This window comes from Capricornis sumatraensis, chromosome 4 (assembly GCF_032405125.1).
Source record: "Capricornis sumatraensis isolate serow.1 chromosome 4, serow.2, whole genome shotgun sequence".
Taxonomy (NCBI): Eukaryota; Metazoa; Chordata; class Mammalia; order Artiodactyla; family Bovidae; genus Capricornis; species Capricornis sumatraensis.
In genome coordinates, this window is record NC_091072.1 from 144,262,732 (window position 1) to 144,334,820 (window position 72,089).

The 72,089-nt window shown below is 39.1% G+C and overlaps 2 protein-coding genes across 2 annotated transcripts; one reads left to right on the plus strand and one right to left on the minus strand.

Annotated features, from left to right (window-relative positions):
• Nucleotides 1-1,280: 1,280 nt before the first annotated feature.
• Nucleotides 1,281-16,186, minus strand: LOC138079221 (C-type lectin domain family 2 member E-like). The gene is made up of 6 exons (XM_068972079.1): nucleotides 16,080-16,186; nucleotides 8,908-9,036; nucleotides 7,459-7,634; nucleotides 6,782-6,888; nucleotides 4,681-4,787; nucleotides 1,281-1,401 (listed from the first exon to the last, which is right to left on the minus strand). The coding sequence occupies exons 1-6, from the start codon at nucleotides 16,156-16,158 to the stop codon at nucleotides 1,391-1,393; spliced, it is 609 nt and encodes a 202-aa protein (XP_068828180.1). The 5' UTR covers nucleotides 16,159-16,186; the 3' UTR covers nucleotides 1,281-1,390.
• A 10,921-nt stretch (nucleotides 16,187-27,107) lies between these two features.
• LOC138079086 (killer cell lectin-like receptor subfamily B member 1) lies at nucleotides 27,108-39,883 on the plus strand. The gene is given in 6 exon segments (XM_068971904.1): nucleotides 27,108-27,192; nucleotides 34,030-34,104; nucleotides 35,530-35,684; nucleotides 36,075-36,190; nucleotides 39,734-39,840; nucleotides 39,843-39,883. Coding segments are annotated over 6 exon segments (579 nt in total).
• Nucleotides 39,884-72,089: the final 32,206 nt, after the last annotated feature.

A 72,089-nucleotide genomic window follows, 5' to 3' on the forward strand; every position in this document is an offset into this window, starting at 1 on the left:
TTACTATTAGGAGTTTGCGTAGTATAGTGAGAGTAAGGAGAAGTCAGTAAAATATTTTATTCAAAGGAGTGACCAGATCACACTTTGCATTGGAACAATCCTTCTGGTTATAAGATAAAGAATGAATCAAAATAAATTTAAAGAGGAAGAATGGGTAAGTCTCAAATCATATAGATGTGTTTCTGTGGAATTTTACAAGCTTGTTCCTACATGACATTTGAATGACTAATTCAATCAGTAGTGATTTCCACTGATGTGTTAGAAACTGATTCATTCTCTTCCTTGACTTTCTGCTAGTGCCAATAGGAAAGTGACAGTAGACTTGTCATCTCTTAGATGTTCCAGAATAATTGCTGTTCTTTTCAATTTTATTTCCATAGAGCAGTGATAGAAGAAAACTATTTATTGGACTTCCCTTGTGGCCCAGTGGTTAAGAATCTGCCTGCCAAGACAGGGGACACAGGTTTGATCCCTGGTCTGAGAGGATTCCATGTGCCTTGGGGCAACAAAGCCTGTGCACCAAAATTCTTGAGCCCTGGTGCCCTAGAGCCCACTTTCTGCAACAAGAGAAGCCACTGCAATGAGAAGCCCACACACCACAACTAGAGAGTAGCCCCCATACTGCAACTAGAGAGGAGCCTATCCTGTGAAACTAGTAATTGTATTTATTTTTCATGTGAAGAAACTCTGCTTTGAGTGGCTATATAATTTATACAGTTCATAGCTAAAAAATGGAATGCACGCTTTAGATACATGGTTTGAAAACTAGTTTGTAAAAGAATACTAAGTCATTTAGGGTCACAATTTGACTGAAATATCATTTATAAGCTAATCACATCAAGTTTATCAATACAAAATCTATTCATTGATTTATTTTATCTTCCAGATTTCTGTGGAAATTTAGCTTTCTTTATTAAAAAATAAAAGTAGCAGAAACCAAGAAAATAGGGCAGAATCTCATAGAGTAGAAGGCATTATACATTCACAGGTATGTTTAGACAATATTCAGTATTTGAGGCATTGTACTAGTCTCTGAGAATATAGAACTGAGCTAGATATAGTCTAGGCATCTAAGAAAACCTAAGGCAAAATGATTGTAAGACAAGAAAAAAATAAAACAAAGACATAATCTCAAGTATGTATAAAAAATATAAGTATACAATATATAAAAATAGATACAAAACTAAATATTGTCAAAAACTGCATAGAATTACAAAGCCTCGTGTTCTGCAGTCCCTGCCACACAAAACCAAGTCATTACAGTCGTGCCTGATTCTTTGCGACCCCATCAGGCTCCTCTGTCCATGGGATTCTCCAGGCAAGAATAATGTAGTGTGTTACCATTTTCTTCTCCAGTTCTGCAGTCCATGGGGTCACAAAAAGTCGGACATCACTGGGTGACTGCACAACAAGAAGAAACTGATAAGACAAACATCACATGATATTGCCTATATATGGTATCTAAAAAACGGCGCAAATGAACTGATCTACAAAACAGAAATAGAGCCACAAGTGTAGAAATCAAACTTATGGTTACCTGGTGGTAAAGGAGTGGAAAGGGATAAATTGGGAGATTGAGACTGACGTATACACACAACTCTCTACAAAAGAGATGATTGGTAAGGATGTACTATATTGCACAGGGAACATTACCCTATACTGTGTGAATTCCTATAGGGGAAATAGTCTATAAAAGAGTGCACATGTATACATGCATAGCTAATTCACTCTGCTGTATACCTGAAATTAACAATTTTTATTAGAGTATAGTTGTAAATCAAAAATTTTACAAAAGAATAAACTGAGAAATATACAAGTGAGATGGGAGAAATGGAAGTATTGGATTGGCCAAAAAGTTCATTCTGGTTTTTCCATTCCATAAAATCTTATGGAAAAACTGGAACAAACTTTTTGGCCAACCTAATAACACAGAAAGAGAGAATGCATTATAAATTGCTATTTCATCCTTTTTGGGACTCATCAGTACAGTGTAGCTAATGCTGTAAAATTTAAAACATTTTGTTTCTTAAAACTCAATAATATGTAACAGTTCTGAGATTTGGGTATCACAGCCTTCATTAGTAGAAGTATTTAACTATTCTTGATTTAAGTGGGATAAAAGCAGGATGTTTTAAATCTAGTAAAAAATAAAAAATTGATATTTATATACATTTATTTAGCACACTGTAAAACATGTAAAAACATGAACACTGAGAATAAGTGTAAAAAGCTTTTTTTTTCAGTGTTTCTAATACTACTGTTTTAAAATACAAAATATAAAAGAAATGTTAGTCTTGGCAATTTTTTAATATAAATTTATTTATTTTAATTGGAGGTTAATTACTTTACAATATTGTATTGGTTTTACCATACATCAACATGAATCTGCCACAGGTATACATGTGTTCCAGTCTTGGTAATTTTTAAAAAATTTATTTGGCTGCATCACATGTTAGTCATGGCATGTGGGATCTTCAATTTTCCTTGTAACATGTGGAATCTTTTTTTTTTTTTTGCCAATTTCTGTGATTTTTTTTTAATTTTTTTTTGCTTTTTGTGGTAAAGTCCCCCCACCCCCCCACCACCATTGGAGTATAATCCCACGTGCCGCAACTAAAGATTCCATTTGCTGTACAGCTAATTCACTTTGTTGTACAGTATGTGGGAATCTTTAGTTGCAGCACATGGGATCTTCTAGTTGTGGCATGTGGGAGCTAGTTCCTTGACCAGGGGTCAAACCCAGACCCCTTGAATTGGGAACATGGAGTCTTAGCCACTGGACCACGAGGGAGTCCTTAGTCTCAGTGCTTTTGAAAATTTCCCTATATATTTGTAACTGATAGTAAGAGAATTTTGAATGAAATGGCAACCCACTCCAGTATTCTTGCCTGGAGAATCCCAGGGACAGAGGAGCCTAGTGGGCTGCTGTCTATGGGGTCCCACAGAGTCAGACACGACTGAAGCAACTTAGCAGCAGCAGCAGCTCATTTCAGTCGCTCAGTCGTGTCTGACTCTTTGCGACACCATGAATCGCAGCACGCCAGGCCTCCCTGTCCATCACCAACTTCCAGAGTTCACTCAGACTCACGTCAGTGATGCCACCCAGCCATCTCATCCTGTCGTCCCCTTCTCCTCCTGGCCCCAATCCCTCCCAGCATCAGAGCCATTTCCAATGAGTCAACTCTTCACATGAGGTGGCCAAAGTACTGGAGTTTCAGCTTTAGCATCATTCCTTCCAAAGAAATCCCAGGGCTGATCTCCTTCAGAATGGACTGGTTGGATCTCCCTGCAGTCCAAGGGACTCTCAATAGTCTTCTCCAACCCCACAGTTCAAAAGTATTAATTCTTCAGTGCTCAGCTTTCTTCACAGTCCAACTCTCACATCCATACATGACCACAGGAAAAACCATAGCCTTGACTAGACGGACCTTAGTTAGCAAAGTAATGTCTCTGCTTTTGAACATGGTCAGTTATAAATTTCTCATTATCATTTTGCATGGCTTCAGCTATCATAGTCATTTTTATGGTCCCATTTGTGCAAAGAAAAGTGCTGTCTGTCTAACAAAAGAGGAATTCATTCATATTTTGTTGTTCAGTCACTAAGTCATGTCCAAATTTTTGTGACCCCATGGACAGCACCATATCAGGCTTCTCTATCCATTCACAGTTATGAGGTTCAAATATTTGTATCAACTCATATTATTCAACCCCTGGAGGAGGACATGGAAACCTACTCTAGAGTTCTTGCCTGGAGAATCCCATGGACAGAAGAGCCTGATGGGCTACTGCCCATAGGATCACAAAGAGTCAGACACAACTGAAGGAACTTAGCATATACAATATTTAACACTTAGAATTCAGTTCAGTTCAGGTCACTTCAGTTGCTCTGTTGTGTCCAACTCTTTGCGACCCCATGAATCACAGTATGCTAGATCTCGCTGTCCATCACCAACTCCCAGAGTTCACTCAGACTCATGTCCATAGAGTCGGTGATGCCATCCAGCCATCTCATCCTCTGTCGTCCCCTTCTCTTCCTGTCCCCAGTTCCTCACAGCACCAGAGGCTTTTCCAATGAGTCAACTCTTCGCATGAGGTGGCCAAAGTATTGGAGTTTCAGCTTTAGTATCAGTCCTTCCAATGAACACCAGGACTGATCTCCTTTAGAATGGATTGGTTGGATCTCCTTGCAGTCCAAGGGACTCTCAGGAGTCTTCCCCAACACCATAGTTCAAAAGCATCAATTCTTTGGCATTCAGCTTTCTTCACAGTCCAACTCTCACATCTATACATGACCACTGGAAAAACCGTAGCCTTAACTAGTCGGACCTTTGTTGGCAAACTCTGCTTTTTAACATGCTATCTAGGTTGGACATAACTTTCTTTCCAAGGAGTAAGCGTCTTTTAATTTCATGGCTGCAATCACCATCTGCAGTGATTTTGGATCCCCCCAAAATAAAGTCTGACACTTAGAATTATGCTCTTCCAAATCCCTATATCATTCAAGAATAGCTTACTTCTTAACTGTTAGCAAATATTATAAATGAATTTTGATGATAAATTTTTGGCAGATGAGGCAATACAGTGGCAACTGTATATAGCAATCTATAATGCATCTCTTGGAAATGGTGTGTGAAATTCCCTAAAAAGGCCTTGGAGTATGTAAGGGTATGGAGACATTACTGTTTGTCTTGCTGCAAATCCATCTTCTCTCTATAGCTCCGTTGATACTAGCAGTAATTCCAAAGTTATTCAGGAAGGCATATTCCCCAGTTCCTCTGATGACAAACCTAAAACCAAACACAAAAATATTAAAAAGCATAGGTTGGACATCTGCATTCTTTCTTCCTCATATTCTTCCACACCCCCACTCCAGGTATTTTTAATGTGAACCAGAGAAATGTGAAAATCTGTCTTCATATGGCTTCTTAGTACATATACATCATTTCTATACTTAATTCCTTTTATATTCTCAAACTCCCTACTTGAATATCAGAAGAAATTAAAGGACGCTTACTCCTTGGAAGAAAAGTTATGACCAACCTAGGCAGTATATTCAAGAGCAGAGACATTACTTTGCCCACTAAGGTCCGTCTAGTCAAGGCTATGGTTTTTCCTGTGGTCATGTATGGATGTGAGAGTTGGACTGTGAAGAAGGTTGAGCACCGAAGAATTGATGCTTTTGAACTGTGTTATTGGAGAGGACTCTTGAGAGTCCCTTGGACTGCAGGGAGATCCAACCAGTCCATTCTGAAGGAGATCAACCCTGGGATTTCTTTGGAAGGAATGATGCTAAAGCTGAAACTCCAGTACTTTGGCCAACTCACACGAAGAGTTGACTCATTGGAAAAAACTCTGGTGCTGGGAGGGATTGGGGCCAGGAGGAGAAGGGGACGACCCAGGATGAGATGGCTGGATGACATCACGGACTCGATGGACGTGAGTCTGAGTGAACTCCAGGAGTTGGTGATGGACAGGGAGGCCTGATGTGCTGCGATTCATGGGGTCACAAAGAGTCGGACACGACTGAGTGACTGAACTGAACTGATCATCGCCCATCCCAAATCCAGTTATGCTGTTGACTAGTAATCTAGCGCTCGCTGTTGTGGCCAAGTGAACTGCTGCCATGGTGGAGATTAAAAAAAAATTTCATATGTTGAAATATAGGGAAGTCATTCTGGCTTATACATGAGTTAACTTGAATTTTAGGCCATCTATAATACCCTGTTTGTGGCCTAGCAAACATATATTGTAGTTTTGTTTTAACGACTAAAGAAAAGTGCACATTGACCAGAAGTAAAAAAATGTCCAGTTAAAAATAAAGATTAAATGTCTCTCTTCTGGGGACACTAGTGCTGGTCCTCCTTCAGTGATAAGACTCCCTTCCCAGGTGCCAAGGCCATACTGACCCGCTTGTATATGCTGGTCAATTTTTTTCATTTGAAATCTTGAAGGAATGTGATCCTGACTTGTTTAATGTTCTCTCTTCTGATAAAATATAAAACTGGGCTAGAAACCCTGTTTCTCTGAAGCAGTTTCTCAGAGTGATCTGGGAGGTGGCCTTCCAGCCTAGTCCTCAGCTTGGCTCAAATAAAACTCTTCTCTATTATTTTATTTTTGATCATTATTGATTATTTTCATTGGCCTTCAATGAAGATGATTTTCATTGTTCTTCTGACCTGTTCTATACCTGTGTGAAAATAAAATTATGTACTTACTAGTAAATTCTTAAACAGGCTTGGCTTTGAATGAGGGAAGCGATTGCCCTTTTTCATTCTGTCTGTTCCAGTGTAATGGTTACAGTGAAGATCTCTTCACTGAAGTGTTCAGAACCAAAGGTGTGTTACTAAGTTTCTTCCAGGGATAAATTATCACAGGAGGGATTCCCTCTGGGTCCCTGACAACCTTCCTTTTAGTAATAAACATAGCACCTGGCAGAGTGGACTGAGGGTCTGCAGATACCAATTCTTCCCTGGCTTTCCAAGACTATAGGACCCTGGAGTACCTCAGCTGTTCTCTCTACATTCTAAATATGGATTTCAGCATAGCTTAAGTCAGTGAGTGAATGCAGAACTATGTCTAATGTCATCCTCATGCTAAAGATTTCAATTGAAAATGATATGTAAACTTTTCCCAAAGGCACTGCTAATAAACAGAAGAGCATACAAAGGATTTCTATTTCTTATCCCTGAAACCTTCCATGATATTAAATTTACATTTCCATAAGTACAACTCACACCCATAACTACATATTCCTACAATAGAAGGCAGCCTAAAAACTTACGAGGCATCAAGTTTAGAGTTGTCTGTCCACTTCCAAGCATGATGTGATGGTTCTCTGCTAAGGCCAATCCAATGGTCAAAAGGGCCTTTGTATCTTTGCAGGAAGTTCTATTATAAAACACAGAAAGCAAAAACACATGTCTCCTTCATTTTACCCTTGAGTCCTCTTCCCCCCAGCCTTCTCTCTTTGGATGACAGCCTGGTAAGATTGAGAAGCTTAGACATTGAAGGGAGAAGACTAGTCCGCAGTTCTCAGCTTAAGTCACTCAAATGTCTCTGACCCTAAATTACATTAAAGTGATCACACATCTCAATTTGACTGGTAAAGTCCCAGGTTATGCCTGTGGTTCCAACATAATATTGTCACTTTCACTCCCCAAAATGTCCCAACTTGGATGATAAATTACATGATCACCATACTTCTTTTTCACAATGGTAAGAATATATCTAATTTGAAGGTTAACTATGAGGATTACATGAGAGAGTGTGTCCAAATTGACTCACAGAGTTCCAGGCAGATAACATACCCAAGAAATGCCAGGGACTAATATGCACTCCAAGCCTGCAAGTCTGCTTGGAGTGGGAGCCTTCCTCTTCTTTCAGCTGTCACCCTGTGCAGCCTATCCTTCTCAGGGGCTAAGTATTTAACAAAGAACATGATCCAAAAATATTCCTTACCAACTCCTCCTCCATTTCAAACTGAGCAAGAACAGCTCCCAGTGAAGTACAGGATGTCTGACTGAATGTCCAATTTTTTGAATCTTCAGAAAAATAAAAACACTTACTCCCAAATCCAATCCACCCTTCTGGGCAGGTGGCAAGCAGAACTTGTAAGTCTGTCGCTCTGCTTCTCACTAAAAGTTGGACAGACACAGTGAAGCATAACGAATAAATTTTCCCATCCATTTTATCTATTTTTCCACTTACCATCCTGAGGTCAGTCTTTTTTTCCATATGTATGTATTAATATATACATATATACATGTGTGTACATGTATATGTAGGTACAGTATAACTGAATTCCAAAATGAGGGGTTTGAAGAAGAGCATGCCAAAGAACAGCTAGACTTGTACTTTTATGGCCTTGGCTAATAATCTTTTGCTCTTCTCAAAATCTGAACAGGGCCTATTTTCTATAGGTAGACAGACTCTTAGAAATGTTTTCCAAGCCCAAATTTGTCTGTTTTTCCAAATGAACAGTTTTCCTTTTTATGTATTTTGGCACCATCAATTGCATAATTTTCTCTCATTTTACTTCCAGGAACATATTCTCAAGTGCATTTCTAATGCCTCTTAGAATGTTATCAGCCTTAGTCATTTATAAAACACCAACTGTTAAACTCAATACTTGGAAATGTGTTTGCACTTCACTTCACTGCTTGCCAAAACAACAACTCTTTTGAGGTCGTTTTTTTCTTTTTGGTTTCTGGGAAAATGGAATATTGAGATCTGTGATCACTTGCTGAGTACAAACTAGCAGCAGTTGCTTTTCCCAAGTGACTTTATTATATTGAGGATTTGCCTTAGAATAGAATGTTCTATGAAAACTATTATGTTAATAAATATACACAGTGCATGATTCTCAACATAGCAGTCAAAATATTATTCTACAATGGAATTCAGATCATGGCATTTCTCTCCTACAATTTCCCTCTTCCTGATATCCCCTACTGCACTCAGATTAAAAGCCACAGTTTTTACCTGACTCATTAGGCTGTGAGCTCCCTGACCCCCAGCCCATTACTCTTCCTCATTTTCACCTTGCTTCAGCTGTAGAAGCCTCCATGCTGTTCCTCAAACCTACCAGGAGATTCCTCCTTTCATTCTACTTGTTCCTGCCATCTGGAATGCTTTCCCCACAAACCCAATGGCTTCTTCATCTCCTTCAAGTTTGCTGAAAAGTCGTTTTCTCAAGGAGGCTTGCCCTAGACACTTACATTCAACTCAATATGTTACCCTATATTATAACATCTGCATCTTCCTGCTATTAATAGAATAGGAGTGTTTTGTTCGCTGATACACCTAAAGCATTTCACACACCCTGGCACATAGTGGAGCTCAATAAATATTTATTGACAATGTGAATGTGCAAAGAACATGGTACGGTTTGGAGAACAGGTAACTCACCTGCCACAAGAGTGGAAAGTGTCACCACATTTAGAGCTACAAGTATAAAGATAATCAAGATGCAGCAGCAAAGCTTGGCAGGTGTAACAGGAGAGGCAATTGCTGGGCATTTCTTTTGGAGATCTTTTCCTGTAAATACAAATGTCATAATCTCAATCTCATGGAGGTATTAGAAAGAAAAACTTAAATTTATCACAGAATCAACATGTAAAGTCTGCTGTACCTCACCTCCCCTATTGCCAAACTCTCTCACAAAAGGTCCATGTCCAGGAGAGATGAGCACAGCCCAAAAGCGACTAGAGAGAAGAGAAACTGAAGCTTTTTCCCCTGGAGAGTCTTCCAGTTATTGGAAGAAGAGCTAATAAGAGAGTAAGAAATGAAAAGAGTAGAAATCAGAATGAAAACGAAACATATAAACAATCCAGATTTACCTCCTTAAATAACAAATAGAAGTTCTGAGAAAAGCATTAGAAAATTAATCACTATGATTCATCATATTAACAGAATAAGAGAAGAGAAATGGATATGACCATGTCGGTAAGTATGACATAAAATATAGAAAAATGTAACAGTCATCCAAAATAACAAAGCCCAACAAATTATGAACTGAACTTTCACTTTCATAGAAATAGTGTAGCTAACATGATACTTAATGGTGAAAAAGTGAAGGCCTTCCTCCAAAGGTCAGGAACAAGGCAAGGATGCCTGTTCTCACCAATCCAATTTAACATTTTACTAGGGTTTCTATGAGTGCCAATAAGGCAAGAAAAGTAAATAAGGCAAAAGTTAAAAAGGCAAAGAGATTAGAAAGAAGTGAAAATGTTTCAAGAAGTCACATCCACTCTCCTCCCAGTAGAAATATTAATTTGAAAATTATCTGCACATTAAAATACCTTCCCCAGAGCCAGGTACACCCACCCCCTGCCTCATCCCAGCTCCTGTGTACTCTAGCAATTCCAGGCAGATAATGCAGCCTTCGACAGCTTCCACCCAGGGCTTCCTGTGAGCTCCTAGGAGCCCAGGCTCCTGTCTTCCCCCTGCACCTGCCAACTCCAGCAGCTCCAGGTGGGGCTCCTGTGACACTTGGCTCCTAGTGAACTCCTGGGGACCAAGCCCCCAAAACCCTTCCCTCAGGACTGGGCAGTCCAGCACAGAGAGAGACCCATTCCCCGTGGGAAAAGGGGAGGAAGACAGCACCTGCCTTCACTACACATCCCAGATCTACCTTTCCCAGCCATCTGACTCCTGCAGCCCTGTGTGACTCCCTGCAGACTCACCAACCAAGGCCCCCCTCTCCCAGGTGCCTGCCAGCTCCAGTGACCCAAGTGAGTCCTGTGACACCAGGTTCCCAGCATGCTTCTGGGAGCTAAGGCCTCCTTTCACCCCAGTGACTGCTGACTCTAGCAGCCCTAGGCAGCTCCTGTGACTTCCCTGCTGGCTGCCACCAATCAAGAAACCAATATAACTAGTCATTAGGGAAACAGAAAATACAGTGAGCTGCCACAATATGTGCATCAAAGTGGCAAGTTAAACAAAATAACAAAACTAAGTGACAGGGAAGAAAAGATACAAATGGAATTCTCATGAACTGTTGGAAATATTACTGTATAACCACTTTGGAAAACAGCTTGGCAGTTAGGTGTGGTGAACATATCCTTACCATATGCCCTAGCAATGTAAGAATCCCTTGGTATCTATGCAAGAGGAATGAAAACTTCCATTTACACAAAAACCTAGACTTGAATATTTATATTAACTTTATTCATTATCAGGCTTCCCTCGTGGTTCAGCTGGTAAAGAATCCACCTGTAAATGTGGGAGACCTGGATTCGATCCCTGGCTTGGAAAGATCCCCTGGAGAAGGGAAAGGCTACCCACTCCAGTATTCTGGCCTGCAGAATTCAATGTACTATATAGCCCATGGGGTCACAAAGAGTCAGACACAACTGAGTGGCTTTCGCTTTACCTTTTTATTCATCATCACCAAAACTGGCAACAATTCAAATATCCTTCAGCTGATAGAAAGATAAATAAATACCACTTGATACTAGGAGAAAATAAAAACTTGACTTTATATTCACAATTGCTCATTTCTTGTTTTTCTTTGGCTTGCTAAATTTTAGTGTGGCTCAGTCTCCCCTCAAAATTCCCAAACTCTGGCTTGCCTGAAAATGTAAACCAGCTCTAAAAAGAGAAGTGAGATGCATCATAGCTCATGTGTGACCATGAGTTCGTGTCCCCGGCACAAAGTGGGAAGTGCTAACTTCAGGATATCATCTACTCTTTACACTTCATGCTCTCTTCCCCCACAAGTGTCCAACCCACTTCTTGACCTATTTATAAAATAAGAACCTTTTTTAGAGCATTCTTCCTATTGCAGGAGTCCTTGTAAATAATCTCTCTCCTTCTTAACACTACGCTATTGATAACACAGTATAATATGGATGCATTTCAAATGCACGATGCTTAGTGAAAAAAGTCAGACCCCCTCGACATTCTTCTAAAGCAAGAGTATAAGAAAAGATCAGTTTTTATTAAAGGGTGGACAGAGAGGAAAGCAATGTTTACAAAGGTGTGGGTGCGGGTGGAACTGTTCTTTATAATGATTGTGATGTGGCTACACAACTATACATATTTGTCAGAACTAGAAGTGTATACCAAAAGAATGACTTTTTTAAAAAATTTATTTCTAATTGAAGGATAGTTGTTTTACAATGTTGTGCTGGTTTCTGCTATACAACAGCATGAATCAGCTATAATATACATATATCCCCTCCCTCTTGAGCCTCCTCCCACCCTCCCATCCCACCGCTCTAGATCATCACAGAGCCCTGACCAAAGTAAGACCCTGATGCTGGGAAAGACTGAAGGCAGGAGGAGAAGGGGATGACAGAGGTTGAGATGGTTGGATGGCATCACCGACTTGATGGACATGAGTTTGAACTAGCTCTGGGAGTTGGTGATGGACAAGGAACCCCCATGCTGCAATCCAAGGGTTCACAGAGTCAGACAAGACTGAGTAACTGAGTTGAACTGAATATTCAAATATATAATTTAGCATCAGAAATTTTTTATAATTTTTCTCCATGGTATTTGCCATAAACTTATGAATTATTATTTGCTTTTGAGTTATATTGTTTCAAGTGTATTTTTTAGATGATTTTGATATTGTTGTCCATGGAGTAGAAAGAGCACAGGTGAGGAATTTAAGGAATCCTAGAAAGAGTTTTGTCTCTTATCACCAACTGCTTGTGTGGACTTGAACACTTGAACAAGTTATTCTGTCTGTTAGTGTTTTAACTGGTCACTATTTTTCAAATGTTAGTAGCAGAATGAACAATGGTCTCAAAAGCTTCACAGTTATATTAAATTCTAAATACATAATTGTCCTCACAGCGATGAGCAAAGTCTTTCCTGAATTTATGATGACTAATGCATGCGTTAGTGTTAGTGGGGTGGGGACAGGTTAGAAACATAATATTTATTTCTTCTTCCTTTCTTACTTTATTATTCCCCTTCTTTCTTACTTTAGAGAGATCAGTTCCGTTAATGTGCTCAATGCCTTGGCAACAAATCCGAGATAAATGCTTGTATTTTCATGAAACTTCCAAACCTTGGAATGACAGTCTAGCTGACTGTTCCACAAGAGAATCCAGTCTGCTGCTTATTCAAGATAAGGAAGAACTGGTAAATAATTAACTAAAATACTTTAATACAACTTAGCACTGACTTCTAGCCATGTCAAGATCTTTGTGCTTTAGCCTTAAGGGTTCTATGCAGATGAAAATATCAACCCTGACTTCAAGAAGTTCACAATCTGAGAGACTAAATAGACATGAAAACAAAATAAATATAATGTAATGAATATAACAATATAAACATAAACATTTGTAAATATTAATATATAAATGAACAAATAGAAATATCACAAATAAGGATTAATTAACTCCAACAGGGAGTCAGGAAAGGCCTCATAGAAGAGGTGATAGTTTCAGAGGATGAGCATAAGAATGCAAACCAGGAACAGATAAACAAATTCAATATTCAGTCATTTCTTGTGTTTCATTTACAGAGACTCATACAAAATCTGATAAACGAAGAAATTCTGTTTTGGATTGGATTAAATTTTACATTATCAGAGAAGAACTGGAAGTGGATAAATGGATCCTTTTTAAACTCTAATATGTGAGTATTACATAAGCTAATTTGAATATTCAATTTGCTTCCCACTAGCTATCCATTTTGCAGATGGTAGCGTATATATGTCCATGCTACTCTCTCAGTTTGTCCTATTAGCCTTCCCCTGGGTCTCCATTCCTGCTCTGTAAATGCATTCATCAGTACCATTTTTCTAGATTCCATATATATGCATTAATATATGAGATCCAACGAGTCCATCCTAAAGGAGACCACTCCTGGGTGTTCATTGGAAGGACTGATTCTGAGGCTGAAACTCCAATACATTGGCCACCTCATACAAAGAGTTGACTCATTGGAAAAGACCCTGATGCTGGGAGGGATTGGGGGCAGGAGGAGAAGGGGACGACAGACGATGAGATGGCTGGATGCCATCACTGACTCGATACACATGAGTTTGGGTGAACTCCAGGAGTTGGGGATGGACAAGGAGGCCTGACGTGCTGCGATTCATGGGGTAGCAAAGAGTCGGACATGGCTGAGTGACTGAACTGAACTGAATGATGCTTGCTTTTTAAATTTATTTATTTATATTAATTGGAGCATAATTACTGATCTACTGGTTTTAATTTTTAGTTTCATGTCCTAGAAAACTTATTTAACTTACAGGGACAGTTTAAATTTAAAAGAAAATAGATTTCACCTTTGCGCTGCTCAGGTAGTTTCACCTAAGTGGCTTAGCTAGTAAAACATCAACATTTGGCAAGAACTTTTGCTTTCACTAAACATTAAGCATGAGCCCTGTGTTTCAGGAACTACAATATCCTATTGTCCCAAATAAAAAGTTAAGTTCAGAGAGAGGGGAGAATGGAAGAAGAAAGAAGGAAATGCAAATTTTGAGCAGAAAATAGAAGTTCAGTAAAAGCTATAAAAAGTATTCTTTCTACTGGACTGAAGAACAAACATGCATAAGCTATATTCTTTCTCTTCATCATCAAATTTAATATAAACTAAAAATGCTAAAGAATTTGCTGGTGGATAGATTTAGGTTCAATTCCTACTTTCAAACTCTACATCTGCTTTTAAATTACCAAAGATTAAAATTTTAAAAAATAGAAATTAAATTACAAAGGATCTATACACCAATAGTCTCAGTTTTTGCAGGTAACTTTTAAAAGTCAATAATTGTTCATGATTTTATCAAACAAAGTCTCTTTAGAGAACAATAAGAAATTAATTCTCTGCTCCCAAGTTGCAGTAGTAGTAAAGAACCCACCTGCCAATGCAGGAGACATTAGAGACCCGGGTTTGATTGCTGGGCCCAGAAGATCCCCTGGAGGAGGACATGGCAACCCACTCCAGGATTCTTGCCTTTAGACTCCCAGAAACAGCAGAGACTGGTGTCCTCTTCCAGGGGATTTTCCAGGCAAGAATACTGGAGTGGGTTGCCATTTCCTTCTCCAGGGAATCTTCCTGACCCAGGGATCAAACTTAGGTTTCCCACATGCAGGCAGACTCTATACTATCTGAGCCGCCAGGAAATCTCTTAATTTAACTAAAATGGTTATGTTTAAAAGATGCTCATTTCATTTTTATGATCACTTCTAAAAATTTCTGGTAAGACACATTATATAAACTACTTTGGTAATGTATTCTAAATAGGATGATATAAAGCTTAGCTGAAGATGTGCTATAATCAAAAGTCCAGAGAATGAAAAACAAGAGAGAGAACACAGAAGTACATCAGAGCCCATGAAACAGAGAGAGACATAAAGCAAGAGAGAGACAGTGCATGCATGCTCAGTCACTTCAGTCATGTCTGACTCTTTGTGACCGCATGGTCTATAGATCGCCAGGCTCCACTGTCCATGCGATTCTCCAGGCAAGAATACTGGGGTGGGTTGCCATGCCCTACTCCAGAGGATCTTCCCCACCCAGTTATCAAACCTGCATCTCCTGAATTGTAGGAAGATTCTTTACCCACTGAACCACTTGGGAAAGCTGGAGAAAGCCAGAGGGAGAGACAAAGGGAAAGTCATTTGAACACATAAATGAGCCTCAATAGATTTCATCTGAAACACTTAATGATATCACTGAAAATCACATTTACCCTTAATTCCAAAAGAAAATTTTTCAGGACAGTTTTGTGCCCAAGGGTAAGAAAATATATAATTGTTTAGTGTTTTTTTTTTTTAACAAAAAATTGTGACTTTTACTCATATTTCTTCCAGAAAATGTGACGACTCATTCAAAGCCCAGATCAAAAGTCACTTCACAAGTAAAGCCATCACCAATTCCCTAGGTTTTATTAAATACCTTGTAGTACAAATCACATCAAATTGTAGTAACTCATTTTTCTGTCCCTGAGGTGATGAAGCCCTGCAGGCAGAGTTTAAATACAATTTGTCTTTGTAGCTCTGTGTCTAACAAATAACAGATTCCAAATATATTATTATTAGTTTCAAACAGACTACAGCATAGGTGTCATGGTTAATTTGTTTTTTAACATATACATGTGTTTATTCTTTTTCAAATTCTTTTCCCACTTAGGTTGTCACATAATATTGGGCAGAGTTCCCTGTGCTATATAGGAGGTATGGGTAACTTTTATTAGTTTATGCATTACAAAATTGTTGGTGTCTGTTTGCCATCACTCTGGGATATAATCATCTGTTATTTAACATCATAATGTGAGTTGCCAGAATGCAAGTAGCCAGCAACCTGGAGAAAATACGAAGACTAATTGAAAACAAAACCCACAGACCATTTTTCTCTTAACCTCCTATAACATAATTCACTGTGCAGTAATATTTAAGTAACATATCCAGTACCAGAATAACTAACGTAACAATTACACACCTGCCCTCTCACCCACCTCTAGTCCCTCAAAACATCTCTTCTGCTATGGAGGTTAACTGTGAAGTACTGATACCTCTGAAGCACAATTTCTACTATGCTGTCAGTGATCAGTAGTATAAGAACTCCCCTCCCCAACTCCTGTTTTGTTTTGTCAAAGTTTATCAATTTTACCTTACCAGATCTCCACTCCTCCATGTTCGCTCTATAGGTAGGGTCTGTCTCTAAGATTTTTAAAGACACCTCTGTCGTTGTCATGTTTCTGTTTGAAAAAAGGGATTTGGTGGTATCTTTTCTCAGTAGTTGCAAAGCAGGAAATGTGAATTGAAAGGAACTTCTGTTAACATTTGGCTGAAAAGGAAACTAGCAACCTCTCAGTTTAGACTCCACCTCTCATTGCAAAAGAGCCTCTTGATGAAAGTGAGTGAAAAAGCTGGCTTAAAATTCAACACTCAAAAATCTAAGATTATGGCATCCAGTCCCATTATTTCATGGCAAATAGATGGGGAAACAATGGAATCAGTGACAGTCTTTATTTTCTTGGCCTCCAAAATCATTGCAGATGGTGACTGCAGCCATGAAATTCAAAGATGCTTCCTCCTTGGAAGAAAAGCTATGACCAACCTAGACAGCATATTAAAAAGCAGAGACACTACTTTGCCAACAAAGGTCCATCTAGTCAAAGCTATATTTCTTCCAGTAGTCATGTATGGATGTGAGAGTTGGACTATAAAGAAAGCTGAGCGCCAAAGAACTGATGCATTTGAACTGTGGTGTTGGATAAGACTCTTGAGAGTCCCTTGGACGGCAAGATCAAACCAGTCAATCCTAAAGGAAATCAGCCTGAACATTCATTGGAAGGACTGTTGCTGAAGATGCAAAACTGTGACCACCTGATGTGAAGAACTTACTCATTGGAAAAGACCCTGATGATGGGTCTTTTCAGAAGGCAAAAGGGGAAAGGGGTGCCAGAGGATTAGATGGTCAGATAGTATCACTGACTCAATGAACACGAATCTGAGCAAACTCTGGAGGATAATGGAGGACCGAGGAGCCTGGTGTGCTACAGTCCTCGAGGTTACAAAGAATTGGACGTGACTTAGCAACTGAACAGCATCTAGTCACTATGTCACTGGGTGCAGACCTTTCAAAAATGTACATGTTTTTGTTGTTCAGTCACTCAGTCATGTCCAACTCTTTGTGACCCCATGGACTGCAACACGCCAGGTTTCCCTGTCCTTCACCATCTCCTGGAGTTTGCTCAAACTCATGTCTGTTGAATCAGTGATGTCATCCAACCATCTCATCCTGTCATCCCCTTCTCCTCCTGCCTTCAATCTTTCCCAGAATCAGGGTCTTTTCCAATGACTCGACTCTTCACGTCAGGTGGCCATATTCAGAGTCGTCTCTTGTGCTGTTGTAAATGTGCATGAGGCAGGAGCTAAATGGACCCGGGGCTGTACAGCTGGACTTTGTCCCCTGTGGATAGACACCCCAAGATAAAGAGGAGGAGGAGCTGAGCCCTGCCCAGATATGAGATAGCACTTTTCTCATTCTCAAGGTTCAGAGGACCTTTCCAAGAATACACCTGCAGCAAGGCTCTTTGTAGATCAAAAAGGGAGTAATATCAACCTGTCCACAGGCCTCTTCACTAGAATCCATCTTGGCTAAGAAATGTAGGTACACACATGGAAGGACACTGATATATACCAAATATGGACTCAGAATCAGCCAAAGCAAGATGTTAGGCCAAAGGAAACCCAGAAGAAAATCTCATAAAAGTGATTCGAACTACAAGGACCTGACGCTCTGGGCTTGCCAGTGTGTGCCTATGCACGTGTACTCTTTTCCCTCCTAATAAATGTTTCACTTGTTTCACTAGTTTTTGTTTCTCTGCGGAAATTCATTTTCTGGAAATGAATCCTAATGGCCAGGATTCAGCACTTGGCCAGACTTCAATCTCTGGCCAGAAACCAAAGTCCTATTTCAAGTCCCTGCAGGTTGAAGTCACCCAAGCTCAGATGTGTCTTCACAAAAACCTTTGTCTTTCTCTGTTTGTGAAAAAACAACAACAACAACAAGGAGACCTTAGAGGTTGCACAGCCTCAAGATAAAAGAAACTTATGTCCCTGAATTTCCATGTGGAAGAAAGCTGCGTTCTAACTAGAAACACCTGTATTTCACAGCTACATGAGTGTTAAGTAAATATACACTGGGCTATCAACAAAATTTAGGTTATCTATTGTAGCAGCTGTGTAATGTATCTAGTCAGAGTGGCAGCCTCATTTTTTCCATAGTTTTTTGCATTACTAATCACGTCTTATCCAGTCACCACATATCTGCAGATTGTTTACTATTATGGTAGGTGCTGAGAAACAAAAGCTCTGCAAATTCTGACGAAGAGGATGAAGCAGGCACCTGGGTCTTGTGTGGGAGAGGTCTGGATGGATTTTCCAGAATGGCTGAGGCAAGGTTAGTATCTTCTCTGGTGTCTAGTGAAGACAGGAACATTTTAAAAGATCACGGTGTATAGTACCACCGAAAACCTGACAGAGTTAAGAGCAATGACAAATTGAAATTATAATAGTGATCATTATAATTATAATGAAGTGGTCAGCATACAAAAATGGAGTTGGAAGGCATGGGTCCAATTTCAGAATTCAAGAACTAGAACTTCTTTGTATCTTTGTATTGTGCCACAAAAAGGACAGAGCAACACCTGCCGATTTCTGTGGCCTCATGGTACCCCAAGAAATCTTGTTGTCTCCCTAAAGATCTCCCTCCCTCCCTTTCCTGTGTTCATGGAACAAGTCCTTGCTTAACACACTTCACTTCTCATCAACTGAAGTTTTAATGCTTGAGAAACAAGTTCTGTAATGAACCCATGGCTTCTCTCATTTAGAAAAATAAATAAACTTCCTCCTTTGTTTTAAGTGTGTCAGTCACAACTCAGAGCTTCCTGCATCTGTGTCTCCAAGCTGGGGCTCTAACAATCCAGCCAAAAAATGCCTCTTCTTCTCAATCAGGTCTTTGTTTCTGAAATTTCAGTTACTAAAAGCAATGCATTATGAAAATGGCGACATACTTAACCTGTATGACACCAGGAAGGGAACTTTTTTTTTTTTTTAACACACCCTTATTCTGCCCCTTGGGAGCTTAAAAGCTTTCTGCTTTTCAGTCAAAGCAGAAAGACAAGTCTCCCCAAGCACACTGGGACCTTCGTGTTTCTGGAAATGAACATAATTCAGGCCAGTTCCAAAGGGATCTTAACTTTTCAATTAAGATACAATCCTGGGAGCTAGGCAGATTGAAACATAAAAAGGGGAAAGAGTGAACCAGGTCCCTAAGAACACCTGCTGCCCCCTCTCAGCCTTTCAAAGCCCTTAATCCCTAGACCACAGACCTTACCCTAAGGAATCTCCCAGTCACCCACTAAAGTTGTGCAAACTCCTATGAAGAGGGAAGCTTAGGTGCACAGCCATCTGGGGAGAAATCAAGTCAAATATTTTCCAAATCATGCAACCAGGCCAGATGTTCACCCCGTATTGGGACAGCCCTGGAGAGTTTGCAACCTACTTGAGACCAAGAAGGCAGTTTCTTCTTTCTCTTCTCCTCTCGGTAGCAGTTTCTTTTTCACTATGGCTTTGCTCTGGACCAGAGGTGGCCAAACAGGGGGATGCGGCATCTCAGGGCTGTGACCGCCACCCTCTCCCAGCACCTCTAGCTTCCCTGTGGGGTGACCACATCCCTCTCCATCCGCGGCTGTCTCCCACATTCGGGTCACAACCGTCTGCCAAGGTCTAAGAGAGACACCGGATGCAGGGCGTGGGAAATTACGCCCATAGAGCGGATGGTACCCCAGATGGTACTAGATAATGCTCCCTCCCCACCACCCTCCACCTTCCGTGCTCCACCCTAGATGTTAGGCCCCACTTCCTGTGTTTCATTTCTCAGGATGTTGAGGCAGAAAAGAAAGTCAGAACACTTGTAAACAGTATACCTGCCGTTGAAGGGTCTTTGGCTCCTTTCCAACCTGCCAAATGCCTGATGGGGACCTGGTGGACTAACGGTGGATCTAAAAGGACAGCCCTCTGCTCAGGCTGTCTGCCAGGCTGGGTCCCTTCCTAGCAGGAGAAAGTCTGCATGAATCTCCACAGCCTGCGAGTCTCCCTGGCCTAGCAGAGATGGGGACAAGGCTCTGTCTGTGTCTCTGAGGTTCAACCTGTGGTAACCAAGACCCCTGAGAACAGAAACCCTGTTGTATGTAGCCACCCACACACAAACCTCCTCTAAAAGGTGTTGATTTGTGGCTTGTTAGCACCACTGTTCTCAGGGGATCATACACAGATCAAAACCCCAGGCTAATATGTTCTGAGGCTACAAAATGAGGAAAGGTTATAAAGGCCAAAAACTACAAGGTCATATAAATTGTCAGGAACTAGGACTAGAGTTGGGAAGAAATAGGAATGCTTGTTTAAACAGGAGTTGTTTGGGGTTCAAAATGGTTACACATTTTCAGGTGTAGGAGGGAGGAACTTTGAAACAATGTTTGCACCTGGCACTGCCTGCAGATACTATTTTGAAAATGTCTGGTGATGGTCTTGAGTTTTATATAATTCAGAAAGTTTAAGTTCTCAGTGATGCATCTGCAAGTTCTCAGATGCAAGACTGCATCTGAAACTACCTCCACCTAAGGCCATCTGGCTCTATTTTGTATGTGTGAACTATAGTTACTCCATTTTTATTTTTGAAAGATCTTAAATACATAATCAGGCTTCCCTGGTGGCTCTGTGATGAAGAACCTGCCTGACAATGCAGGAGAAGCAGGTTCAATCCTCAGTCCAGGAAGATCCTTTGGTGAAGAAAATGGCAATCCAGTCCAATATTCTTGCTGGGGAAATCCCATGGACAGAGGAGCCTGGTGGGCTAAAGTCCATGGGGTCGCAAAAGAATTGGACAGAACTTAGCGACTAAACAACTCCAGTACTTTGGCCACCTTATGCGAAGAGTTGACATGAGTCTGAGTGAACTCAGGGAGATGGTGATGGACAGGGAGGCCTGGCATGCTGCGATTCATGGGGTCACAAAGAGTCGGACACGACTGAGCGACTGAACTGAACTGAACTGAACTAGTAACTAAACAACAGCAGCAGCAAATATATATATATATATATATATATATAATATATATAATATCTACATTACCCTTTTTTGGACTTTTGTGGGGTGATAAGATTTCAGCCCTGAGGATCTGCTACAGTGAGATTCGGTCCAGTTGGAACAGAGTTTACAAACAGATTCTTAAAACAAGACAGTAATGGCAGAAATCAGTCTTTGATGAACAAAAATTTTTTTTTCCTGGTGAATTATTTTAATCCTTGAAGTGATTTAGAAGTTTCACCAAGTGGTGACAATAAAAAGCTGACTCTTTAGAAGACAGTTTGTCAGTTTCTTATGAAATTAATATACTTGCCAGGTGATCCAACAGTCTCACTTTTGGGCATTTACAGAAATGAGTTGAAAACTGATGTTTATGCAAACTTACACAGGTGTGTTTATAGCAGCTATATTTATGATTGCCAAAACTTGGAAGCAACCAAGATGCCTATTAATATATAAATGGCTAAACACACTGTAGACTCTCCAAACAATGGCATAATGTTCAGGGACTTTAAGAAAAGTTCTCAAGTGAAGAAAAAAAACATAAAAAGAAGATTTTATGCAGGTTATTAAGTGAAAGAAGGCAATCTGATAAATCTACATACTGTAAGATTGCAACAATTTGACACTTACGTAAAGGCAAAACTATGGAGATGTTGAAAAGACATTTCTGAAGGGCCAAGGTGGAGAGATTGAGAGGGATGAATGGGGGAGGCCAGGGGGTTTTTATTCAATGAAACTACACTCTGTGATTCTGTAAGGATGGATTTAAAACTACTAGGTGGTGTTTGGGGGGATTCTCAAGATCTCTAGTTCTTTATGTCTCAGCACAGAAAGAATCCAGTGAGAGGCAAAGTGATAGATGAGAAGTGATTTATTAGAATAGGAGGTTTGTGAGGTTAACAAGTGGATGGATGAGAGGGTGCTGTGCCTGAGAACTTAGTGGGCTATAGTTTTATATTAATAATCAAAGGAAAAATGGGGAGGGGAAAAATACCACTTTTTCCCTCATTCTTGAGTAGATGTCAAGCTGCCATAGTCAGCTCTGCCTTCATGTCAGGCTGGGGAGTTTTCTTGTCCCTACATGGTTAAGCCAGGACAGTCATGGCACTATGGGAAAATTGTTTCAAGTCTCAGTACCATGAGGATCTTTCACTTTGAATGTCACCTTTCTATTTTATTGTTTTTTTTTTTTTTACTTTATTTTACTTTACAATACTGTATTGATTTTGCCATACATCAACATGAATCCACCACGGTGTATATGAGTTCCCAATCCTGAACTCCCCTCCCACCTCCCTCCCCATACCTATGTGCAAAGAGCTTGTCCTGTGGGCCATTAACTTACTGAGCTCACTAGGTGGGATGTGGGTCTCATGCCGTCATTGTTCTATTGTTTTCAGAGATGTCTCATGCTTCTGTTTTGCAAGGTTTTGTTGCTAAACAATCCTGCTTGGTTTTGTAATTAAGCAAACCTGCTTTTTTAAGCAATCATTAACATACAGGGGTTTCCCATTCTCATACTTTTTTACTTACAATCCCCAGTGGGATTAACCATTTAATTACCCACTTTGTCCTTTACTCTATCCCTATCAAATTCATGTCATTATAAAAGTGAAAGTGTTAGTTGCTCAGTCGTGTCTGACTTTTTGCGACCCCATGGACAGTAGCCCACCAGGCTTCTCTGTCCAAGGAATTCTGGCAAGAATATTGGAGTGGATAGCCATTCCTTTTTCCAGAGGCTCTTCCTGACCCAGGATTGAACTCCAGCCTCCTGCCTCGCAGGCCGATTCTTTACTGTCTGGGCCAACAGGAAAGCCCAAGCTTGCCATAGCATATAGAACATAAAGAGTAACCCTAATGTAGTCTATGGACTTCAGTTCATGATATTGGAGCAAAATTTGTTCATCAGCTGTAACCAATAAAACAAACTAATGCAATGTGTTTAAAACAGGGGAAACTGTGTATGAGGAAGAAATGGCTGTGGAAACTCTGCATTTCTGCTTTTTACCCGAACCTAAAAGTGCTTTTTTTTTTTTTCATAAACCTAAAATGGAGTCTGTTCACTTAAAAGAGCAGTTGACTCTTAGTCAGCATTATCATGTTTTTAGCTCAGTGACCTAAGAACCCACTCTCATCCTTAAACTAGAACTGGAAGTTAAACATGCGACATATACGGAGCTCTAGTGTGATCTGTGTGACATGAGTTAAGGGTCAATGATTATTTGCTGTCAGAATCCTTTAAACTTAAAGTGTAAGTCTGAAAAAGGCACGTTAGAAACCACTGGAGACAATGCTAAGCAAATTAAAGCACTAAGCCATCAAGAGAAAAAGAAAGGCTGAAATCTCTACTTTTGCTTTGCTATGACCACAGTAACCTTTGAAACAGAATTGTTATCCATCCAACTACCCTTGCTGAAGGGTAAGTATAATTGGGACTTTCCTAGTGATTTAGTAGTTAAGAATTCACCTAACCAATCCAGGGAAAGCAGGTTCAGTCACTGCTCAGGGAACTAACATCCCACATGCTGTGGAGCAATTAAACCCTCAGGCTGCAACTAGAGAATAGCCGTGCCACAAAAAAAGACCCTGCATGCTGCAACTAAGACTCACTTAACAATTAAACTACCACCACCATAGAGCTTCTCCATTTTCAGCTGCAAATAATATAATTAATCTGATGGTGGTATCCATCTATAGAGTTGGGCTTCCCAGTTGGCGCTTTGGTGAAGAATCCACTTGCCACTGCAGAAATTGTGGGTTCAATCCCTGGGTGGGGAAGATCTCCTGAAGAAGGTATCTTTTGACTTAGGCAAACACCTGTCCAGAGCTTAAACAAGGGGCTTCCCTGGTAGCTTAGCTGGTAAAGACTTTGCCTGCAATGCTTGAGACCCCAGTTCGATTTCTGGGTCAGGAAGATCCCCTGGAGAAGGGATAGGCTACCCACTCCATTATCCATGGGCTTCCTTGGTGGCTCAGACAGTAAAGAATCCTCTTTCAATGCAGGAGATTTGGGTTAGATCCCTGGGTTGGGAAGATCCCTGAAGGAGGGCATGGCAACCCACTCCAGTGTTCTTCCCTGGAGAATCCTTATGGACAGAAGAGCCTGGCGGGCTGCAGTCCATAACATCACAAAAGAGTCAGACATGACTGAATGACTAAACACAAAGTGTAAACAAAGTTAGGGAAATATCAAGGCTGTCCAGGTCACCATATACATATACATATACATCAATCTTGTTCAGAGATACCCTGGCACAATAAGCAACACAGTAAATATTGTTTTTATCCACTCGAATTTAGACAGACTACCTATCCAGGAGCAGAGCTACTGTTTGCAGCATAATTGCCAGCCTTGAGCAAAATTTATTTTAGCTTTTTTTCCCTCTCTATAACTTGGTTTTGTAGGTATTACAGGAGCAAAATGTGGTTCGGTAGGTTGCAAAAGGAGCCTGGGTTTTGAGGTAGGAAACAGAGGATCATTCTTGCTCCTTACTCATCCATGCTGCTACTGCTGCTGCTGCTAAGTCGCATCAGTCGTGTCCAACTCTGTGCGACCCCATAGACAGAAGCCCAACAGGCTCCTCTGTAAATTCAAAAAATTCCAATGCTTGGATAAGGCAGATATTAATGTATCAAATGAAACAATGTGGATTGAAGCATTTACCAATAACTTGAGCTTTCTGATTTCAGTATACAGAAGGTTTAAGGATATAAAAAAGAAAGGCCAGCAGCGCCCCCTGGTAGGAACTGTTAGTAGATGAACTCAGGTTTTTAAAAACATTGAACTACAAAAAGCAACCCCAAAACAAAAACCAACCAGCCAACCAGACAACAACAACAACAAAAACCTCCAAAGCAAAAAACACTTGAGTTTTTGGAGCAACTACGCAAGTTTTACTCTAGCAATCAATACTCCATTTATTTATGTGCATGCATGCATGAGTGCTCAGTTGCGTCCTACTCTTTGCGACCCCATGGACTATACCCCGCCCATCTCTGCTATCCATGGGGATTCTCCAGGGAAGAAGAATAGAGCAGATTGCCATGACCTTCTCCAGGGATCTTCCCAAACTAAAGATCCAACCCACATCTGTTATGTCTTCTGAATTGGCAGGCAGATTCTTTACAATTGGCACCACCTGGGAAGCCCTAGACATAGGTTTATTCCATATCTTGGCAACTGTATAAGTAATGCTGCTACAAACATTGAGGTGTATGTATCTTTTCAAATTAGTGTTTTTGTTTTTTTGTGACATATACCCAGGACTGGAATTGCTTGGTCATATGGTAGTTCTAGTAGACATATGTTAACAATATTAATCTTCCAAGTCACAGACATGGGATGTCTCTTCATCTAGGTATGTCTTTTTAAATTTCTTTCAGCAATATTCTACAGTTTTCAGTACAAGTTTTAATTAGGCTTTTTCTGAAGTATTTTATTCTTTTTGATACTGTTGCCGATGAATTTCATTTTCTTTCCAAATCGTTAATCAGTGTATAGCAGCTGATTTCTGTGTATTGACTTTTTATTCTGAAACTTAGACAAATTCATTTATTAGGCTAATAGTTTGTGAGTGTGTGTGTCTGAGTCTTGATGGTTTTCTACACATAAGGTCTTCTCTGAACAGATGTAATTTTGCTTCTTTTTTCTCAACTTTGATGACTTCATTTCTTTTCCATGTCTAATTGGTTTGGCTAGAACTTCCTTACCTGTGTTGAATAGGAGTGGTGAGAACAGATATCCTTGCTTGGTCTTTAATTTCTTTTTTCACCACTGACTGTGCCATGGGCTTTTCATAAATGGTCTTTATTATGTTGAGGTATGTTAGTCACTCAGTTGTGTCTGACATTTTGTGATCCAATGGACTGTAGCCTGCCAGGTTCCTCTGGTCCATGGGGTGGTCCAGACAAGAATAATGGAGTAAGTAGCCACTCCCTTCTCCAGGGGCTTTTCTTGTCCCAGGAATCGAACCCCTGTCTCCTGCATCTCCTGCTTTGGCCGGCGGCTTCTTTACCACTGAGCCACCTGGGAAGTCCATTTTATATGTATACAATAGTGATTGCATAGTAAGGGTCTTCTGTCCTATAAGATGGTTGTCAAGATGGTTGTAACAAATGAAAACACCCATCAATATGTTTTGCACTGCATATGCACAAGTGAAAAGTCTCCTCTGGTTTATATTTCTGGCTGGTTTGTACTTTTGAAGCTCACATAATTTTGCAAGCTTCTGGTTGAAGAGAATACTCTTTCCTCAGTCAGTTGTTTTTAACATGGCCATTGTGGACTCCTCGTGGTCATAGTCACGCTTCCTAACTTGAAGTTAAACCTCAGTGCACTGAAAGCATTCTTTTAAGCTAAGAATAGTCTGGATCTTTGGCTCTTTGCTGTCTCTGTTGTATTACTCAGTGACCTTTTCCACATTTACAGCTCCTTTTCCCACATTTTGCAGCTCTTGCCAGGGGCACAAATATTTCAGGAAGATTTGAGAGCTTTAGAAAAGTGTCCTTCAGTTTTTTTGTGTGTGTTTGTGTTTACTTTTTACAACCTGGCATTAAATATGGTTTATCTTGATTCTTGTTTGTGTGTGTGTGTGTGTGTGTGTGTGTGTGTGTGTTTGAGCCAAATCAGAGTACTTTATCTCCTTCACTCTGGTCCTGGCCCAGAAAAAGTTGTTGAAAAAAGATACTTACAAAGACAACAAACAATCTTTCCAGAATATTGTCAAACAATAGGCCAATTAACTAAACAAAGTAGATATTGAAAATAGTGAAAAAGTTCCTTTGGAGTTTTCCATGTTACAGAAAACTTGAACAAACTTTTTGGCCAACCTAATATTACATGTCTAAGTACACTGGACACCCAGTAAGTGGACTTCCTCACTAATTTATAGACAAAGCCCACAATAACCACTGTGGTTAGATGCTGATTATAAGAGAGACCAGCAAAACCTTTTAAATTGGTCACTCCCTTCAGCTGATCTTGCCTCACAGAAGTTGGAGTTTTTCCTCTTATACAAGTATAGTACCACATTCTTCTGTTTGCAATGGAGAGTCAGGTGGTATATGCTGATTTAAACTTACCCAGGGATTCTGGCATTGGAAGGTCATCACCTTCATCTCGTCTTCAGAGTAAGTGGCTTTAATTTTCCTTTTGGCATTTGTGTATATTCCAATAGTTAGATGTTCCTGTAAATTTGTGGCTTTAAATCATGACTTTGAAGATGAGCAGTAGTCATGTATTAAGTTGATATAGCATGGCCTGTCTGTAGGTAATCACAGGTGTGGAAAAAAGTACATACCTTTAGATTTCTTTTTATGAAGATACTTTTGTGAAAAGTAAACATCATTCCTGTTACTGAGCCTTGGCTAAAAGAACCTGAATAAATATTTTACAAGTATGAACAAAGGAGTATTTTTATTTTATTTGGAAATAAAAAGCAGTTTTTCTATTTTTGTTTTTGTTTTTTTTTAAATATGAATTTACTTATTTATTTTTAATTTTACTTGACAATACTGTATTGTCTTTGCCATACATTAACATGAATCCACCACAGGTATATATGTGTTCTCCATCCTGAATCCTCCTCCCTCATCTCTCCCCGTACCATCCCTCTGGGTCGTCTCAGTGAACCAGCCCCAAGCATCCAGTATTTGTTTTATTTTTTGCCATCCCATGTGGCGTGCAGGATCTTTGCTCCCCAACGAAGGATGAAACCTGTGCTCCCTGCATTGGAAGCACAGAGTCTTAATCACTGGACCAGCCAGGAAGTCCCTTTTTTGTTTTTGTTTTTAACAAAGAAATTTTTTTAGAAATATTCTGCTACCTTGTTGCAATAGTAACCTACTTTATTTCAAATCTCTCTGTAAAATACTGGTTAAGTTTCAATGCATTTGCACCCATAGCATTCCTTTCAGAATACAAAGTGTTAATGATTAACACTTTGCTAATTAATTAACACAAAGTGTTAAAGATGTTAATGATGAACGTCTTCCACTTTTCAAAGGGAAGGAAAAAATGTTCCAAAAGAAAATTATATTCAAGATTGATGTGAATGTACTCACAATCTGATTATTTTTTAAATTGAAAAATGTATCAGTTTAGAAGGAGATAAGCCACAAGACACAGGAGAATATCCCTGATGAACCTACTTGATATTTGTTGAATTTGGCAATTTTCTGTGTGTCAGAGGAGCTAGTATTCTGAGTGAAGCAGATGAGGATTCTAATGTGAGGTAACAGGTGATGGATTCCATGGCTGAAAAGAAACTAGAAACTAAGTAGAAAAAATGTATAAAATGATCATAATGTAGTACTGCCTTCTGATGTCAAACCAAATTTACTACTATTGCAATTTTTATCCCACCTGATATTCATTCCATTGTGTGCTTAGCAGGTGTGCTGCATCCTTTCAGGATGATGTGGGATAATTTCAAACTATTCAGTTATCAACATTCTAAATTGGAGACTGAAAAGTCTTAGGGTTAGCAAATAGTTTCTCGATACCCTTCAAATGGGGGTTATGAAAAATTGGAGAATTTTGATAACTACAGTGACAGTTTGGTCAAGCTATATTTTTTGGTGGGAAATAGCAAAGCTTTCTGTTCCCTATTCAAATCTAGCAAAAGTGGAGAGAAAGGAGGATGGTGTTGAAAGGAGATGTGGCAGGATGAATATAGAAAAAGCAAGATTTTCCTCAAAAGCTATGATCTAAGATCCCAAATCAAAGGGGTCAGAAAATGTGTCTCTTCTGCTCATAATCATTATTCCTCAAAATATCATTATAAAAGTAAATCTGAAAAACAAAGCAGAATAAAGTCAGAACAAAATATGTGGTTACAAAACCCTTGACTGCAAAAAATGTATAACCTATAAGTTGAGAATTTTGTATTTGGTGGTTTTACCGAAGACCATAGCTGGGAAGGCAGCCTCTTAGATAACTCCGAGGAACTGTTCCCAAATGGTAAGGGAGAAGCCAGGACATATAGGAGTTTTTGCTGCAAATAAAAAATATATATAGTTGACTACCAAAAGATGACTGCTAATCACAAAAACAGACATATCGAGTTAATGATTTTAGTGTTTTCTTATGTGTGAGAAGACGCAAGAGTCTGGACTTACTGAAATCATTCCCGTGATGCGCATTTTAACTATCTAGCGCTAGTATCCTGTTTTTCTTCACTCTGAATTCCACTCGGGTTTCAACATCGGGGCAACTACCCTGGCTGATGGCTTTATGGTCACAACATCCCTTGTCTATTGAAATGGCAGGTGACATTCTTTCTCCACAGATTGACCTGTTATTACAATGATTGTGAAACTACCCCTGAGCTCTTTGGCTGAACTGTTCAGGCTGTGGGAACTGTGTTGCTGCTGCTCCTAAGTCACTTCAGTCGTGTCCGACTCTGTGTGACCTCATAGACAGAAGCCCACCAGGCTCCCCTGTCCCTGGGATTCTCCAGGCAAGAACGCTGGAGTGGGTTGCCATTTCCTCCTCCAATGCATGAAAGTGATAAGTGAAAGTGAAGTCGCTCAGTCGTGTCTGACTCTTAGCGACCCCATGGACTGCAGCCCACCAAACTCCTCTGTCCATGGGATTTTCCAGGCAAGAGTACTGGAGTGGGGTGCCATTGCCTTCTCCGTGGAAACTGTGCTGCTAAGTTGCTTCAGTAGTGTCCAACTCTGTGCGGCCCCATAGACGGCAGCCCACCAGGCTCCCCCCATTCCTGGGATTCTCCAGGCAAGAACACTGGAGTGGGTTGCCGTTTCCTTCTCCAATGCATGAAAGTGAAAAGTGAAAGTGAAGTCACTCAGTCATGTCCGACTCTTAGCAACCCCATGGACTGCAGGCTACCAGGCTCCTCCGTCCATGGGATTTTCCAGATGAGAGTCCTGGAGTGGGGTGCCATTGTGGGAACTGTAGAACAGTGATTATATCAAAGGCATTCAGGTAAACCAGAGATGTGAGTTGCGACCTAGTTTATGGCCCAGCATTTGATTTCTTTAAAAAGTAGATAAGTGTTCACAAAATGCCTCTAGAGTCTATCTATTCATCCAAAAATAAGCACCTGTGCCAGGCATGCCCTGGTGTTGAGGTTAGGACAAGTGAAAAAAATAGTGGAAAAATATTTTCTTTTTTGTGTGTGTATTTTATACTGCTAGGAAGATATACAAATAAACAAATAACTAAGTATATACATATATGTGGGTTAGATAATATTAAACGCAATAGAGAAAATTTTATCTATATTTTTTACTCTCTTGTATTCACCCCTCTGTTTTTTTTTTACCCTTTATTTATTTATTTATTTATTTATTTATTTATTTATTTATTTATTTATTTATGGCTGCACTGGGACTTTGCTGCTGCCTGTGAACTTTATCGAGTTGTGGGCTATTCAAGCGCTCCTCGCTAGCTGTAGTACACAGGCTTCTCATTGTGGTGGCTTTTCTTGTTGCAGAGCTCAGACTTGATACCAGATGTGCACTGCTTAGTCGTTCCACAGCATGTGGAATCTTCCCAGATCAGGGATAGAATCCCTGTCCCCTGCTTTGGCAGGTGGATTCTTAACCACTGGACCACTAGAAAAGTCCTGAGAAACTGTTTTTTATTTGTGATAGAATTGAGAGTTAACTTCAGAGAGGGTATGATATCAAGTAGAAGAAGGCCTGCCTCACAAGATGACATCTGAGCCAAGACCTGAAAGAATTAAAGGACAAAGATATGTTTCCTTGGAAAAGAGCTTTTTAGAAGATGGACCAGGGCAAGTGCAAGTTCCCTGGGATGAGAACGTTCCTGTCCTTTTGTAGGAGGAGCACATAGGTTGGGTGTGAAATGATGGAGCATGTCTGTGTTGAAAGCAGCAGGAGATAAAGTCAGAGATGTAATGGGAAATGGATTGAACAGGAATTTGTAGGCTCTTTTACAGATATACAGTCTTAACTCTGCTTGAGAGAAGGCCAAGGAAAGGTTTAGAGCAATGGAGTGAGATGATTTGGCATACTGTTTTTTTTTTTTTTTATGTATTTATGTATTTATTTATTTTTGGCTGCACTGGGTCTTCGTGGCAGTCCAAGGGCTTCTCATTGTTACGGATCATGGCTTCAGTAGTCGCAGAATGGGGTCTCAGCAGCTGGGGCTTGTGGGCTCTAGAGCATGGGCTCAGTAATTGTGGCAGAATTTTCCCAGACCAGGGATTGAACGTGACTGCCCTACATTAGCAGGCAGATCCTTATCCACCACACCACCAGGGAAGTCCTTGGCATATTGTTTATATTCAAACAAAAAATAGCCCTGCATGGATATTTCCAGATGACTAAAGGAGGAGAAGGGGATGACAGAATGAGATGGTTGGATGGCATCACCGACTCAATGGACATGAGTTTGGGTAAACTCCAGGAGGTGGTGATGGACAGGAAGGCCTGGCGTATTGAGGTTCATGGGGTCGCAAAGAGTCAGACACGACTGAGCAACTGAACTGAAGTGAACTGAAAATTTACCTGGCATCTTCAATTTGTTGTAAGTTCGTTATTTCTAAAGTCATGAAGTGTTGCAGAAAAACAGCTCAGAAGAGTCATAAGACCCTCCTCTCAATTCCATAAATTTTCAATGAACAGTTATTGTGTACTAGACTCCATGTTGCGAAGAATTTTTTCATATAACCCTTTCCAAAACCTCACAAAGTAACTATTATGTTATGTTTCACAAGTGAGGAAGTTAGTATTTTATGAAGGTTACAGGCTTAAAGCAACATGCTCAAATACAAATCTGTTACATTTGAGAGCCTTTGCTCTTAACCACTGCTCTCCTTCAGTAATAAATAAGATAGTGACTATATGAAACTTTCTCCATGTTTCAAAATTTCAAGGCAGGAAAGAATAAGGAAGAAAAGAGACAGAAAGGTAAAATACCATACAGCTGTCAGGAAAGTTCACCTAGGACTAAGTCTCAGGCTCACTAAGTTTAGCTGCTCTGTGTCACACAGGATCACATTAGAAGTTCTAGCTCAATATTCTCCAGTGAGGTTTCTCTCATTTTCAGATTACACCCAGGACCTTGGAGCTCCTTTAGGTGTTATCTTTTCTCTCTCTCCTCCACATGATTATCCACGTGTCACTATCTAAAATTTAATACATTCTGTTTCCTACCTTAATCTTTTATCACACTTAGCTATCTTAAATTCCATCTCTACAAGGATGTTTTAGAAAGGGCTAAATCTCATACAAATGTCAACATCCTAACAGTAGAGATCGGTAGTAGTTGGCTGAAAACTGGATCACACAATTCAGTCGCCTGGGGGACTGTAAAAAGCTAAAGTAGAAATAAATGGACTTGCAGGTCACTCTGGAACATTTTTTTTAATCAATTAATTAATTTTATTTATTTTTGGCTGTGCTGGATCTTTGTTGCTCCGTGGGCTTTCTCTAGTTGTAGCGAGCAACTCTTTAGTTGCTTCTCATTGCAGTGGCTTCTCTTATTGTGGAGCACAGACTCTAGGGTGCTTGAGTTTCAATACTTGTGGCCCACAGGCTTAGTTACCCTGCCACAGCAGGTGGGGTCTTCCTGGATCAGGGATTGAACCTGTGTCCCCTGCATTAGCAGGAAGATTCTTAACCACTGGACCACCAGGAAAGTCCTTAGGACCCTACTTTAAGATAACTGATAAATGTTCTTTCCTGCCCCTAACCCCCAACCTGAATCTAGCTCTTTCTTATGTGAGCCAAACAGCCTTTGCTTTTTGTACCAGATGAACTCAACTAAGTTAACCAAGCATGTTTTCTTAATGTCTCAGATCTTTGTCAGGGTCCACGTTGGCATAACTTTGCCCTGAAGTTTGGTTGTGCTGTGATGATACTTCTTGCCTTGACTGTGACTGGGCTGAGTGTTTCAGGTAAGTGATGCAAGACCATTTATTTCTTGTTCTACTTATTATCCTTCTGCCGTAAATAGTAAAGTATGTTAAACATCTTTGGCCACCCCAAACTTAGTGGAAGACTGATGAAATAAAAACAGTTACGAAACAGTGCTCTAATAGTGCCCAGCCCATATCCACTTTGCAAACCCTAGGCTTTCATATTTCTCTTTCTAATTGTTCTGAGAATCTTCATAGGGGATTTACATGTGCTCCAAGAACTTTTTTAAAAATTGCAATTATGATAAAAGCTTGATAATAACAAATAAAATAAGTTTATAATTGCTTAGAGGTTTTTTGTTTGGTTTTGTTTTGTTTTTAATGTGGACCATTTTTAAAGTCTATTGAATATGTTACAATACTGCTTCTGCTGTTTTTATGTTCTGGGTTTTTCTTGTTATTGTTGTTGTTGTTGTTTGTTTTTTGGCCCCAAGGCATGTGGGATCTTAGCTTCCCCACCAGGGATCAAACCAGCATCCTCTGCATTGGAAGGCGAAATCTTAACCACTGGACTTCCTGGGACATTCCTACAGTTTCTTAGGTGCCTACTAAATTCTAGATTGTCCTAGGCAATGTCTCCCATAGGACAGACACTGTTATACTCATTCTGTAAATGGAACATATAGACAGGAGTGTAAGCAATTTAAGAATTTAAATAACACCTGGGATTTTACTTATATAGTGGGTGTGTGCATGCTAAGTCACTTCAGTCATGTCTGACTCTGAGATCTTACGGACCACAGCCCTCCAGGCTCCTCTGTTCATGGGATTCTCCAGGCAAGAATACTGGAATGGGTCGCCATTCCCTTCTCCAGATTACTTATATATTAGATGCAAGTAACTCAATGCTTCTCTGTGTTTACTTATGTGTTTGTTTATGTTGTCTTCTAAGCAGACCCACTGTTACTAAATTGCTATTGCTCTTATCTTCTGTTCATTTCAAGCTTGTTGAGATAGTACTAAGACAACAATTTCCTGAAGTGATAAATATAGCATATCCATTTCTTTGCACCTTTCAGCAATTTTATCTTCTTAATGGTGTTTCTTTATTTACCAGTGATACTCATAAGACAAAATACATCAATAGAAAAAACCAGCATGGATGCTCAAGAGAATGGGAAGGAAGCAACAGGTATATTTTGTGGCTTGAATTTTCTAAGAATAACAGCTAAAATTTGATAGTTATCATTGTATTATTTTTGTTAAGGCTCATTACAACCCATATGTTAAGATTAGTTTTATCACTCTGATTTTATGTTTGACAAAGCTGAGGCATGGAAAGGTTAAGCAATTCATCTGGGGTCATACATTTGCTAAGGGGTGACGCTGAGAATTGTACTTCAGTGGTCTATTGTCAGAGCCTATGACCTTAACTACCAGATAATACTGCCTTATGAGTACTCAGGCTAGGAGAGTCAATAATTATTAGTCAAAATCCAAGCCATAAAGTAAAATATACATTAAGTGAGATATTAGGTGATTTTAATATGTCAAACAGCTAAGCTTTGACTAAAGCTAATGAATAGAACACAAACATGTAATGAATTCTTTAATACTTATTGTATTAATCATTAAGATATTGATCTTGTCCTTATACTTACTAAGCAGTGTGTGTTAATACTCTATTGTTGAGAGACTATAGCAAAATGCGATCATTTATTATATACATTTGTACAGAAGAGAAGTTTTAAGAAAATGAGAATATCCCTCTAAAAAATGCTATCCAATAGATCTCAGTATTAGGCAAATATATAATTTAGCAGTTAGAAACTTTCAAATAATTTCTCTCCATGATACTTGCCATTAATTGTGGGTACAAATTATTATTTGCTTTACATTTTACATGTTGTTTCAAGTAGACTTTTTTTAAAGAGCGTTTGATATAGTTGTCCATGGAGTAGGAAGAGCAATGATAAGGAATTTAAGGAATCTCAAAAAGAGTTTTGGCTCTATCACCACCTGCTTGTGTGGAGTTGAACAAGTTATTCTGTCTGTCAGTGTTTCAGCTGGTCACCAATTTTCAAATTTTAATAGCAGAATGAACAGTGGTCTCAAAACCCTCAGTTATATTAAATTCATGAATTGTTCTCACAATGACGATCAAAGACTTTCCTGAATTTATAATAACTTGTATGAGATCCAACCAGTCCATCCTAAAGGAAATCAATCCTGAATATTCATTGAAAGGACTGATATTGAAGCTGAAACTTCAATACTTTGTCCACCTGATGCAAAGAGCTGACTCATTTGAAAAGACCCTGATGCTGGGAAAGTTTGAAGGCCAGAGAAGAAGAGGATGACAAAGGATAAGAGGTTGAATGGCATCACTGACTCAATGGGCATGAGTTTGAGTAAACTCCGGGAGTTACTGATGGACAGGGAGGCCTGGCGTGCTGCAGTCCATGGGGTCACAAAGAGTTGAACACTACTGAGTGACTGAACTGAACTGTGTATGTGTGGTTAGTGTTAGTGGGATGGGGACAAGAAATATAACATTCATTTCTTTTCTTCCTCTTTCTTACTTTATTTTTATTTTCCCTCTTCTTTGTTCCTTTAGAGAGACCAGTTCTGTTAAGGTGTCCAATGCACTGGCAACAAATCCGAGATAAATGCTTATATCTTATTGAAACTTCCAAACCTTGGAATGACAGTCTAGCTGACTGTTACACAAGAGAATCCAGTCTACTGCTTATTCAAGATCAGGAAGAATTGGTAAATAATTATTAATAAGTAAAATACTTCAATAAAACTCAGCATTGGCTTCTAACCATATCAAGATTTTTGTGCTCTAGTCTCGAGGGTTCTATGAAGATGGAAGTATTAACCTTGACTTCAAGGAGCTCACAATCTGAGAGACTAAACGGACAGATAAGCAAAATAAATATTATTTAATGAATACAAAAATATAAACATAAATATTTGGATGTATAAATGAATGGAATAGAAATATCACAAGTAAGGAATAATTAACTCCAATGGGGTGTCAGGAAAGGTTTCATAGAGGAAGTGATACTTGAACTGGGTTTCAGAGGATGAATAGAAGAATGCAAACCAGCAATAGATAAACGGATTCAATACTCATTTCTTCTGTTTCATTTACAGAGACTCATACAAAACCTGATAAACAAAAGAGGAATTCTGTTTTGGATTGGATTAAACTTTACATTATCAGAGAAGAACTGGAAGTGGATAAATGGATCCATTTTAAATTCTAATATGTAAGTATTAGATAAGCTAATTTGAATATTCTATTGTATCAGGTTTGCAAGGCAAGATAGTAACATTGCTATTGAAGACTGAGATTTATAGTTTTAATTTAGTTTAGGAATTTTCAAAAGAAGCAGTATAGTCTGAGAAGAAGAATGATTTTTGAAGTTAGTAGAAAATCTCCATATACGAAAAGACATCGCTCTTTGTCACAATGTATATTTTTTAATTGCAATGGAGTTTTAGGAAACGGGATAGACCAACTCCTTTGGGAGGGACACCAAAAAAAATTCTAATAACAAAATTTAAAAATAAAGAAATTTCTAGCTGGACGCTATTGGAAAAAGAATCTTTGTACCAATATTATTAAATATAAAGAATTTAAGTTGAACTTTTCAAACTGTGGGACCAAATAAGTAGGCCACATAGAGCATTGAAATATGAATACGAGAAGAAAAAAGTATAGTAAATATCAGATTGTGGAATCCAGGCATTTGAGAGAATTGACCAACTTGTGACAAATATTGTAGCCTATTTTAATCGGTGGTGTAGAGAGAGAGATGTTTGAGGAGATGCAATGAAACTGCGTAAGCCACAAAAGAGCTATTTGCTATTTCTTTAAACTTTTTATTTATTTCTGTATTTATTTTTGGCAGTTCTGGATCCCACTGCTGCTCAGACCTTTCTCTAGTTGCTCAGAGTAGGGGCCACTCTCTAGCTGTAGTGTGTGGGTTTCTCCTTGGAGTGGGTTCTCTTGCTGCAGAGCACAGGCTCTGTAAAGAAATTCTGATGAGCGTTTCAGAACAGATGATATCCTGTTATGATTTTTGAGTCTGTGAATGATTTATTTACATTTGTATAAAGTACAGTTAAAATGGATATTTTTATCATTCAAAAAATAAGACATTAAAATTGAAGACACAGGAGCAGATAAAAATTTATCTAAAACAGAGCAATAATTTGTTATGTGAAAAATTATAAAAAATTTGAGAGACATATTGCTTTAATTAGCAAATTTTTATGTTGTTTTGCCCATGTTCTAAAATACAATATTTTTAAATATAGTACTTTAAAATGAATATCACTTTAAAATAAAGGGTCCTGGACAAGAATAAATGTATGAAAAGGCAAATATACTTCATTACATAAAATCTATTCTGGTTTTTATTTGTTTTCCAGGGATTATATTCTATACTTTATTTACATATAAATGCAATTCTGATATTAACTTATTTCTATTTTTCTGAACATAGAAAAGGTTAACTTTGGTTTCTGCGTGGGTATGTTTCTTATCGGGCCATTATGTTTATTCTATTAAACTTTATGATAAAATTAGAAATCTCTGTAGTGTCTATGAACAGAAATATAGGAAAAGTTGATAAACTAAATTCAATTAGCATTCTATTCTATTCTGAAGACTGAAAGGATGCTTTGGTTAAGACAGTGATCAGGTAACCCTGAAAGGTATCATATGATAGTAGAAAGAGTAGCAGTTAGATTCTGCTTTCATTTAGTTCTCTACCCTGGTTTTTAAGTAATGAAAGACATAAACAGTATTTTTTTTTTTTCACTGTTTTGGGGATTAAGAAGATAATACTAAAGAACTAGGCAGAGATCTGGTCAAAGAAGGCCTGGGAAGTCACTGAGGGTCTTTTGAAAAAAGTCAAATGAGCATTTAAAAAGTTATCTTGAAATTTGAAGAAGGGGACCAGAAGGGTGAAAGAGGTAAAACACAGGGGACTTTTGCTATTACTCGCTTGAAAGAAATGCTGATGTGACTAGACTGTCAGGCACTAGGAGGGAATCAGGTGGACTTCTCAGGGCCAAGGGCCCTTATAAAGAAAATAAACAAAGGAACAAAGGAAATCTGTGATGGAGTCCTGCCCACTGTACTACTTCACTTTCAATTTAGGACAAGCAGGTGAACATCTTGCGCATACCCCATCCTGGCATGCCAGTTCTGTGTTGCCATCCCATTCTTTGACTGCTACTCACACCACATCTGCAATGAGCCACAACACTCCTGCATCTTTGGAACTAAGAGAACATTGATCAGAGCAGATACTCGTAAACTGTCTGGAACGGGAAAAAAGGAACCTTCCACTACATACAACATGAACTGAGACTCCTTTTCTGGCCACATTCAAAGTCTGCAGATCCTACGTATCAATACATACTTAATACATTTCCTGAGCACATACTCTGTTTAAGCCTGATCACACTTCTATAGGTATCATCTCAATGCTTCCCCAAATACTAGGTTATTATATCCTAAATATTTAAGAAAATCAAAGTTCCGTGAAAGCAATAAGTTTTTCATGTGATATGTTAATAGGAGATTCAGTTTCCAATTTTCAAAGCTTCATTTTGGGTATATCATGATGATATTAATATTTAGAATGCTTCACTTCCAGTGAAGATGAACTTGCAAGTTCCAGATGTTTATATTAGCTTTCTCTTAAAAGTTTATATTTATGCCTGACTGTGTAGTTATCACTGTTCAGTTGCTAAGTCTTGTCCAACCCTTTGTGGCCCCCATGGACTGCAGCTCCCCAGGTTCCTCTGTCCTCCAGTGTCTCCCAGTTTGCTCAAATTCATGTCCATTTGAGTCAGTGATGCTATCTAACCATCTCTTCCTCTGCCTCCTCGTTCTCCTTTGGCCTCAGTCTTTCCCAGCATCAAGGTCTTTTCCAATGAGTTGGCTTTTCCCATCAAGTGGTCAAAGGATTGGAGCATCAGTCCTTCCAAAGCTTCAGCATCAGTCCTTCCAAGGAATATTCAGGGTTGATTTCTTTTAGGGTTGACTGCCTTGATTTGCGTGCAGTCCAAGGGACTCTCAAGAATCTTCTCCAGCACCACGATTTGAAAGCATCAATTCTTTGGCACTTACTCTCTTTATGGTATAAATTTCACATCACTCCATGAGTAATGGAAAAGCCGAAGCTTTGACTATACTGACATTTGCTGGCAAAGTGATGTCTTTCCTTTTGAATATGCTGTCTAGGTTTGTCATAGCTTTCCTTCCAAGGAGCAAGTGAAAAAAAAAAAAAAAAAAGAAAGTGAAAGTGTTAGTCCCTCAGTCCGGTCTGACTCTTTCCCATGCTATGGATGTATCCTTCCAGGTACCTCTGTCCACGGAAATGAAATTCTCCAGACAAGAACACTGGAGTGGGTAGCCATTCCCACGAGCAAGTGTCTTTTAATTTCAGGGCTTTAGTCATTGTCTACAAAGATTTTTGAGCCCAAGCAAACAAAGTCTGTCACTGCTTGCATTTTTTCCCCTGCTATTTGCCATGAAGTGATGGAACTGGATGCTAAAATCTTAGCTTTTGAATGTTGAGTTGCAAGCCACCTTTTTCACTCTCCTGTTTCACCCTCTTTCAGAGGCTTTTTAGTTACTCTTCACTTTCTGCCCTTAGACTGTTTACTTACCCAGTGCTTAATAACTGAGCATCTCATTGTTTCCTGAAAGTTACAGAAAATACTGGCTGGATGAGGAGAATTATGTGAGAAAATCATGAACACTAAAGAGAGTCTTTTCTTTTGCTCTACAGATTACACATTTCTGGTGATGTTAAAGAAGACCACTGTGTTTGCATATCAAGAACACAACTTATTTCTGAACACTGTGCTGCAGAAAATAGATGGATCTGCCAAAAAGAACTAAACCTGTCAGAAGTAAAGTCATATGTTCCTCCAATTGACTGGATATCTGCCGGGAGCCAGCGTGAGGAATCCCACCCGTGACAAGGTCATGTGGCAGAGGCCTGATGGGCAAGGCGAATCAGGCCTCAGGTTTTCCCCCTGGTATTTCCTGAGCACATACCCCCCAAAAATAAGAATATGCCTGCCTTATTGCATTGTGCTTTTCTACTTTTCTGACACTCTCTGGAAAAAGTTAATTCAGGGCTTCAGTCTCCTGCAAAAGAATGTCTCAGCTTAAAACCCCCTCTGATAACTCTCTAGCTTGCCTAACAGGTTCCCCCAAACATTTTACAGCTTGTGAATTGTTTACAGTCTCCCAACCGCCAGAGGCACAGGAAGCTTAAAACATCCTAGAAATGCAGGGGCTTCCAAGGTGTCAAGATCATTAGAATAAAACTGATTAAGCGCTTCATTGTTGAGCCAATACTTGCTGCCAAATTTTCATATCTTTTATTTGATGATATAGTTGGTACATAGAAAAAACAAGTAGCAACATTAGATCTTTGAGTTAAGTACCTTCTTTGTTATAACCCACTGCGCCTTTGTTCTATAGAGATGTAACTTTAGTACTTTAAGGAGATGCAGATTAAAGAAAAACACTTCAGGGAAAATGAGATCACCATTCATTAAGGAAGAGAGCCAAAAAGTGTTAACAAGCCTCTTGGCCAGAAGATAATGTAAATCACCTGAGAACTTTTGTATACAAAAAGATATACAGAAAGGGTCAGGACTGCTGCCCCTGCATGATTCTGTATCTTCCATTATGTAAAATTTAGGGTATATAAACACCTTTTGAATAATAAAGTTGGAGGGGGGTTTTGCACAAACCTGGCCTCCCCGGTGTCCATTCTTTCTCTTGCTCCCTCTCCCTCCCTCTCCTTTTCAGGTTGATCCCTTGGAACGCAGAGGCTCTCCGAGTCTACTTACTTGCCCGGGCTTCTGAGACCCACGTGAGAGGGAGCCCAAGGTGGGGCACCCTCCACTATTGAAGTGGGCGCCTGTGGTCCAGCGTAGATGGTGCAAGTTCCTTGTCTGGAACTTTATTGGTTTTCCACATAAACCAAGTTAATCAGCCTCTTTCCTCCACTCATTTTCCTACTACACCATTTTTTCCTAATCTAATCTTAATATTTCTAATTAAATTAACTTTTCCTCACCTACCATCTCCCCTTCGAATCACCCTGGATCCACCGGGGCTGGACCCCAGCAGATATCCCCCTCCATTTCTTTAATTTCCATTTCAGATCTCTGTCATTTTAACTGTATATATTGTCATAGTGGCTCCATGTACGTTTTGTGGTACAAAGTGAACACACACTGAGGGTTCTAATTTTTGTGAATTTTACAAAAGTTCATGTCTAACCTCCTCATTAAATAACTGAGAAAACATATACCTAAAGAAAAGATGTCTCAGGGCATGTGCTCAGGAGACGGATAGGTGGATCATATGGTAGTTCTATTTATCAGTATTTTAAGGAACTGCCATACCATTCTCCGTAGTGGCTGTATCAATTTATATCCCCACCAGTAGTGCAGGAGGGCTCCCTTTCCTCCACACGCTCCCCAGCATTTCCTGTTTGTAGATTTTCTTCATGATGGTCATTCTGACGGATGGCTTTGACATAAATACACAACCATATGTAAAATGGATAGCTACTGGGAAGCTACTATACAGCACAGAGAACTGAGCTCAGTGCTCTGTGATGACCTAGAAGAGTCTGATGAGGAGGGGGGCAGGCAAGAGGCCCAGGAAGGAGGGGATACATATATATACTTTAGCTGATTCACTTCATTGTACAGCAGAAGCTAAGACAACTTTGTAAAATAATTATACTCTCATGAAAAGTCTCATTTTAAGAGACAGTGATGCACTATGGATAAAACCCCAAACCAGCTAAGGGGAATGATTTCTAATCCAGCAGCTTTCATCTATCCCCTTCTGTGCCTTATCTCACCTCCAAAAAGTTTTAGTCAATATTTCTAAAGTCTTCTGCTTCTTCCACAGCCTCTATGTTTTGCTTTTATATTTTGTGGTAGAGCACTGACTAAAATCAATTCTCTGGATTTTTATATCAGAGATCCATTACTAAAGGAATTTGGGGAAGGGGACTTAACTCTTCCCCATCATTGCAAAGTTCTTTTCATTTTAATTTTATCCCTGCTTTTTTTTAAAATTAAATTTTATTGTAGTGTAATCACTTTAAAATGTTGTGTTAGTTTCTCAGTTCAGTTCAGTTGCTCAGCCATGTCTGACTCTTTGCGAACCCATGGACTTCAGCACACAGGCTTCCCTGTCCATCACCAACTCCCGGATTTTACTCAAACTCATGTCCATCAAGTCAGTGATGCCATCCAACCATTTCATCCTCTGTCATTCCCTTCTCCTCCTGCTTCCAATCTTTCCCAGCATCACGGTTTTTTCCTGTGAGTCAGTTCTTCATATCAGATGGCCAAAGTATTATGACTTTAGCTTCAGCAACAGTCCTTCCAGTGAATTTTCAGGACTGATTATCTTTAGGATTGACTGGTTTGACCTTGCAGTCAAAGGGACTCTCAAAAATCTTCAACAACACCACAGTTTGTGCACTGAGACAACCCAGAGGGATGGTACGAGGAGGGAGGAGGGAGGGGGGTTCAGGATGGGGAACACGTGTATACCTGTGGTGGATACATGTTGATGTATGGCAAAACCAATACATTATTGTAACGTAATTAACCTCCAATTAAAATAAATAAATTTATATTTAAAAAAAAACACACCAATTCTTCAGTGCTCTGCTTTCTTTATAGCCAGCTGTCACATCCATACATGACTAATGGAAAAAACATAGCTTTGACTAGACAGACTTTCATTGGAAAAGTAACATCTCTGCTTTTTCATATTCTTTCAAGGTTCATCATAGCTTTTCCTCCAAGGAGCATGAATCTTTTAATTTCATGTCTGCAGCCATCATCTGCAGTAATTTGGGAGCCCAAGAAAATAAAGTCTCTTACTGCTTCCATTGTTTCCCCATCTATTTGCCATGAAGTGATGGGACTGGATGCCATGATCTTTGTTTTCTGAATGTTGAGCTAACTTTTTGACTCTCCTCTTTCACTTTCATCAAGAGGCTTGTTAGTTCTTCACCTTTTGCCATAAGGGTGATGTCATGTGCATATCTGATGTTATTGATATTTCTTCTTGCAATCTTGATGCCAGCTTTTGCTTCATCTAGCTCAGCACTTTGCATGATGTATTCTGTACTTAAGTTAAATAAGCTGGGTGACAATATACAGCCTTGATGTACTCCTTTCCCAATATGGAATCAGTCCATTGTTCCATGTCCAGTTCTAACTGTTGCTCCTTGACCCGTATGCAGATTTCACAGGAGGCAGGTCAGGTGGTCTGGTATTCCCATCTCTTTCAGAATTTTCCACATTTTCTTGTCATCCACACAGTCAAAGGCTTTGGCATAGTCAATAAAGCAGAAGTAGATGATTTTTTGGTAATTCTCTTGCTTTGTGATTATGCAAGAGATGTTAGCAATTTGATCTCTGGTTTCCTTGCCTTTTCTAAATACAGCTTGAACATCTGGAAGTTGTTGGTTCATGTGCTATTGAAGTCTGGCTTGGAGAATTTTGAGCATTACTTTGCTAGTGTTGTGAGCTTAGCTCAATTGTGTGATAGTTTGAGGAATTTTTGGCATGCCTTTTTTGGGATTGAAATAAAAACGGACCTTTGCCAGTCCTGTGGCCTCTGCTGAGTTTTCCAAATTTGCTGGCATATTGAGAGCAGCACTTTCACAGCATCATTTTTAGGAGTTGAAATAGCTCAGCTGGAAATTCGCCACCTCCAATAGCTTTGTTCAAAGCAATGCTTCCTAAGGCCCACTTGACTTTGCATTCCAGGATGTCTAACTCTAGGTGAGTGATCACACCATCATGGTTATCTGGGTCATGATGATCTTTTCTGTACAGTATTAGTTTTTAGTGAACAGGAAAATGAACCAACCATACAAATACATATATCCCCTCCCTTTAGGACTTCCTTCCAGCAGTGCATTAAGTACTGTTCCATGTGCTATGCACTGTGCTATACCTTTTTGGCATCAGGGACCAATTTTGAGAAGACATTTTTTCCACCAACCAGGGAAGGGGGTATGTTTCAGGATGATTCAAGTGCATGATTTTTATTGTTCATTTGTTTATTTACTTCTATATTATTATATCAGCTCCACCTGGTTTCACATCAGATCATCAGGCATTAGATCCAGGATGTTGAGGACCTGCCATACTGTATATCCACATTAGTTATCTGTTTTCTACAGAGTATCAATAGTGGGTATATGTCAATCAAATCCCTCATTTCCTCCCACCATCCCCTTTCTCCTTTGGTGTCCAAATGCTTGTTCTCTATGTCTGTGTCTCTACTTCTGTTTCACAAATATGATCACCTGTACCATTTTTCTAGATTCCACATGTATGCAATAATACAAAATTTATCTTTCTCTTTCTGACTTAGTTCACTTTGTATGACAGTCTCTATGTCCATCCATGTCTCTACAAGCAACCCAACTTCATTCCTTTATATGACAGAGTAATAGTCCATTGTAGACATGCACCACATCTTCTTAATCACACTTCTGCTGATGAACATTTGGGTTGTTTCTATGTCCTTGCTACTGTAAACAGTGCTGCTGTACACATTGTACTTCATGTGTCTTTTTCAATTATGATTTTCTCTTCAGTGCTTGCTTACTTTTCTTCTTGTTAACTTCTTTTTTTTTGTTTACTTCTTTCTATGGTTCATGATATAGGAAATATGTAATCAAAATTTTCATTGCTATCGTGGAAAATGTGACTTTTTTTTCCAACTCCACAGTTGGGGAAGCTAAAGTTACAGAAAAGACATGTTTATTCTGATAGATCTCTCAAGTATTCTGTTTTAAAAAAACAGATGGAAATTTTCTGTGGAAACCAAATAAGTGGTAATATTGAATTTATCCTTTAAGGAGACTCATAATAAAATTCCTGAAAAATAGATATCTATTACTCTGGTAAGTCAGTGCCAACCTGAATCATATAAATTCAAATAATAGTATACCGACCAAAATAAACTTTGAGTTTATACTTTCCATGCATGTTGATTTATAATAATTATTAATATAAAATTTTGAACACATCAAAAACCAAAGTATAATTAATTTTGTGCCAATTACTTAGGGAATATCAATGGTTTTTTTTTAATTATTTATTTATTTATTTATTTATTTTAATTTTAAAATCTTTAATTCTTACATGCGTTCCCAAACATGAACCCCCCTCCCACCTCCCTCCCCATAACATCTTTCTGGGTCATCCCCATGCACCAGCCCTAAGCATGCTGTATCCTGCATCAGACATAGACTGGCGATTCGATTCTTACATGATAGTATACATGTTAGAATGTCATTCTCCCAAATCATCCCACCCTCTCCCTCTCCCTCTGAGTCCAAAAGTCCGTAATACACATCTGTGTCTTTTTTGCTGTCTTGCATACAGGGTCTTCATTGCCATCTTTCTAAATTCCATATATATGTGTTAGTATACTGTATTGGTGTTTTTCTTTCTGGCTTACTTCACTCTGTATAATCGGCTCCAGTTTCATCCATCTCATCAGAACTGATTCAAACGAATTCTTTTTAATGGCTGAGTAATACTCCATTGTGTAAATGTACCACAGCTTTCTTATCCATTCATCTGCTGGTGGACATCTAGGTTGTTTCCATGTCCTGGCTATTATAAACAGTGCTGCGATGAACATTGGGGTACATGTGTCTCTTTCAATTCTGGTTTCCTCGGTGTGTATGCCCAGCAGTGGGATTGCTGGGTCATAAGCTAGTTCTATTTGCAATTTTTTAAGGAATCTCCACACTGTTCTCCATAGGGGCTGTACTAGTTTGCATTCCCACCAACAGTGTAGGAGGGTTCCCTTTTCTCCACACCCTCTCCAGCATTTATTGCTTGCAGGTTTTTGGATCGCAGCCATTCTGACTGGTGTGAAGTGGTACCTCATTGTGGTTTTGATTTGCATTTCTCTAATAATGAGTGATGTTGAGTATCTTTTCATGTGTTTGTTAGCCATCCGTATGTCTTCTTTGGAGAACTGTCTATTTAGTTCTTTGGCCCATTTTTTGATTGGGCAGTTTATTTTTCTGGAATTGAGCTGCATAAGTTGCTTGTATATTTTTGAGATTAGTTGTTTGTCAGTTGCTTCATTTGCTATTATTTTCTCCCATTCAGAAGGCTGTCTTTTCACCTTGCTTATATTTTCCTTTGTTGTGCAGAAGCTTTTAATTTTAATTAGATCCAATTTGCTTATTTTTGCTTTTATTTCCAGAATTCTGGGAGGTGGATCATAGAGGATCCTGCTGTGATTTATGTCTGAGAGTGTTTTGCCTATGTTCTCGTCTAGGAGTTTTATAGTTTCTGGTCTTACATTTAGATCTTTAATCCATTTTGAGTTTATTTTTGTGTGCGGTGTTAGAAAGTGATCTAGTTTCATTCTTTTACAAGTGGTTGACCAGTTTTCCCAGCACCACTTGTTAAAGAGATTGTCTTTACTCCATTGTATATTCTTGCCTCCTTTGTCAAAGATAAGGTGTCCATATGTGTGTGGATTTATCTCTGGGCTTTCTATTTTGTTCCATTGATCTATATGTCTATCTTTGTGCCAGTACCATACTGTTTTGATGACTGTGGCTTTGTAGTAGCGCCTGAAGTCAGGCAAGTTGGTTCCTCCAGTTCCATTCTTATTTCTCAAGATTGCTTTGGCAATTCGAGGTTTTTTGTACTTCCATACAAATCTTGAAATTATTTGTTCTAGTTCTGTGAAAAATATGGCTGGTAGCTTGATAGGGATTGCATTGAATTTGTAAATTGCTTTGGGTAGTATCCTCATTTTCACTATATTGATTCTTCCAATCCATGAACATGGTATATTTCTCCATCTATTAGTGTCCTCTTTGATTTCTTTCATCAGTGTTTTATAGTTTTCTATATATAGGTCTTTAGTTTCTTTAGGTAGATATATTCCTAAGTATTTTATTCTTTTCATTGCAATGGTGAATGGAATTGTTTCCTTAATTTCTTTTTCTACTTTCTCATTATTAGTGTATAGGAATGCAAGGGATTTCTGTGTGTTGATTTTATATCCTGCAACTTTACTATATTCATTGATGAGCTCTAGTAATTTTCTGGTGGAGTCTTTAGGGTTTTCCATGTAGAGGATCATGTCATCTGCAAACAGTGAGAGTTTTACTTCTTCTTTTCCAATTTGGATTCCTTTTATTTCTTTTTCTGCTCTGATTGCTGTGGCCAAAACTTCCAGAACTATGTTGAATAGTAGCGGTGACAGTGGGCACCCTTGTCTTGTTCCTAACTTTAGGGGAAATGCTTTCAATTTTTCACCATTGAGGATAATGTTTGCTGTGTGTTTGTCATATATAGCTTTTATTATGTTGAGGTATGTTCCTTCTATTCCTGCTTTCTGGAGAGTTTTTATCATAAATGGATGTTGAATTTTGTCAAAGGCCTTCTCTGCATCTATTGAGATAATCATATGGTTTTTATTTTTCAATTTGTTAATGTGGTGAATTACATTGATTGATTTGCAGATATTGAAGAATCCTTGCATCCCTGGTCATGGTGTATGATCGTTTTAATGTGTTGTTGGATTCTGATTGCTAGAATTTTGTTGAGGATTTTTGCATCTATGTTCATCAGTGATATTGGCCTGCAGTTTTCTTTTTTTGTGACATCTTTGTCAGGTTTTGGTATTAGGGTGATGGTGGCCTCATAGAATGAGTTTGGAAGTTTACCTTCCTCTGCAATTTTCTGGAAGAGTTTGAGTAGGATAGGTGTTAGCTCTTCTCGAAATTTTTGGTAGAATTCAGCTGTGAAGCCATCTGGACCTGGGCTTTTGTTTGCTGGAAGATTTCTGATTACAGTTTCAATTTCCATGCTTGTGATGGGTCTGTTAAGATTTTCTATTTCTTCCTGGTTCAGTTTTGGAAAATTGTACTTTTCTAAGAATTTGTCCATTAAAAACAGATTCTAGACAAGAGTATCATTCCAAAGTAATTTATGATAAAAGTGAGATTTTTGAAGTGTCTGATACTTTGGGGGAAAAGATCTGTAAAGAACAGATACTTTAGAAAAAATGTTCCCACAATTGACAATATACATTTCTACCTCCTTGGAATGATGTTCAAAGCAACCTTCTAAAGTAGATCAGGGTAAAGCTAAGTTCATTCCCCTATACTTCTGAGATTTGAAATCAAGCACCCCTAAAGCACACATCTGTACGAACCTTTTACAATGAAACTCGGCCCAAGAAGTTAGGTTCTTGCTCTGTCATTTGCTATTGCACTACTAGATAATCACGTGAATTCATTCTTGGATATATTAAGGCTGAGGTCATCTCTGAAACTCAAATTATAAAGATGCAATTCCAGGAGTAAGGCAAGTCTAAACCAAATTATAGACAGATTAAAAAATATCAGATAAGAGAACATGTTTTTGTGTGCAGTATTGAGTCAATGTTTCCTGACAATAAACTCACTGCAAAGCCAAGTCACATCAACCTATTACGTCATTCAGGATTGGCCATCTACACTTCCTCTGTGGAGCCCATGCTTCAGATGCAGGCTCCTGACCACTCTCCAAATGGATCCTGATGTTTTAGGATTTCACTTTTGCCCCATAAGTGTGACAGACTCCTTTCATATAATCCTTTGATTCTTTGCCTAGAAAAAGCCTAGGAACTGTAGAAAGCGTGAATCGAAGGTTCATTTCTTTCTGAACTTTTCCTCAAATCTCCCTGGTTCTCACCATTTTTAATCTTTATCTCCCCACTTTTCTAAAACAGGATTCAGCTTCTTCTTTGCCATGTTATATGGACTTCCCTGGTGGCTCAGACAGGAAAGTGTCTGTCTACAATGTGGGAGACCTGGGTTCCATCCCTGGGTCGGGAAGATCCTCTGGAGAAGGAAAAGGCAATCCACTCCAGTACTATTGCCTGGAAAATCCCATGGACAAAGGAGCCTGGTAGGCTACAGTCTATGGTGTCACAGAGTCGGACATGACTGAGCGACTTCACTTTCACTTTCCTTTCACATTTGCCATGTTATAGTTAGGTCATTTTATGACTGTAAGACTGGCTCTGCTTCTCTCCTGGCTAAAGTTGGACAAATATCATGATAGAACAATGAAAGGAGTCTCTGATTCAATTACAAGAGTAAGGGCATAACAATGGTCTGTTTATGCTGCATTGAATCACCCTTGAGACTGGACCAGTGACATATCTTCCGTTTATTTTCTATGCCATGTATTTGAATTTGAAATACATTTCCCAATATTTTACCTTCTTGTTCTACCCATTGACAGAGTTCCTCAATATACACAGTCTGTGTTAAAGCAAGTATCATGGTTAACATATATACACTATTACATGTAAAATAAACAGCAAGGACATACTGTATATCCCTTTGCTGTACACTGGAAACTAACACAGCAAAGAAAAGTAACTGTAATTCCATTTTTAAAAAAATCAATTATCATGGAAAAAATTAAAAATAAAGCATAGCGCATTAGCCTAGCCTTTTTTAAGCCATTTTTTTTTCCGATCTGTTATGTGTAAGTAGCCACCAATCAAATTCTGTTTAAGGTATGGATAAACAAGAGTAAGTTTTTACTTTCATACCAAGCAGTGTGGGAAAGGAAAATCTAAGAATTACAAGGCAATTATAAAATAGTTTTAAATTCTAATCATCTAGAAACTCTTGAAGCAACTAAGGTAATCAGGTGTGATGGGCATAGTTTTTAATTCACCCCTTGACAGCAGCTGGTTTGCATCTGCAGGTGTTTGGTAAACTCCATTCTGTCCTCTTGTAGGCTTATTGGGTTCCGTGTGTGTGTGCTTAAGTATGCTTGCTCCCGTCCAACAAAGCAAAACCAAACAAAGTAAAAAAAAAAAAAGAAAAGAAAGTTGTATATCAATAAGAAGTGCTTAATCTGTTTTGTCCTTTTGCACAGCTTATTTATTTCCTTCATCACATATGAGATTTGATCATTTATTTATCTCTCATTTTACTATTATTATTGCATACCACTATTGCCATTTGAGCTCCATGAGATCAAGTACCTTTGTAGTACTGAAAGTCAATGCATGGTTTTGGCACATAGTAGTTGTTCAGTAAGTATTTCCTGAACAACAAACACATAATTATCAGATGGAATTTGTTTACTGAATGAGCTCTCCTAGATGATTCTTGCTTGAGGTCTCTCGTGCAACGGGAGTAAGAGGGTTATTGGACTGGGGTTAGTTCAAAGTCTGTGTTGCTCGTATATGTGGTGACTGATTACTTGAAACCTCAGGAGGATGACTGAGTTACAAGAGCAGTTTTCTGAAAGGATCATTTTTTAAATAATAAGCAGCATAGAATGATGCGTCAGCCTTTAGGAGGTCATCTGAGTCTCTCCCGGTGGTGGTGCTAAAGAATCCACCTGCCAATGCAGAAGATGCAAGAGATGAGGGTTTGATCCCTGAGTCAGGAAGACACCCTGGAGGAGGAAATGGCCACCCACCCCAATATTCTTGCCTGCAAAATTTCCATGGATGGAGGTGCCTGGAGACTACATTCCATGAAGCTGCAAGCAGTCTGACACAACTGAGGATGTGAGCACAGGAGGTGAGCCACTAACAGGGTTGGAACCCAAATACAACCACCAAGGTGTATGGATCCAACTGCACTCTCTATAAAAACAATCTGTAAGGGTCCTTTCAAAACAAACTTAGAAGGCTGCCTAATCACAGTGTGCTTTGGATTTACTCTCTGTGCTTCATGAGAAATTGTCAATGTTATACTTTAAGAATTAGGTAACTGCTATGTGGCTAAAAATTTCTAAGCAAAGTCCTCTAATAAGCATCATTTTTAAAGGCAATTCCAATTCTAACTGAAGTCACTCTCCAAGTTTTTCTTCAGATATGTTCCTCATGTTTCACGTGACAGCTACTCATTTCGGACTTGAGTAAGGCCACAGAATGAGACGTTAATGAAGCCACGACTAGAGACTAGGTTTTCTCGGAAGCAAGTATCCCTTCTTCCTACTTCAGGATTTCTTCCACTTTCCCGCACTTATTTCAATGTTAACTACTCAAATAAGGCGTGAACTTCCTCAATGATTTTGGCCTTCTGGGAATTTCTCATTTCTCCTCGTAGAGCCAGCATTTAAGGATGTTATGTTGAGAAATATTTCTTTCTGGACTCTCCTTTCACAGGAGTGTTTCTGTACGAATTCATAGGTGAGCCTATCGCCACCTTGTGACTGTAGTGTGTAGTTGCAACCGTAGAAGCAGTTTTAAGTGCACAAAAAGCTTCAAAAATAGTTTGTTCAATACCAACGTTTTCCTTACCTAGGTCTAACAATTATTACAGTTTTCCCATACAGCCTTTACCTCTTCTCACTTGCTTTCTATTACCTTTTTTTCTGAATGTGGTGATTAGTAAATTGCATATATACATACAATTCCCTGGTGGCGCAGAGGTTAAAGCATCTGCCTACAATGCAGGAGACCTGGGAAAATCCCTGGGTTGGGAAGATCCCCTGGGGAAGGAAATGGCAACCCACTCCAGTATTCTTGCCTGGAGAATCCCATGCACAGAGGAGCCTGGTGGGCTACAGTCTACAGGGTCACAAAGATTCGGACACGACTGAGCAACTTCACTTTACAAGGAAATCAAAATAATTTAATATATATTCTAATATATATTTTAAATCCTAGTCCTTCCAAAATGTTTTTTTAGAACCCCTTTCCTCCTCAATGCAGGAGCTAATCAAAGTTTACACTTTGCATTTGGTTCCTGTCACTGTTTAAAAGAAACCTAGGAATAAGCTGTAATTAAAACTTGGTTACTGACATGGTGCTTAACACAAGTGAATGCATTGGGATTTTTGTTTACTTGTCTCCAATATCACTTTGGTGTGTTTTATTAAAGAATTGTCCCTCTACTCTTGCTCGTTTTACCTTGGAATTCATTTATTAAGGAGTCTAGGTCAATATTACTGTCAAGAATATTGCATTAAAATAAAAATGCATTATTGCATTATGGATAGTGATTTGATTGTTTCTTTAAATGTTGACATTAATTTTAAAATGAAACCTCCAGTTTCTTTGACATTTGCCATTGAAAATAGAGGTCTGTGTGCACTGCCCTTGAATGTGTTTTCAACCAACATAATATCTCTTGCTAGATCATGAAAATAAGTATTGCTTCAACTTCCACTGAGAAGTTCCTGGGAGGCTTGCTGTTGGAAGTCAGCCTCTAAGCTTATAAGCGAGACTGAAATGGATCAGGGCCCTATCGTCCTCCTCTCCCAGGACCCTTAGCTCCTCCTCCAAGGCTATAGATGTTATTCTGAGCCATATGCTGTGAGCTGTGTTACACACCCTGAAACCCCAAGTGGAGAAGTGAACTACATGAGGAGCAGACTGTAGTGACGACATAAGCTGGCACAGTTCTGGAAAATGGCCTCAAGGAAATGGAAACAGTCCAACCCTGGAACTGAAGATTAATGGTCTTTGAAACAAGGTGACACTGGCCAGACTGCAATGACGGATTTCATGATGACCATCAGAACTGACTGCACTCTTCCTACATGTAGTACCTTCCCTCCATCTATAAAAGCCCTTGTCAACTGATTGTCAGGAACAAGGAGTCAGCCTTTGAACAAGAGTCTCCCCACCCCAACCCCCACCTCGCTGCCTGGTAGCTGGCCTCTGAAATAAAGCAACTTCCCTTTCAACAAACCTTGTCTCTTTACTGACTTTTGCTCAACAAAACGAGAAAATAAGTAGGTTCAAGTCCTAATCCAGCCAACTGAACTGTGTGATCCTGAATAAGTGTGTAGATCTCTTGGAAAATTAACTTGCTCAGCAATAATTAAAGCATTTGAGACAGTTTGTTCTGGGTAAGACGTAGGTCACAAGGCACACGTTTAGATTATGCTGACACTATCATTTTATATATAAGTACTCTGTTCCATTCAGTTCAGTCGCTCAGTTGTGTCCAACTCCTTGCAACCACATGAACACCAAAACGCCAGGCCTCCCTGTCGATCACCAACTCCTGGAGTTCATTGACTCATGTCCTTCGAGTCAGTGATGCCATCCAGCCATATCATCCTCTGTTGTTCCCTTCTCTTCCTGCCTCCAATCCCGCCAAGCATCAGAGTCTTTTCTGATGAGTCAACTCTTCTCATGAGGTGACCAAAGTATTGGAGTTTCAGCTTTAGCATCATTCCTTCCAAAGAAATCCCAGGGCTCATCTCTTTCAGAATGGACTGGTTGGATCTCCTTGCAGTCCAAGGGACTCTCAAGAGTCTTCTCCAACACCACATTTCAATGCATCAATTCTTTGATGCTCAACCTTCTTCACAGTCCAACTCTCACATCCATACATGACTACTGGAAAAACCATAGCCTAGACGGACCTTAGTCGGCAAAGTAATGTCTCTGTTATGAATATTGTATCTAGGTTGATCATAAATTTTCTTCCAAGCAGTAAGCGTCTTTTAATTTCATGGCTGCAGTCACCATCTGCAGTGATTTTCGAGCACAAAAAAAAATAAAGTCTGACACTGTTTCCATTGTTTCCCCATCTATTTCCCATGTAGTGATGAGACCGGATGCCATGATCTTCGTTTTCTGAATGTTGAGCTTTAAGCCAACATTTTCACTCTCCTCTTTCACTTTCATCAAGAGGCTTTTTAATTCCTCTTCACTTTCTGCAATAAGGGTGGTGTCATCTGCATATCTGAGGTTATTGATATTTCTCCTGGCAATCTTGATTCCAGCTTGTGTTTCTTCCAGTCCAGCGTTTCTCATGATGTACTCTGCATATAAGTTAAATAAGCAGGGTGACAATATACAGCCTTGACGTACTCCGTACTTACCATTTGAAATTCTTCTCAGTTCAAGAAATATTTAGAGGAGTGACTTTTCTTTCTTCCAACTACTGAGGTTTTTATTTAAACTGTTTTAGTAATTTCTAAAATACTTGCAAAATATTTAACTCTATTTTTGAAAGAAATTATGTGCTCTATGAGGTGCACAATTCACAAAGCTCATAAATTTGCCCAAATATTTGTTTAGTCTGTTACATCCTAGGTCCATCGAGTCAAGGCTATGGTTTTTCCAGTGGTCATGATTGATGAGAGAGTTGGACTCTGAAGAAAGCTGAGTGCCGAAGAATTGATGCTTTTGAACTGTGGTGTTGGAGAAGAACCTTGAGAGTCCCTTGGACTGCAAAGAGATCCAACCAGTACATTCTGAAGGAGATCAGCCCTGGGTGTTTTTAGAAGGAATGATGCTAAAGCTGAAACTCCAGGACTTTGGCCACCCATGCAAAGAGTTGACTCATTGGAAAAGACTCTTATGCTGGAAGGATTAGGGGCAGGAGGAGAAGGGGACGACAGAGGATGAGATGGATGGATGGCATCACCGACTTGATGAATATAAGTTTGAGTGAACTCCAGAAATGGTGATGAACAGGGAGGCCTGGTGTGCTGTGATTCATTGGGTGGCAAAGAGTCGGACACGACTGAGTGACTGAACTGAACTGAACTGAACTGATCCTAGTAAATCTTATTCAAGTGAACCTCACAAGTATAACGTGTGCTAGAGCAAAGCTTCCCACCATAATTTTGTCCCCATATCTTCCACATATATTTTAGAACACATTTCTGTAGATATTCTTACTCTATACGTGTGTTCCTTTGAAGTTCAGAAGCAATTATTCATTGACTAGCTATTGACATACAATTTACACCAATATTTTTGTCTCTTGGGCTACATCAGTGAAGAGAATACATGAAAATCCCAGGTTGCATCGAGTTTACATTCTCAAACAGAATAACAATAAGCAATAACAATAAGTAAAGGAGTAAAAAGTAATAAGTATGAAAGTGAAAGTGAAGTCGCTCAGTTGTGTCTGACTCTTTGTGACACCAGGAACTGTAGCATACAAGGATCTTCCATCCGAGGAATTTTCCAGGCAGAAGTACTGGAGGCGGTTGCCATTTCCTTCTCCACATAAGTATGAAGGAGAGAAAAAAAAGTAAGAAAAAGTGAAAGATGTAAAGGATGGAGATGTGGACTTCTGTACTAAGTAAAATGGTGAAGATCAGACTAGGAGTTGGTGAGAGATTTAGCCAACAGAATATCAAAAAGATAAGAGAGTTAGACAATATCCCCCTATGAAAGAGAGTTTTAGGGAGAAGGATGAGCCAGTGATAATAAAAATATGGCTGGTATGTTCCAGAAACAGGGGGAAGGTGAAAACCACTGGAGCTGAGTAAATGACACAGCAAGGTGACAAAGTGAGACCATATAATTCCTGTCAGTCATTGTAAGGACTTTGGCTTTTCCTCTGAAGAGAATGGAAACCTGTGTGGGGCTGAAGAACACAATAAGAACTTGATCAGGCTTGTATTTTAGTTTTAGAGGATGTTTGGTTTCTGTGTTGAAAAAAGACTGTGGAGGGCAAAGCTGGGTTTAAGGGGGGAAAGTTTACTTGTAGGGTTTCCCTTCTCTAGGAACTTCCCTGGGGGTCCAGTGTCAATACTCTGTTGTCCCACCGCAAAGACAGGGGTTCCAACCCTGCTGGGGAACTAAGATCCCACATGCTACGTGGCATGGACCAAACCAAAAAAAAAAAAAAAAAAGTCAAGATGAAGTTTAGGGTGCAATAATAATCAAATAAGGAGGAGATGATTGAGGTTCCAAGCAGTGTGATAGCTTTGGGGATCATCAGAGGTACTTTGGTTAAGGATGTATTTTGAAGACAAAATTAACAGCATTTGCTGACAGACTGATGTGGGATATGAGAGATAATGGACAGCTGAGAGTGACTCCAGATGTTATGGAGCAGGACAAAGAGAGACTTATCAAGTGAAATGTGGAAAGGCTTTGGATAAAGCAGTTTTGGAGATACATTAGCACCTCCATTTTGGATGAATGAAATCAAGATATCCATTAGATACCCAACTCCAGATTCCTAGGATGGAACTCAATGCATGAGTTTGCAGTTAGGGAGAAAGCTCTGGGCTACAGGTGAGTTTATGGGGGTTAACATAGCTCAATTGGTAAAGAATCCTCCTGCAATACAGGAAATCCCAATTCAATTCTTGGGTCACGAAAATCCACTGGAGAAGGGATAAACTACCCACATCAGTATTCTGGGCTTCCCTGGTGGCTCAGATGGTCAAGAATCTGCCTGCAATGCAGGAGACCTGGGTTCAATCCTGGCTTGAGAAGATTCCCAGGAGAAGGGAACGACTACCCACTCTAGTATTCTAGCCTGGAGAATTCCATGGACAGAGGAGCCTGGCTTGCTACAGTCCCTGGGTTGCAAAGAGTCAGAAACGACTGAGTGACTTTCACTTCACTTCACTTCAATAGCATATAAAACTAAGGAACTAAATGAGATCACAAAGAGAGAATGTTGATGGACAAGGGGCATTGGACTTAGCCCAGGAGGTACCCCCAGTACTGCAAAATTGGGGAGAATTGAAGGGATCAACAAAAAAGACTGCGGATAAGACACCACTGAGGAGAAGGAAAACCATAGAGGCCGGTGTCCTGCTGGGCCAGTGAAGAAGTGTTACCAAGAAGAAGGAAGTGTATCAAATGATGATTTTTTTTTCCAGGAAAGATGTTATATAGCATACTTTATTAAGTCAATTGACAGCTTGATAACTTGGTTGAGTCTAGCATTCAATGTCAAAATTTTCAAAAACAAATGGAAACTTTATATTTTCCCTTGTTGTTGTGTGTCCGACTCATTCCAACCATGCCCAGATTCCTTGTCTTTTGACATCTCCCAGAGTTTACTCAGACTGAGCAATGCTATCTAACCATCACATCCTCTGTTGCCCACTTCTCTTCCCACTCTCGATCTTTCCCAGCATCAGGGTCTTTTCCAAAGACACAGCTTTTTGCATATGGTGGCCAAAGTATTGAGGCTTCAGCTTCAGCATCAGTCCTTCCAGTGAATATTCAGGGTTGCCCTCCTTTATGATTGCCTGGTTTGATCTCTCTGCAGTCCCAGGGACTCTCAAGATTCTTCTCCAGCACCACAGCTCAAAAGCATCAGTCCTTCTGTGATCAACCTTCTCTATGATCCATCGTTCACATCTTCCATGACTACCTGAAAAACCATAGCTTTAATGACCTGGACCTTTGCCGGCAAAGTGATGTCTCAGATTTTTAACATGCTGTCTCAGTTTGTTATAGCTTTCCTTCCAAGGAGTAAGTGTCTTTTAATTTCATGGCTGAAGTCACTGTCTTCAGTGATTTTGGAGTCGAAGAAAAGAATATCTGTCACTGTTTCCACTTTTTGCTCTTCTGCTTGCCATGAAGGGATACCACTGGATGCCGTGATATTCGTTTTCTGAATGTTGCATTTTAAGCCAACTTTTTCCACTCTCCTCTTTCACCCTCATTAAGAGGCTCATTCCTCTTAACTTTCTGCCATTAGAGTGTTATCATCAAAATAAATGCAATTTTAGATTATAAAAGTTATATTTAGGAATATTGATACACGTTTTAGTGATTGAACTTTAGACAAATGTTAAATTAGGACTCTGTTTCCTGACACACTTATTGACCATAACTATGGAAAAGACTATAGATCTCCTCAAGAAAATTAGAGCTACCAAGGGAACATTTCATGCAAAGATGGGCTCGATAAAGGGCAGAAATGGTGTGGACCTAACAGAAGCAGAAGATATTAAGAAGAGGTGGCAAGAATACACAGAAGAACTGTACAAAAAAGATCTCATGACCCAGATAATCACGATGGTGTGATCACTAATCTAGAGCCAGACATCCTGGAATGTGAAGTCAAGTGGGCCTTAGAAAGCATCACTACGAACAAAGCTAGTGGAGGTGAGGGAATTCCAGTGGAGCTATTTCAAATCCTGAAAGTTGATGCTGTGAAAGTGCTGAACTTGATATGTCAGCACCTTTGGAAAACTCAGCAGTGGCCACAGGACTGGAAAAGGTCAGTTTTCATTCCAATCCCAAAGAAAGACAATGCAAAGAATGCTCAAACTACTGCACAATTGCACTCATCTCACATGCTAGGAAAGTAATGCTCAAAATTCTCCAAGCCAGGCTTCAGCAATGCGTGAACCATGAAATTCCTGATGTTCAAGCTGGTTTTAGAAAAGTCAGAGGAAGCAGAGATCAAATTGCCAACATCTGCTGGATCGTGGAACAAGCAAGAGAGTTCCAGAAAAACATCGATTTCTGCTTTATTAACTATGCCAAAGCCTTTGACTGTGAATCAGCCCTGGGATTTCTTTGGAAGGAATGATGCTAATGCTGAAACTCCAGTACTTTGGCCACCTAATGCGAAGAGTTGATTCATCAGAAAAGACTCTGATGCTGGGAGGGATTTGGAGCAGGAGGAGAAAGGGACAACAGAAGATGAGATGGCTGGATGGCATCACTGACTCGATGGACATGATTCTGAGTGAATTCCGGAAGTTTGTGATGGACAGGGAGGCCTGGCGTGCTGCGGCATGGGGTCGCAAAGAGTTGGACATGACTGAGCAACTGAACTGAATTGAACTGATAAATATTTTAAAGTATCTAGGAAGATATTTATATCAAGTATTTCCTGTGCATAAAAGTAACTGGCCTAATTCTCTTGCAGTGGAAATTTTTGAACCTTACACACACACAAATCTCCACTATTTTTTTTCTCACTGTCATGTTGAAAATGTTTTGAATATTGATATAATGCATTCTGAAACAAGCTAGAGTGCGTTGACAACATAGAAGAGTTTGTATTGGTCTTGTGTCAATCAGGACGTTCAGTTGGTGTTTAGAAGACTTTAATTTTTGTAATGTGATCTCCTCCCGAGTGCAAATAAGAAGCATGCATATGTGATGAGTTGCTTCAGTTGTGTCCCACTCTTTGTAATCCTACGGACTATAGCTTGCCAGGCTCTTCTGTCAATGGAATTCTCCAGACAAGAATACTGGAGTGGCTTGCTATGACTTCCTTCTGGGGTTCTTGCTGACCCATGGTTCGAACCCACATCTCTTATGTCTAACCTGCATTGACAGGCTGGTTCTTACCATTAGTGCCCCCTGGAGAGCCTAGAATATGAAGACAAGACTTCATCCAATATTCATTTATTCTTTTAGTATACATCCATGTAAAATCATGCTACTGAGTCTAAGCTTGTACTCTTCCCTATACAACAGGCCAGTAAATCAAGAGATGAAATGTTGCAGCAAGGAATAGTGAGTTTGGAAAATGAGCTGTTTGAGAAGATGGAGGACTAATGTCCGAGAGAAGGATCTTGCCCTATTTGGATATGAGACTTCTTTTATGCAAAAACTGGAGTGGTGTGGCTGTTTACTACAGACTTCTTGGTGCTGGTCAGAACCCAGAGACCGTGTGACAATTCTTCGTTGTTGCACTCGCTGTCCACATGGGTCTGATCATAATGTTCCTCTAAACCTCAAACAAGACTAGTGTTACTTTCTGTTTTGTAGCTTATAATCTCTATACCTATGAAAACTGCTTTGGCTTTAAAGACCAAAACTGGGAGGCAGTCCTCGAGAAGGGCTGTTCTTCAGGCAACATTCTTTTACAAAGGTACAGAGATCACATTAAGAGGCACACACAACTGGACATAAGGTTAGAGCGTAAAGAATAGACCCAATGTGAATTCAAGCTTGTCCTCTTGTTCAGCTTATTCTCCGGCATTAGAAAACAGTCATGATTCCAGAGAAAATTTCCTTTCATTAGAAAAACAGACATAGTTTGATAATACCATAGGTTTTCAGAAGAAGAAGGGATAAAATTGATTTTACAATGAAGTCCTGAGACTTAAACTAAAAGTTGATACTTAAGCAGTACAGATATATGCTCATGAGTGAAAGAGATGGGAATACCAGAACACCGGACCTGCCTCTTGACAAACCTGTATGCAGGTCAGGAAGCAACAGTGAGAACTGGACATGGAACAACAGACTGGTTCCAAATAGGAAAGCAAGTATGTCAAGGCTGTATATTGTCACCTTGCTTATTTAACTTATATGCAGAGTACATCACAAGAAATACTGGGCTGGAGGAAGCACAAGCTGGAATCAAGACTGCCAGGAGAAACATCAATAACCTTAGATATGCAGATGACACCACCTTTATGACAGAAAGTGAAGACGGACTAAAGAGCCTCTTGATGAAAGTGAAAGAGGAGAGTGAAAAAGTTGACTTAAAGCTCAACATTCAGAAAATGAAGATCATGGCATCCGGTCCCATCACTTTATGGCAAATAGATGGGGAAACAGTGGAAACAGTAGCTGACTTTATTTTGGGGGACTCCAAAATCACTGCAGATGGTCATTGCAGCCATGAAATTAAAAGACACTTACTCCTTGGAAGGAAAGTTATGACCAACCTAGACAGCATAATAAAAAGCAGAGATTACTTTGTCAACAAAGGTCCATCTAGTCAAGGGTATGGGTTTTCCAGTGGTCACATATGGATGTGAGAGTTGTACTATAAAGAAAGCTGAGCGCTGAAGAATTGATGCTTTTGAACTGTGGTGTTGGAGATGACTCTTGAGAGTCCCTTGGACTGCAAGGAGATCCAACCAGTCCATCCTAAAGGAGATCAGTCCTGGGTGCTCATTGTTGGGACTGATGTTGAAGCTGAAACTCCAATACTTTGACCACCTGATGCGAAGAGCTGACTCATTTGAAAAGACCCTGATGCTGGGAAAGATTGAGGGCAGGAGAAAAAGGGGATGACAGAGAATGAGATGGTCAGATGGCATCACTGACTCGATGGATGTGAGTCTGAGTGAACTCCGGGAGTTGGTGTTGCACAGGGAGGCCTGGCATGCTGCAATTCATGGGGCGGCAAAATGTCGGACACGACTGAGCGACTGAACTGAACTTAACTGAATTGCTTAAATTTACCAGGAATCATTTTGTTTATGATTCCATACCTGGATAAGCTAGTGAAATGTGCACCATTTCATGTGTCAATCTAGACATAATGAGGTGACTCTGCTATACTCTCTAATCTTAGAGATGTTTACTACATCTTCCATATCCAGTGTCCCACTGTATTCCTCCAACAATTGACCATTCCCTATTCTCTGGTGTGGGAGAGGAAAGAGATTCCATTGAAAACAATCTCTTATATTTTTACTGTTTTCAAATAACATATCCTTCCTTCCTTTATTTATCATTACTGAACACTAGCTTTCCATCAGCTATGTAATTTTGCTTGTATTTTTTTCTGTTGTAAAAACACATCATATAAAATTTACCTTCCTAATACTTTATAAGTATATATTTAAGTAATGTTAGCTATATTCATATCGTGAGACTGAGGTCCAGAATTTTTTCATCTGGCAAATCTGAAACTCCATAGCTATTAAGCAACTCCCTCCCCACTTCCCAGGCAGTAGTCTATTTTCTGCTTCTGTGAATTTTATGCTTTGGATACCTCTTATAAGTGGAATAATATACTGTCTTTTGATAACTGGCTTATTTCTCATAACATAATATCCTCTAGATTCATTCTTATTGCTGAGTGTGACAGAATTTCCTTCCCCTTTAAGAATGAATAATATTCTGTTATATGTATATACCACATTTTCTATAACCATTTATCTTTGACAGACATTTAGATTGCTTCAGCTCTTGACTATTGTACAAAGTGTTGTTATAAACATGGGTATGCAAACATTTCTTTGATACTCTGCTTTCAATTCTTTTGAATATATTCCTAAACATTGGATTATTGGAAAATATAATAGTTCTATTTTTAAATTTTGAGAAAGTATGTTCTTTACCATAGTGAATGCATCATTTTGCAATTGAGCCAATAGGCTCAAGGGTTCCAGTTTCTCTACATCTTGCCAACACTTGTTATTGTCTTTAATTTTTTATATTAATTATCCTAACATGTCAGGTGATATCACATTGCGGTTTTGACCTGCATTTTTCAGATGGTTAGTGATGATGATCATCTTTCCATATGCTTGTTGGTCATTTGGATATCATCTTTGGAGAAATATTCATTCAAATCCTTTGCTCATTTTTTAGTCAGGCTCTTTGACTTTTTCTGTTGATGAGTCATAGAAGTTCATAACATATGGGGTTACATATCAGCCCCTTATCATGTATTTTCCAAATAGTTTCTCCTGTTGAGTAGGCTGTCTTTTCACTCTGTTGATTTGGTTCTTTAATGCACAAAAGTTTTTAAGTTTAATGCTGCCCCATTTGTCTATTTTTGCTTTTGTTGTCTGTGTTTCTGATATCATAGAAAAGAAATTATTGTCAAGTCATGAAGCTTTTCCTATATCTTTTCTTGAAGGAGTTTTATAGCTTTAGTTATTATGTCCTTATAGACCTTTGATCCATTTTGAGTTAATTTTTGTGTATAGTGTAAGATGAAGGTTACCTTTATCATTTGGCATGAAGACATGTAGTTTTCCCAATATCTTTTTTGGAAAAGATGGTTTTTGGCCCATTGAACTTCCCTGGCACTGCTGTTAAAGATCTTATGGCCATTACATGCAGGTGTATTTCTGGATTCTTTATTCTGTTTCATTGATCTACTTGTCTATTTCTAGGCTAGTACTATGCTGTTTTGTTTACTGTTAATTTCTAAGATGTTTTCAAATCAGGAAGTTCAGTCCTCCAACTTTCTTCTTCATTTACAGAGTTGCTTTGTTTATTTGAGGTTCCCTAAAGATTCTGTGTCACTTTTACTCTTTTTAAGAATGATTCTTTTATATTTCTTAAAAATGCCACTGGGATATTGATAGGGATTGTACTGAATCTATAGATCAGTTTGGATACTATGTACATCTTCTTTTTTTAATTGAGGTATAGCTGGTATAAAATATGTTTCACATTTACAAAATAATGATTCACATTTTTAAAGGTCATTCTCTGTTTCTAGTTTTAAATTTTTGGCTATATTCTCTGTATTGTAAAATGTATCTTTGTTGCTTATTTTTCTTTTATTCATAGCAATGTGTACCTCTTAATCCCCTACCCTTATCTTGCCACTCTTTCCTTCCCTCTTCATATTTGGAACCACTAGTTTGTCCTCTATGAGTCCGTTTCTTCTTTGTTATTTCCACTAGTCTACTCTACCTTTTAGATTACACTTGTAAGTGATCTCATACAGTATTTATCTTTCTTTCACTGACTTATTTCACTTAGCACAACACCTTCCAAGGCCATCCATGTTGTTGCAAATGGCAAGAGCTTGTCTTTTTATGTCTGAGTAGAAAGACATTGTGGGCTTCCCTGGGAGGGGAAAAGGTGGAAGGAGTGACAAATTTCCTCTTCTTGGGCTCCCAAATCACTGCAGATGGTGACTGCCGCCATGAAATCAGAAGACAATTGCTTCTTGGCAGGAAAGCAGTGACAAACCTAAACAGTGTGTTGAAAAGCAGAGACATTACTCTGATAACAAATTCTTGATAGTCGAGGCTATGATCTTCCCAGTGGTCACATACAGTTGTGAAAGCTAGACTGTAAAGAAAGCAGAGCCCCAAAGAATCGATGCCTTCAAACTGTGGTGCTGGAGAAGACTCCTGAAAGTCCCCTGGACAACAAGGAAATCAAACCAATCAATCTTAAGGGAGATCAACCCTGAATATTCACTGGAAGGACTGATGCTGAAGCTGAAGCTCCACTATTTTGGTCATCTGATGCAAAGAGATGACCCTTTGGAAAAGCCCCTGATGCTGGGAAAGACTGAGGGCAGAAGGAGAAGAAGGCGCCAGAGGATGAGATGTCTGAACAGCATCACTGATGCAATGAACATGAACTTGGGCAAACCTCGGGAGATGGTGAGGGACGGGGAGGCCAGGTGTGCTGCAGTCCATGGGGTCGCAAAGAGTTGGACACAGCTGGGTGACTGAACAACAACAAGTATTCCATTGTATATATACACTGCATCTTCTTAATCCATTCATCTGTTGATGGACACAGGTTGCTTCCACATCCTGGCGATTGTCATTAATGCTGCTATAAAAAATTCGGGGTATGTATCTTTTCATAGTAGTGTTTTCATTTTTATGAATACATAGCCAGGAGTAGGATTTCTGGGTCATATGGCAGATCCATTATGCACAAACTAAGACTATTATTCTTAAGTCTTTCAATCCATGAACATGGGATGCCTCTTCATTTATTTATTTCTTCCTTAATGTTTTTCAGCAATATTTTGTAGTTTTCAGTATGCAAGTCTGTAAACTCCTTAATTAAGTTTTTCCTAAGTATTTTATTCTTCCTGATGCTATTGCTAATGATCAAATGTAACTTCCTTTCCAGATCATTAATTAGTGTATAAAAATGCAACTGCTTTCTGTGTATTGACTTTTTATTCTGAAACCTAGTCAAATACATTTATTAGTCCAATAATTGTCTTTGTGTGTGGAATCCTGATGTGTTTCTCCCTATGAAGTTATGTTCTCTCCAAACAGAGATAGAATAACTTCTTTATTCTTTTTTTAACTTAAATACCTCGATTTGCTTTTCTTGTCTAGTATTGCCAATACTAGGTTGAAGAGAAGCAGTGAGAGCAAGCATCCTTGTCTTATTCTAGACCCCAGAGGAAAAGCTCTCAGTTTTATACCATTGATTGTGCTGGTGTTGGTTGCTCAGCTGCTTAGTCATGTCTGACGTTTTGCCAACCAATGGACTACAGCACACAGAACTTCCCTGTCCTTCACGAACTACCAGAGCTTGCTCAATGGTTTGGTGGCATCATTGAGTTGATGATGCCACCAAACCATCTCATCCTCTGTTGGCCCCTTCTCCTCTGTTCAACCTTTCCCAGCCTCAGGGTCTTTTCCAATGAGTCAGCTCTTTCCATCAGGTGGCCAAAGCATTGGAGCTTCAGCATCAGTCCTTGCAATGAATATTCAGGGTTGATTTCTTTTAGGTTTGACTGGCTTGGCCTCCTTGCAAATCAAGGGACTTTCAAAAATCTTCTCCAGCACCACAGTTCAAAAGAATCAATTCAGTGCTCAGCCTTCTTTATGGTCCAAATCTCACATCTGTACATGACTACAGGACAAACCATAGCTTTGACTACATGGACCTCTGTTGGCAAAGTGATGTCTCTGTTTCTTAATACACTGTCTAGGCTGGTCATAGCTTTTCTTTGAAGGAGCAAGCGTCTTTTAATTTCATGGCTGCAGTCACTATCTGCAGTGATTTGGGAGCCCAAGAAAATAAAATCCGTCACTGTTTCCATTGTTTCCCCATCCATTTGCCATGAAGTGATGGGACTAGATGCCATGAACTGAGTCTTCCTAATGTCGAGTTTTAAGCCAGTTTTTTCACTCTCCTCTTTCACCTTCATCAAGAGGCTCTTTAGTTCTTCTTCACTTTCTGTCATTGGGGTGATATCATCTGCATATCTGAGGCTATTGACATTTCTCCTGACAATCTTGATTCCAGCTTAAGATTCATCCAACTTGGCATTTCACATGATACACTTTGCATATACATTAAATAAGCAGAGTGACAATATATAGCCTTGATATACTTCTTTCCCAATTTACATCCAGTCCATTGTTCCATGTCCAGTTTTAACTGCTGCTTCTTGACCTGCATACAGATTTCATAGGAGGCAGGTAAAGTGGTCTGGTATTCCCATCTCTTGAAGAATTTTCCACAGTTTGTTGTGATCCACACACTCAAAGGTATTAGCTTAGTCAATGAAGCAGAAGTAGATGTTTTCCTGGAATTCTCTTGCTTTTTCTGTGATCTAATGGATGTTGGCAATTTGATCTCTGGTTCCTCTGCCTTTTCTAAATCCAGCTTGTATACCTGAAAATTCTCAGTTCGCATACTGTCAAAGCCTAACTTGGAGGATTTTGACAGTAACCTTGCTAGCATGTGAGATGAGTGCAATTGTGTGGTTTGGACATTCTTTGGCATTACCTTTCTTTGGGATTGGAATGAAAACAGATATTTTCCAGTCCTGTGGCCATGGCTGAGTTTTCCAAATTTGCTGGCCTATTGAGTGCAGCACTTTCACAGCATCATCTTTTAGGCTTTGAAATAGCTCAGCTGGAAACCCATCACCTCTACTAGCTTTGTTCAAAGTAATACTTCCTAAGGCCCTCTTTACTTCACACTCCGGGATGTCTGGCTCTAGGTGAGAGATCACACCATCATGGTTATCTGGGTTAGGAGATCCTTTTTTGGACAGTTCTTCTGTATATTCTTGTGCTGTCAGCTGTGGCCTTTTCATAAGTGATCTTTATTCTGTAGAGGTAATTTCCTTCTGTTCCTAGTTTGTTGAGTGTTTTTGTCATGAACATGTATGGAATTTTTCAAATGGTTTTTTCTCCATCAGTTAAAAAAAATCATTGCCGGGAGCCAGCGTGACGAATCCCGCCCATGGCAAAGGTCATGAGAAAGGAAACCCGACAAAATGCAAAGGCGTGATGTGGCTTCAGGGGTTCCCCCTGAGTTTTCCTGAACATCTACCCCCTCAAAACCAGAGTTGGCCTGATTTCATTGTACTGTGCTTTTCCACTCTTCTGACACTCTCTGGAAAAGTTAACTTAGGGCTTCAGTCTTCTGCATTTGAAAAGAGTGTTTCAGCTCAAACCCCTCTGATGTCTAACTTGCCTTACCTGGACTTTTACAACTATGCATGTGATTGTTTACAGCCCCCCAACTGTGAGAGGCATGGGAGGCCTCAAACATAAAGTCTTTCAAAGAGTTAAAAGTTATTAGAGTAGTGCTGGTGTAAGATTTCATTGTTGAGCCAATGCTTGTTGCTAAGTTCCCATATCTCTTATCCACTGTGCACCTGAGAGCACATTCGTTAACATTAACATAGTTAGAATGTAAGAAAAAGCAAGTGTATCCTTTAAACTGACCACATCAGACTTTTGAGCTAATTGGTTCTTTCTTTGTTGTAACTGGCTGCACCTTTGCTTTGTGAAAATGTAACTTTGTTCAATACTTTCTGAGGCTGACATAGATTAGAAATATAAAGAAAAAACACTTCAAGGGAAAATAAGTTTTCTGGTTGAGCAGCCTTTATCAAAAGAGGGTCTTCAAATGTTTCAGAGGCCTCCAAGACCAGAAGATAATGTCAACAACATCATTTGTGGGAAAAGTATAAAAGTCCTTTTAAAAAGGAAAATTACTGGGGCCTCGCTCACCAAAGCAGCTTGGTCACCCCATGTCTTCTTTATTTTCTGACTGAATTCCCATCTGGGGCGTGGAGGCTCGCCATGTCTACTTACTTTCCCTGGCTTCTAAGACCCATGCGAAAGGGAGCCCAAGGCGGGGCACCCTCCACTATTCAAATGGGCGGCGGTGGCCTAACGTAGATGGTGCAAACCTCTTGTCTCGAGGTTTTAATTAGTTCTCCACGTAAACCAAGTTCTTCAGCCTCTTTTCTCCACTAATTTTCCTACTACACTATTCTTTCCTAACCTAATCTTATATTTCTAATTAAATAAATCTCTCCTCGCCGACTCTGACCACCCTTCGAATTCCCTGGATCCACCAGGGCTGGACCCCGGCAAATCATGTGGCTTTTGTCCCTTATTTTATTAATATGGTGTATTACATTGGCTGATTTTCCTATGTTAAACCATTCAACTATCCCAGACATAAATCCACTTAGTCATGACATATAATCTTTTTATTGTGCTGTTGAACTCAGTGCATTTGTAGGTTGCTGCAATTTTTATCAGTGTTCATCAGGAATATTAGTATAGTCTCCCTTTAGTGTCTTTATATGGCTTTGGTATCAGGGCAATGCTGTTCTCCTAGAGCTGGACGTGTTCCATCTTCTTCAGATTTCAGGAGAATTAGTGGTATTTTTTATTTAAATGTTAGGTAGACGTTTCCAACCAATTGATCTTTTCTTTGCTATGACATTTAAAAATACTATTTACTTCTTAAATAGTGCTTAAATCTTACCCATTGTTTACTTGTTCACATTTTGTGTTTCTTCCTGTTTCAATCTTAGTACATTTCTAGAGCAATAGCCATTTCTTCTAGATTATCCAACTTGTTGGTATTCAATTATTCATAATATTCTCTTCTTTAATCTATCCCAATATCCTCATCAGTTATTTTAAGTTCTTTGCCAGGTAGCTCATTGATCTGACTCTTTTGGAATCAGCTCCTGGAGTTTCTCTTTTCTTGCTTTATGTGCTATGTTTTGTCATGTTTGTCATGGTTCTCTGCTGTGTGTGTGTGTGTATCATCTGTATTTATCTGTCTACCTCTACTAGTGGCAGTAAATTTCTAATTTCTAAGAAGCTGTAGAAAAGGTTACAGAGGAGATTAGATGATCTATGAATTCAATATCACAACTAAAAATGTCTCCAAATGTAAGTTCTCTTGAGGATCTTACTTTTTATGTATATAAAGGTAATTGAATAATAAGGGTCTTTTCAATTACATAATTGTGAAAATGGTTAAACGAAAAGATCCATCAATATGCTTCACACTACATATGGACAAATGAAGACTCTCCTTTGGTTTATATTTCTGGCCAGTTTATACTTTTGAAGCTCACATAATTTTGCAAGATTCTGGTTCAAAAGAATACTTTTTCCTCATCAACTCTTTTTAATGTGACCACTGTGGGTTCCATGTGGTTATAGTCATGCTGCATAACTTGAAATTAAACTTCAGTGCACAGCATTCTTTTTTTTTTTTCTATCTTTTTTTTTAAATTTTTATATATTTTTCACTTTACAATACTGTATTGGTTTTGCCATACATCAACATGAATCCACCACGGGTGTGCATAAGTTCCCATGTACAGAACAGACTTTTTGACTCTGTGCGAGAGGGAGAGGGCAGGATGATTTGGGAGAATGGCATTGAAACATAGCATTCTTTTAAGCTAAGAATAGTCTGGATGTTTGGCTCTTTGTTTCTTCTCTTCTATTACTCAGTGCTCTTTTCCACATTTATAACTTCATTTTCCACATTTCACATCCTTGAGGGGAGAGGACAAATATTTAAAGAAGATTTTATAGGTTTTGAAAGGTGTCCTGCAGGATTTTGGTTTGGTTTGGTTTTTGCATTAGTGTTTATGTTTTACAACCTTGTATTAAATATTATTTATCTTAATTCTAACTTTTTCTGAGCCAAATTAGAGTGCTTCATTTCCTCTACTCTGGTCCCAGCACAGAGAAACATATTCAAAATGGATGGCTATGAAGACAACAGCAAACCTTTTTAGAATTTATCAAACAGGCCAGTTAATTAAAGAAAGTAGATATTGGGTTGGCTAAAAAATTCGTTTGCATTTTAACTCAAATGAACTTTTTGGCTATCCCAATATCACATGTCTAAGTATGGTTGACACCAAGTAAGTGGGTTTTCTCACTAATTCACAGAAAACCCACAGTCATGTGGGTAGATGTGGATAGGTGAGAACATAGAAAGACAAGAGAGCTTTTCACGAATGGGCACTTCTTTTAGCTGATCTTGCCTGATAGAACTTAGAGTTTTTTTCTTTTATACAACATTAGTGCCATATTCTGCCATTTGCAATGGACAATCAGTCGATCTATGTAAATTCAACCCTACCCAGGGGTTCTGCCATTGAAAGGTCATCACCCTCTTCTCTTCGTCAGAGGAAGTGACTTTAATTTTCCGTCTGGCATTGGTATATCTTCCAATACTTAGATTTTTCGCTTAAATTTGTGGTTTTAAATCATGACTTTGAAGATGAGCAACAGTCATATGCTAATGTTAAATAGATATAGCAGGGCCTGTCTATAGGTAATCACAGATATGGGAAAAAACCCACATCTTGTAGGTTTGTTTTTTATCAAGATAACTTTGTGAAAAGTGAACCTCACTATTATCACTGAACCTCGGCAAAAAGATTCTTTAGGAAATATTTTACATCTATGAACATATGAACAAAGAAGTATTTTTCTTTGTCTTGTTGGTTTTTTTGCTTCACCATGCACGATGCATGATCTTTGTTCCCAGACCAGGGTTCAAATCTATGCTCCCTGCAGTGGAAGCTTGGAGACTTAACCACTGAAGCACCAGAAAGTCCCCTTTTGTTTTTTAGTTTGTTTGTTTTTTAACAAAGGAGTATGTTTGGAGATACTTTACTACCTTGCTGTAATTTACTAACCTGCTTTATTCCAAATTCCTCTATAAATTACTGTAAGTTCCAATACACTTGCATCCACGATGCTCCCTTCAAAACACTGGAGTGTAGTCTTAATGATTGACATCTTTCACTCTACAAAAGGAAGGGAAAAACTGTTCTGAAAAAATGATATTCAAGATCAAAGACTTGAATATATTCACAATCTGATGATTTTTAAATTAAAATGTGTATCAGCTTAGAAGGAGGTAAGCCACAGGACATGGGAGAATATCACTGATGAAACTATTTGACATTTGCTGAAGTTGGCAATTTTGTGTGTGTTTGATCTAGTATTCTGAGTGAAGGAGATAGGGATTCTAACATGAGGTAATGGATTCCATGGGCTGGGGATGGATGAAAAGAAACTAGAAACTAAGTAGAAAAATGTATAATATTATCATAATATGGGACTGCCTTCTGATATCAAACCAAATTTTCTAATATTACAATTTTTATCCCACGTGATATTCATTTCATAGTGTACTAAGCACATGGGTTGTATCTTTTTAAGATCCTTTGGTATAATTTGAAACTGTTAAATTATCAACATTCTAAATTGGAGATTGAAAAGTCTTAGGGTTACAAAAGAGTTTGATGATCCTTTCATATGGGGTAATGGAAATTTGGGGAATTTTGATAACTACAGTGAGAGTTTGATTAAGCTACGGGTATTTTTTGATGTGAAAGAGCAAGGCTTTCTGTTCCCTATTCAAATCAAGCAAAAGTGGAAGGAAGGAGGATGGTGTTGAAAGGACATTTTGGAGAACGAGTATACAGAAAGATGGCAAGCTTTTCCTCAAAAGCTACTATCTATGATCCCAAATCAATGGGGCCAGAAAATATGTCTCTTCTGATTGCAATCATTATTCCACAACATATCATTCTAAAAGTAAATATGGAAAACAAAATAGAATAAAGTCAGAACAAAATGCATGATTATAAAACACTTGACTGAAAAAAATACATAGCCTGAGAATTGAGAATTCTGTATTTGGTGACTTTACTGAGGACTATAGCCAAGACGGTCGCCTCTTGAATAACTCTAAGGAACTTTCCCCAAAGGTGACGGAGGAGCCAGGATTTATAGGAGTTTTTGCTTAAAACAAAATGAAAAACTTGTAGTTGACTGTCAAAAGATGACTGCTGATCACAAAAACAGATATCTCACGTTAATGGTTTTAGTGCTTTTCTACCTGTGGGAAGACACAAGAAATCAATCATTCTTATTGAAACCAATCATCCACATGTATTTTAAATACCCAGGCTTTTATCCTGTTTTTCCTCTATCCTAAATTACCCTCTGGCTTCACCATCAGGGCAGCTGCCCGGGTTGATGGCTTTATGGTCGCAACATCTCTTGTTTCTTGAAATGGCAGGTGACATTCTTTCTCCACACATTGACCAGGTATTACAGTTATTGTGAAACTACCCCTGAGCTCTTTGGCTGAACTGTTCAGGCTGTGGGAACTGTGGAATAGTGATTATGTTAAAGACATTCGAGAAAACCAGACAGAGAGGTGAGTTGTGACTTATTTAGTTTATAATTTCTTATAAAAGTAGATGAGTGTTGGCAAAATGCCTCTAGTGTTTATCTTTTGATCCAAAAATAAGCACCTGAGGCAGATGTGCCCAGGTGCTGGGGCAACTGTAAGTGAACAAAATAGTGAAAAAATATTTTGTATTCTTGTGTTTATATTATACTGCTAGGAAGACATACATGTAAATGAATAAGTATATTATGTCTTAGATGCTATGAAATGCAAAAGAGAAAACTTTATATGTATTTATCATTTCCACCCCCTTGGTCTCTGGCTTGTTTATTTTAGCTGCACGGGGCTTTGTTGCTGCATGCAGCCTTTCTCTGGCTGTGGTGAGGGGGCTACTCTTCACTTGCAATGCGTAGCCTTCTCACTGTGGCGGCTTCTCTTGTTGTGGAGCATGGACTCAGTTGTGCTGTGGCACG

Coding starts and splice junctions, on each gene's coding strand:
- LOC138079221 (XM_068972079.1), bottom strand. CDS start 16,158: ATGACAACGACAGAGGTGTCTTTAAAAATCTTAGAGACAGACCCTACC. Junction 6,889..7,458: donor TTGAAATGGAGGAGGAGTTG/GTAAGGAATATT, acceptor GTTTTATAATAG/AACTTCCTGCAAAGATACAA. Junction 4,788..6,781: donor AACTCTAAACTTGATGCCTC/GTAAGTTTTTAG, acceptor GTTTGGTTTTAG/GTTTGTCATCAGAGGAACTG.